Source organism: Dermacentor variabilis, chromosome 8 (genome assembly GCF_050947875.1).
Source record: "Dermacentor variabilis isolate Ectoservices chromosome 8, ASM5094787v1, whole genome shotgun sequence".
Taxonomy (NCBI): domain Eukaryota; kingdom Metazoa; phylum Arthropoda; class Arachnida; order Ixodida; family Ixodidae; genus Dermacentor; species Dermacentor variabilis.
In genome coordinates this window covers 115243123-115315211 of record NC_134575.1, presented here as the reverse complement: position 1 = coordinate 115315211, position 72089 = coordinate 115243123, and the positions used below count along the sequence as shown (strand labels likewise).

General features: G+C 45.5%; 1 protein-coding gene across 1 annotated transcript; it reads right to left on the bottom strand.

Annotated features, from left to right (window-relative positions):
- Nucleotides 1–23950: 23950 nt before the first annotated feature.
- On the bottom strand, nucleotides 23951–55391 carry LOC142591533 (uncharacterized). The gene is made up of 3 exons (XM_075703854.1): nucleotides 53871–55391; nucleotides 28987–29229; nucleotides 23951–24004 (listed from the first exon to the last, which is right to left on the bottom strand). The coding sequence occupies exons 1-3, from the start codon at nucleotides 55374–55376 to the stop codon at nucleotides 23951–23953; spliced, it is 1803 nt and encodes a 600-aa protein (XP_075559969.1). The 5' UTR covers nucleotides 55377–55391.
- Between the last annotated feature and the right edge of the window lie 16698 nt (nucleotides 55392–72089).

The following is a 72089-nucleotide window of genomic DNA, read 5'->3' as shown; positions in this document are numbered from 1 at the left end:
CACAACCTGGGGAATGTAACGAATCAGATAGAAGGGGTTCTATATATACTTATATGTATCCCAATTCCTTTATAATATAATGAGTTGCAAAAGCGCGCATACTTCGATGTTGCATATCGGATAATCCGAAAACGTTCCTACATTCTAATATGCTTGCAAAACTTTGTTTTTGCCATCTCACGCCCAAGCATTCCTCTTCTGGCACACGATGGCCTGACGAGTATGTCGTTGGAGTGGTCTAAAACAAAACCAGCGATCTTCCCGAGACAGTGATGCCTCAGATCCTGCCGCGAATCGGAGATCCTATTATGACCCACCTCTCCTTGAAGACCATCGCGAGTATAAAAGCCTAAGTGCTCTTTAGTAGAAAAAGCATCGCGCTTAAGAGCAGTGCAAGGTTTCTGAGGTATCATTGTCTCGCGGTTGCTGCAAGGAAAACCGACAATAGCAGCGCAATAAGTGCGATAAACTAAGCGTAAACACAAGCTTTATTGTCAGACCAGACGGCTGCCTCGTCTGCCGCCTGCATTGTGTGGAGGTCGTTGACAGGCCGCTTACTTTTCGAGAGCTGTCAACACAATGCGCACTCGACGACATTCGCTTATTACGCACAGCCATTTGTAGCAGTTAATAGAGAACTTGCTGTATTTGTAGTTTTTCAGTGGAAGCGGCGTAGGAGAGTGCTGTCTTTATGAAAAAATGAAAAACTCACTGTTTTTCCGCTGGTGTTCTCTATTACATTGTCGACGGATTGTATATCAGAAATGCAGAAATCGAAGCAATATAGCAACAAACAAGAACAAAATACAAATGACATATTTGACTATAGTCTGAAGGGCTTTATATGATTATCGTTGTTACGTCTGGCGTTACGTCTGACCTGCATTGGAATCTCCCTCGACTAACCTGTCATGCGGTAGGTGGGTAAATACATTACGAGTGATCAGCTTCACACAAGGCATTCACAATTAAAATATAGCGAGCTTTACAAGATGCAGTACGATTCCGAACTAAAGAATGTACAGTGAACAGGGCATGCCATGGTTAGAGGGGCCACGATTTTACCATATTCGTTTCCATAATCGACTATGCAATTGATTGTCGTGCTGCTAAAATACGAATTCCCCACGGCTATTTGCAAACATCTTCGGGTAAACACAGTTCGAGTGCGCCGTTTGCAATCAGTATAGATTACAAACTTATAAAACTCAATCACGTGTTTCGTTTCGATGGTGCTAGAAAAGTATGATGCAAATCCACTTTGATAAATACCGTAGCTATCGATTTGACCGAGGCAGTATTTCGTTTACGCTGTGCACGAAAGAAAGTTTTCTTGAATTTATTAAATGAAGCGCCAACGTCTTTCATAGCCCATAGTCGGGACGTAAATGTCGAAGTTGGTGGTATTATTCAATTTTCTCTTAAATAAATTTCGGAACCCATTAGCTCTGATTCCCTAATCGCTACCTGTGGCCTGAATAAATAAATACTCTAGCAGAGCTTTCATCTCTCATCGCATTGTAAGGTACGTTTCACGAGTAATTGCAAACTTTCTATTTTATCCAGACATACACGTTCAGCTCTGTTGTTTGGTAGCGCAACCCCCGTTCCCTCGCTGTCAAAACTAAGCACTGGTTTCACTTTATGAACATTTTCATGTTCCACAATATAGCCGCACCCACTTAATCTCCTCCCGCATGGGGTTGAAGAAAATTGACCTATAGGGACGCTGCCAAGAAAAACGGTTCTTGCCTTGAAAAACGCCAATTTCAAGATGCAGTGTTGACTTATACTTCACAGAACTCAAAAAAGAATACACAAAATTGAGCCATACGTTCACAAGATTGAATTTTCACGTGTGCTGGGCAAAAAGTGAACACAACATTGCGTGCGTTGTTCTACTTAAACCGTAGAATATTTACTTACGAAACGAGCAACGAAGGTTCCTGTTGTGCATTCCGTGCCCAGAATTTATGCTGCGATGTCGTTATTCGCTCGTACAGATTTACGCACTTATTGTCTCTTTGTTCGGGTTCTCCTTGTCATGTCAAAGTGGTCTTAGTGAAGAGAGCCAGCTACTCTACATTTAAAAACAAAATATTTTTGAAAATTATTGTTGCTATTGTTGTTCTTGTTATGCTTCTGGTGAGCACTACATATTCATGATGTCAGAAGTTCAAGTGAGTTACCCCTGTCGTCTTCTTCGCATGCAACACTATGCTTTTGTGTCTTCCTCCATAGTTCCGAGTAACGCTGCAATAGTTATTTCATGGGAATGGTACTTAACGCGACGTTACTTTTTTAGCAAGGAGGTAAATAAAACATCAATATGTAATGTATATAAAACTTGGTGTGTTTCCTGTTTATGTAGAAAAGTGACCAAGCAGCAACTGTTACAAAGCACTGTCCATGAGGGTGAATATCAGCACGTGTGGTGAGCACCGAATACGATAGATTCAACGGAAAATGTAGTAAAATATACAAAGAAATCTGATGGAAATTGGCAGCCCAATTTATGAGTTTGCCTGTGGCGTTCTTTGTTATTGATGATAGCGTGGAAAACATGTCTTCTTCTTACCATAGTGTGGTCCATATAAACTTCGTGCAGGCCGCGAGAATACACATGCTATCCTTTATAAACAAAGTGGCCCTTTGCCTAGTTTAAAGAAACGTTTATGAAATACTTGTGTACTCAACGCTCCACTTGGGCAGCACTTGGGTAGCACACTTGGGTAGAACACTCGCGAGTTATTTAAGCTTGGACCCCCTTATTGACGAACCTTCTCTACAGTAGGGCGCTGAAAAAGTTGTTTTCTTTTTTAAGAAAGATACTGTGTAACGCAACACCCACTGTGAAACTCACCACTTATAAGAAAACAGAGAAGCTAGAGTATGCAGACCTGACCTAGACTCCTCATCAACAGTATTTCAATAAAAATCTCCTAGGGGTGCAAAATATAGTTATAAGGTTCATTGATTGAACTTCATAGCGTTTATAAAGCGCATCCATTCATGCGATTAGGCTAAACATGCAAGAAATCACTCCGTACAGAACTGTTGCGACTAAAATTATTGCTGAGATCATGCTAAGTTTAAATTATATAATGAGCAATACATTAGGGGCCACTTAGAAGCTTTCGTAGAATACGCCACAATAAGACAGTTAGAGCGCTTTTCAGTTGTCCATTTCCACATCGGTATTCTTTTTTCCCCAGGCTGTTTCACTATGGAGCAGATTAACAGAGGAATTGGTTAACGACAGCACAATATCATTCGTTCCTTGACCTCATAAAAAGCTGTTACCTTGACCGGTAAGATAGTTGCTACGATGGACAATATTGTAGCTTTGAGCACACATCCTACTAACGTCTGCGCAAGCTGCATCAGCGGTTTTTATTTCAGTATGTGTAGTGTTCAGCGTGCTACATTTATACGCTCATCCTGCTTCTCTGTAATATAATTTTGTGCTGATTAGGTCGTTTTGTACTTTATATTCTTTATATTTCCTTTCCTGTTTTGTTGATTGTACCTACTTCTAGGGGCTGAATGGCCCCAAAGAGTGCCTGAAGTGTGTGTAAATACTGTGACATTCACTTTTCATATATAATTTCGTGCTCATTAGGTCGTTTCGTACTTTATATTCTTTATATTTCCTTTCCTGTTTTGTTGATTGCACCTACTTCTAGGGGCTGAATGGGCCCAAAGAGTGCCTGAAGTGTGTGTAAATATTATGACATTCACTTTTCATGCAATTTCTCTTGTTTAAGTTGCCTTCTGGCTTCACTCATAAAATATTCCTCTCAAGTAATGGCAGAGACCGTAATATCGACCGTCCATCTCGTGCTTCGCAGAAATGTAAAATTTCAACAGTGTGAACATTCATTAAGTTGTTTTGCACAACAGAGATTGAGACACTAGAGCGCAGATGCTCAGGTAAATCGGAGGCGATCGAGTGCAAGTAAAATGCCAGGCAGGCAAAAAGAAAATTTTAGAATAATTGCGGGAAACCTTTGAGTGTGGTAAAAGTTAGAGGGCATCACTCTGTTGCCGAGTCAACATCGTTTCGAAACCAATTCATCCCGGTTTTTCCCCTTAAGAGAAACGAAGAATACACGACCACAACCATAAGCCAAAGAATATTGTAGCAACTCTACAGCTGCCGATAATGAAATCTATAGGGTTTCTCGATTCCAAACGTGAAATTACAATTACGGGAATATGAGCTACTTAGTACGGGTCATAAAAGAATAAACATAGGATGAAATCAAATCGACTGAAGGAAATTGCCAAAAAAAAAGGAAAACGATAAAAGTTTGTAAGTGCGCAAATGAGTCTTTCAACAAAGAAACATTGTTTTGCAATATTGACCAGCGTCTACAGATGCCAGATCTTTGTGGCAGGAATGTACACTGCAATTTTAAATTGCGGAATTTCCGCAAAAAGAAAGACAGAATATATCGAACAAGTGAAAGTCGGGAACTGTACAGAAAAGAAAACAGAAGATAGAAGCATGACGGAGCGCGAAAGGGAAGCACCGATTCAGAGCATGGGTGAGCACAGAGAGCTGCGAGCTAGCATTGCACAAATGGTAAATTAAGATGAGAAAAAGGAAAGAGAAGAAAGCACATGACATTCAAATAATAAAAAAGATGTTCAGGATATACCTGTTTATAAGAATAAGATGATAGTAAGAGCGGCATTGGAAAGCTAACGAGAATAATTCAGTGCACCCTTGACACGTATCTGCAACAGCTCCAGTCTTCTATCGCAGCTTCTATTATGACATGAAAGGCTGAAAATTAGTCTATATTCGTGACGGATGGGTGAATTTCATTCCACTTCTGTATTCGTATTTATAGTGGAAGGAATGAATCGTAAAATTTCATTATGAAAAGAACACTCCGTTAATGCGTACTGCGTAGGGCTAAACTTGGACTTCGAGATATATTTCGACACATCTATTTTGCAGTACGCTTTAGAAGCGGGAATAGAATCATTAGGCTAGCTTATTTCACTGTCAAATTGCATTTTTTATTTGCGATTTACGATTGGTACCTAGGTATTCGTGCGCACATAGTTAAGCAGCGCTATGCCATTATTTGCAAACGTAACGTGTGAGTGATCTCTGTTCCTCACCACAGTAATTACTACAAATTCTTCACATTCATGCATACCTGCTACTTATCTCACCACTTCCTTAATCTGTTAAGTGATTTATTCACCGACACATGGCCATCAAAACCGCCCATACCCAATAAATATAGAAGTCATCGAAGGAAAGCCTAATAGCCGAATTAATGTTAGTCATAATATCATTAATATAGATCAGGCACAATCGCAGCCCAAGTAATGTTTTCCGCGGTACGCCGGAAAACGACCAATGAATAATAAAGTACACATATATTTTGGTCAAACAATCTTTAATACAACAAAAGGGTGGTGCGTTTCCTAGAACGCCCGACTCAGTGTTCGCACTGCTGGAAGCCATACATTTCTCCGAAGCACGAAAGGAACGGTCGATATTACAGTCTGTCCTGTTACTTCAGGGGAAAGTTTCATGGCTGCAGCCAGCCAGCAACTTAAACAAGAGTAATTCCGCGAAAACTAAATGTCAAGGCTTTTGATTGAGAGGCAGTGCCGCTTCGCGTGCCAAGGATCAGGTCCAATAATGGATAACTTCAGTCTGCAAGTTTGTCGTAAGCCTGTACGAGAAACCTTCTAGGAAAAGTTCAGGCATTATGAATGCAGGCACGTTAGCGCAAAATAGAACTGCTATAGGTACAAAGAGCATCGTTAGAACCTTGGCGGGAGTGAATTTTAACAGAGAACACCGGCCTTTTCCGTGGCACTGACAGCACTTGGTAGCTACAAAAATATGCGTCTCAGTACACACGAACCGCAGAGATGTGTGCACCAGCAGCAGCCCTGTGATCAGATACAACTTTATAGATTGCGGAAGAGGAAAGGCATTGACTGCCCTACTCCTACTTACGCCTCTTGCAAATAGTCTGTGGCAAAGATTACGGCACGTCAGTTGCATTGTAAGACTATTTAGGAGCACATAAACATGAGAGTAAAATTGTGCCTAATGACGAGCACGGACTTCACTCGCTCAGAACGTTTTGAAGAGCAATGCAGCTGTATAATTCCTTTCATTTATTTATTTGTTTATTTATCACTTTACTCACAGCCCCACGAATGACATTAAAGTGTAGGGGCGATTAGTACAATGAAGGAAGAAATACAGGTGAACTGCTATATTAATAAAACACTGCGACAGCACACACATGAAAACAAACACTGCGAGAATAAACCATTGGAATAGAAGGCAATAATTTTAGCATGAATATAAACATTCGTCAGCTGACCTAGTAATTACATGGTCCACGTAAATGCACTACTGGAGCAACAAGAAAAAGTTATCATTTCCGGTGGTGGCAAGTGCTCGTGGTCGTTGCTTCCCAACTGAAATTGTCCGGGGAAGGAAATGACATAATAAATTTTACAGTTTTGCACCTTATCTCTCTAATTTTGCTGACATGGTCTCGTTGTGAAGAAACATAATAAGGAGGTAGTAAGTACGTTTCGCGCCATATACCTGTGTGAAAACGAAAGAAGTTATGCAGAAATTTCAGTCTTAGCATTTGCGTACGTTTACCTAGTGAAGTCCAGCCAAGGTTCTCGTTAGCACGCGTTACACTGAAGTGTCTTGTGTAATTTGCGAAAACATATTAAACTCTTAAATTTTGCACTCTTTGTTTTCGCTGAATGTCATTTTTGAGCCAGGGATCCCACATGGTACAGGCGTATTCAAGTGAGGACCTAATATATGGTTTGAACAATAGCTGTTTAATTTCAGAGGGAAACCGCTTCGTATTTCGACGCAGGAAGCCTAATGTCGGGCATGCTTTGGCTGTAATTTTTTCAGTGGGGCGGTGCTATGGTAAGTCGGAGGTAAAGATGACGCCAAAGTATCTGCACTCGCGCACGGAAATTAGCTCAGCAGTGTTGAGGAATACTTGTAGTCATGGGCGGATGGCTTTTTTGCAAACATGTGCACTGTTTCTTTTTGAAAATTGATATGCATGCCCTAAGCACTGCGCCGTTCACCTGCGCTGCTCAACTCATGTTGAAATAGGGCACAGTCCCGTTGATTAGTTGTAACGCGATAAATCACACAATCATCTGCGAACAGGCGCACATGGAAAGATACATCATTCATTAAATTGGATATAGTTATGGAATGAAAACGCACCCCTGCGGTTCTCCTGATGTGAGATCAGCCTCATGACACCTTTTGTTGGTAAGAACGCGGACGTCTAGTACTTAGGTATTCTTTGACACAGGAATTTGATTAAAATTACACCATAAAAGTTTTTCAAGCAATAAGTGATGAGGTACAACCTCAAAAGCTTCTTGGAAATAAAAAAAAATGGCATCGATAAAACAACCCATGTCTTATGCACTTGCTAAATCATGTGTTTATTCAGGGAGTTGGGTGATGGGCGAATAGCCACGTCTAAAATAATATTGATTAGGGCTTAGCAATGCGTAGGTGTCGAGGTAGTTCATAATACTAGCGAATAGGAATGTGTTCAAAAATTTTACAAACGCAACTTGTTAAGGAAATAGGTCTATAATTCGATGCAGTACTATGTGCTCCTGATTTGTGCACAGGTACAACAATGACTATTTTTCTGTAGCAAGGCATGGGGCTCAGTTCTAAAGATTTAGTAAAAATAATTTGTAGATATCGAGACGCAGAAGGAGCGCATAAAGAGAGAAAAACAAAACGCAAATCAACCGGCCCAGCGGCCTTTGATTTATCAAGGCGCTGGAGTAACAATTCAATTGTCCTTGAGTTAATACAACTTCATCCATGCGTTCAGTGTTTTTTTGCCATAGTTCAGAAACATTTCACTGTCATGAGAGTGCCTCAAAAATACCGACCCAAACAACGAATTAAAGGAATTAGCTTTAGCCGTGCTATCGTGAAATGTGCCATCATGGTCCAGCGAGGATACTGAAATTTCGTCTTTCTCTTTGGTTTTAATAAAATCCCAAAATTCGTTGGGCCGCTGCTTCATTCGCAAATTTAAAGAGTCAAATATGAGTCTTTTGATTGTTTCGTACTACTGTTTAATTCGGTTGCTGTTTTTAGTTATTTTTTCTTGAAAGCTCTCGGATTTCTTTTATAATTTTCTTGAGCATGCTTTGATTTCTGCAATTGTGCGTACTTCTATCATGAACCATGGCTTGATTTTATTATACCTTGATGTTAGGCACCATGACGGCGCAAATTCCTCAAGCAATTCAAACAATTTGTTCTTCAATACGCACCAGACTTCGATGACACCTTCCGACTCCGAAAGCGTTAAAAATGTGCCAAATATGCGTCCAGTGCAGGTGATATTTCGTTTACGCGCGCTTTCTTATAGCTGAAAATATGTCGGTGTCCGCTACTTATTACATGTGCGTATCTGATATTCATCTCGCACAGAACAACACTGGGATCAGCTATGCCTGGTAATAGAAGCGCGGATTGTACTGCTGAGGGCAAGTTGGTAAAGAGAACATCTAGCACATTCCGGTCACGAGGGGGCTGTGTCACTAGCTGTGATAAAGCAAAGGAACTGCATATATTTATCATCTCTTTGCTTGTCATAGCCCTTGCACAAGACGCAATGACTTGGTTGTACCACTCAATCCGGGGTAGGTTAGAATCACCACCGACAACAAGACATTTAGCCTTAAATGTTTCAATTGCATTTGTTAAGTCGGCCAGTAGCTCAGATTGACTTCCAGGGGGTCCATAATTTGAACATACGCAGAGGGACTTTCCATTATATCATCTAATTTCGACCGAAACAGCCACGCTGTGGCCGACATCAATATCTGTCTTACGTGAAAAAGTGTTTTTGTCCACTAGCAGAAAAACGCCACCCCCCAGGCTGTAAAGGTCTTTTCGATACCACGTGTATTGACGTGGAAAAACTTCGTAGTCGTTAATATTATTGTGGAGCCACGATTAAGATCCAAGGACTACAGACGGAGCAGTCACATAAAGTGAACTAGCGAATTCACCGGTTTTATTAAGTGCTAACTGCAGAAGTATAAAGAATAAGAAAAAAAAGTACTCTTAGATGCTCGTCCTTGACAAGTATCCTGCACGTCATATGCACACCTCACGTTATTTATGAACAGGTAGTCGTGCCTTACTTTAACCCTGTCACCTTCAGTTTAGTTAGATTTGGCCTAATCCCGCAGCTGCTTCCTTTTCCTTCACACGTTTTCCGAAAAATATTTCGATGTGCTGATCTCCTTCCCTTTTAGTTTTTTTTTTTGCAGTTGCAAGCACAGCCTGTTTATCTCTGACCGAGCTAAACATTGCAATGATGGGACGCTTTTTTCCTGAGGTGTAGTTTCCGATACGGTGCGGTCTTTCTATTTCTACTTGCTTGCATGCCAATGTTGGCCTGTACAACTCCAACCCGCGAGACTCAGATTCGTGATGTGGTGCGCGTTTATTGTCGTCGGCAAAGTGAAAAAAAAAGGAGGTTAGATTGTCTACTTCGATTTCCCAGACATGAACTTTTGCAGCAAATTTTTCTAGAATAGAATCCTGTGATACAGTTTTAGTGTCGCATTCACCCACAAATCTATGAAAGTCTTCCAAATTTGCGAATCGGGTTTCTAGATTTCCGAAACGAGCGTTCAAGCTCGATATTTCCTTTTTTGTTGTCAGCTTGGTTCTGCGAAATGGTAGCAATAGTGCTTTTGATCTCATTCTGTCCACCCAAGAACTGTTGCAATATGTTATCAACAGGGCCGGGACTTTGTTTTATGTCGGCGCATACAAACAACATCAAGAGGTAGAATGCCATTCTACGCAGTAACCCAAAACGATGTAGTCTACGGTTCATATGTTTTTCTTTAGAATTATGCGACGTACACATTGAAAAAGCATAGGAGGTAGAACCGGCAATGCGATCAGAAAACGGCAGGAACGAAAAATGCATGAGCGGCCCCAGCATAGTAGCACTGTTTTCAAGAAGTGGGCCTTCCTTAGTATGCTCCTAATAAAGTGGCTCAGGATGACAGCTCTTTAAGAACAAACAATTAGAGTATTTTATTGTCTGTGCTAATTCACCGTGAAGGGGTTCCTCAAATTTTAATCAGATGAATATAATATGGCGAACCAGTGGGATACACATGTTTTAATTATAAGCTGCATATATGGAGATATGTCGATGCGTTGTGTGCCGATATGGTGTGTCCATGCTGAGGATTGTTGAAAAGAGTAGCATTATCCCCCAACACAGCACCTACCGCTGAGAAGCAGATGCCTTGTTGCAAATATTAGTCTGCAATTCTACTCGACCATGCAAAATATGCGAGCAGGTTTTGAGCATTTCATTTTTTAGTAAGCTTTCATTATAAGCTTGAGAATGGCATGAACATCAGACGCAACTGCAATATATTGCTGAATAAGCATTCGCAGATGCGCGCGAGCAATCTACTAGTGTGAAAAAAGCGTGAGTAGTATTTGTTTGAAGTTCTTCCAATATCTGGTTGTTAGGATCAGTTCTGTAAACTTTCCAATTGTCCAAGAATAGGAAATGACCAGTGGTACGTAACCAATGGTCAAATAATGGGGTAGTGCATGAAAGTGTAGGCAATCGAAAAAAAATCCCATATCTGGACATACTTATTGCTAAGAACCCATCAGGCCACAAAACTGCATTAAGGCGTTGTTTCACTGGAGATCTGTGCACAGAAAGATAAATAAGGAGAAAAAAATAGTGTATTTGTACATAAACCGGCGGGGAACGAAGCATTCACGAACGAAGTCCACTTACATTTAATTTTCTTCTCAAAATTCGATCGCTCCTGCATCAGAGAATGTTTGCCATTCTGTAATTGGGCTACAGTAGTTTCATCGCCGACGAAGAAGCACCTTCTACTATAGATGTCTACTGATTAGCTATCTTAACAACACCTTTGAATTTGAGAGTGCTGAATGACGAAGTCATGAAAGAACACCCGCGTCCTGCGGAATAAAAGTAAAAAAATCCTGTATGAAACCTCAACATGTAATCCTTTCTCAGAGTTATTTGTAAAGCACACCGGCCTGTTGATACAGAGCGATAGAGGGTGAAGGGTGGGAGGAAAGGCAGGCCGACTAACCAGAATTTGTCAAATTTCCCAGACTACATTTGGGGAGGGTAAGGGGAAGTAAAAACATGGAGAGCATGAATGGGTCCTCATAACATTGTTACATGGATTAAGCCAGGTACAGCGCATCTATACTTCACCGACACCTTCGCACCGTCGCCACCGACCTCGCGACCTGTCACCGCAGTCTGCGACCTACTGCAACACAGCAGAGCCGAAGTTCCCTGCTCTCCCCTGCGCTATTCCCCCACGCGCGCCATCATCGAGTGAGTCGAAGCACATCGTACTACCGACTTCACCCTGAGTGAGTTTTGGTTTGTGCTCGACACTCGGAGGGGACGTTCCGCTCCGGGTGCCGGTGGACTGATATACCGGAAGCCGAGGAACATCGGGGCGGCGCAGCTCCTAGAGGTGTTCAGCCGTTTCTGGTGCAGCGGCAACATTGCTGCTGAGCAGGGAGAAGACATTGTCGTCCCTCTCTTTAAAAATCGAAAACCCACCACGAGCATGAGGTCGTTCCACTCAGTTTCGCTGACGTCTGTCGCCAGCAAAGCACTGATGGCCATGGCTTTGCCCCGTCTTGTGGGGATCAGTTCGGCCCGGGACACTTTCGCCCCCTAGCAGAGTGGCTTCCGTCGGCTGAGTGCAACAGCTGACTCACTCGCTGATGTCGTTCACACGCTAGAGGAGGCAGCAAGCTGTCACCAGGCCGGCTACCCAATCTTACTCGATGGGCAAGGTGTTTTTGATGCGCTCCCACATGCAACCATCGTCAAAGCGCTCTACATGTTTGGTGTCACCTGCTGGCTTTATGGCTACATGGAGACCTTCCTCAGTGACGGAATCCTGCGAGTGGGAGCCGGTGCTGTGCTCAGTGACCCCCGCAGCGTATTCTCCAGTGTTCCGCAGGGCAGTGTCTTGAGCCCATTTTTGTTCAATCAGGCTCTTGCGCGGCTCCCTGACTTCATACCAACAGCAACGTTGCATGCAGTTCGGAAGGCCACATAAGCCGATAAGATTGCTCTCTCTGCGTGAGGACCTGTGGACACAGGCTACCAGGTCCGCCCATATATGCAGACGGTGATCAACGCTGTTGCTGGGTGCCTGACAAGAAAGTGCCTACAGCTTCCCGCGTCGAAAACTGAGGCGCTCATGGTGCATTACCGAGCCTCGCTTCCGCGTTCTGCGACTCTGCGAGGGAACCCTCTTCCGTGGCACAAGAAAGTTCACTACCTGGGCCTGGAGATTGACTGTCGCGTAAATTTCAACTCGGCTGTCTCCCCCTCTCTGCAAGAAATCCAGGAAAGTAGCAAGTGCCATGCACTCCTTTCTCACGCGAGGACGTGATTGTACGCCGCATCTTGGGCTTCGTGCACACAATTTTGTGGCGACATTCCGAGCGCTCTATGCTATCATGTTCCTAGAAGTTGGCAGCGCTCTCCTCTTCGCGAACGATAGAACTGTCAACTTGAATGCTATCGACGCTGAGCATCGTGCTGTGGTTGATCAATTTACAGCTACCTCACCCTTCGCAAGTAGGAGTAACTCTCGCCAAAGTTCTACTGGTCACCCTCTCTTCGTGCCCGAAAGCAAGCACTCCATAACGTCGAAAGCCTTCAGCGCTTGCCGCAAGGCCTGCACCTAGTGAGGCGCCAGTGCCCTCTGGAAAATTCAGGTATGAGAAAACGGGCAATCGAGCTTTACAAGCTCGTAAGATTGTCGCCGCAACTTGCCCCTCTACAGGATTTGCAGCATGTTGAAAGTACACACCACGGTCACTGGGTTCACTTCAAAGCGCCGAATATCTGTGTCATGCGATAGGAGACAGCTACGTTACTCCACCAGTGATTGAGAGACCACCTTCTCGTCTTTGCGGAGGGCTCGGTAGCGAAAGATGAGTCTGGCGCTGCCGCTTTCACCGCACCGGTATTTCCGAAAAGCGTCAGTGTCGCCTTCGCATAGCCTTGTCACCGACGGTGGCCGAGCTTGCTGCAATCCACCTCGCAGCCGACCTCCTTCTACACCAGATAGACATCACAGCGGTGGCGATCCTCAGAGACTCGAGCTGCACATTTATGGTGGCCCGGAATCACTTCGGCGTAACGATTGTCTAGCGTGTCAGAGCCAATCTTCACTGAACATCTTGAAGGGGCACCGCAATATGACGAAGACAGAAGGCAGGAACACACAGGACGGCGCTGAACTCACAACTAACTGTATTCGAAGGCACACGCAAACTTATGCACACAACCCAAAGCCAGGTGCTCTCCCATCGATGGCGTCATTATCAGTGTGCAGGCAAAAAACGCAAAACCCTGTAATGTAATGGTACACTATGAGGCAGCTTAAAAATTCAAATTCACTGTCATGAAAATTTGACGATGGCATGCTTGCACAACGAAACCCTTTTTCCTGATATAGTTGGCCTCAATAATCTCTCTCGTGGTCTCATTTTTATGCGCGGAAAGTATTGTGGTGTTCTTATAGATTGAAGTGTACCTATGCTCAGAGCAATGCCGCGCGACATGTGAGTAGGCATTGCCCGTTAGCGAGCGCCTATGCTCAGACAATCTAATATTCAGGCAACGACCCTATTGGCGGATATGGACGTGACCGCAGGAAAGTGGAAACTCGTAAACGACTCTCATCCTACAGTGCACAAACGGGGAAGTATGCTGAACAGTACAGCCTTTCCCAGCATGAGTGGAGGCAGCCTGGGCCAACTTCCTATCAACCTTACCACAAATTTTCATCATCTTGTTAGGGGCAGGAAAAAAGAGCCTTTAAATAGCCTTTACATCAAACCTGCCTGCTATATTCCTGAGGCTGTGTGACAGCTTATGCACATATGGAATTACAACCACTTTTTGCTTCTTGTCGGCAGGCTCTCGATTGTTCATTCTTGTGGGGGTTCCTAATTTTACGCGTTTAACAAGCTTCTGTACGGTCACGCGGATAGTGTCCTCTCGAAAACCTGCCGCTCTCAAACGCTCCAGTTGTTTTAAGAAACTCTCAGAAGTCTGGTGAAAACACGATTTCGAAAGTGTGGAAAAAAGAACCGCAAAAGCAATGCCATTTTTGCCACCTTGGAATGTGCGGAGTGAAAATTTAAAATGGGTTTTTCTGATCTTTTGCAATACATCCAGCAAACATGCGTGTCAGTTAGTTTGTTAGTTTGTCAGTTATCCCCTTCAAGATGTTCAACCAGTACCAACTCACCCCCCCCCCCCCCCAAATGTCGATCGTTCTCCAATCTTCACTACCTGACTACTGGCGCGCATCCGATTACCTGGCAACGAGCATGCTCATTCTCTCGCCAAGGAGGCACACGCCGAGCACTTCCCCGTCACAAACCCTGGCTCATATTGACAAAACATTCCTACGTTAAAAACGTTCGTGCCAGCCAATAGTGATGATGTAGTGCATACTATTACTGAAGGCGATCAGCCAATGAAAAACAGCATCTACGAACGAAAAGTAAGTTCTCTCTCCTGGTCATGAGCTTCGACGCCGCCAGAACGATAATTCTGCGCAGCCGCAGCGCGCGGCACCCGGACTCGACCGTTGCTGCAGGTCCGCCCCCTTCCCATCTGCTTCCACGTGCGGGCATCTTTTGTGCTGACTGCCCATTCCTTCTTCGCCTGTGCGTCGGCTGCCACCGAAGCTGCGTGCACACACAGGCTCACTGGAAGCCGCAAGCCACTGCGCAGAAATAGAGGCACTGGAACGTCTCCTCCTCGATTGTCCTGCTTTGGGTGCCTCCTATCGTAAGTATGGACTGCATTCAAACACGGTGAACTGCCTCCTTTCTTCCGATGCAAACACCTCAAGAGCGTCCTTTCGGCCCTGCTTGACGTCTTTAATGAAACCAATCTAAGGTCGCCGCTTTAAACTACGCATTCGCTTTTTTTTCTTTGTGTTTGCATACTTACCGCCTTCTTCCTGCCCCTTCCCTCCCCTCTCTCTTTCCTTTTGCTTCCCGCTTCCGTCCCCCGTACGGTGGTACTGATGTGACCACGTCCGAGGGTTCATTACGGTGCTGCAATTATTGCAGTAAGAGCATTACATTCACCCTTCATCTTCATTGTATATACCATTATCATGGCCAGCGTCAGCTTGATCCCGCGGCCGGCTGAGTAAAGCGTCGAAGTATAACACCTACCTCGCAAGTGGTGGAGGCTGTTCTCGATCCCTTCGGTCTCTGCGAATTCTACTTTCTCTGGAGCTTCGTTCAAGTCACCGTTCGCTCCGACTTTCTACCGCCATGCCCCAAGAAGAGCTAACAGGATCCTCCGGCCTCACCGTCTCTGCCCAACCTGCCACTCTCATGCGGACAGTCACCAATAGGCAGCGTGACCCAACCATGCTCGCTGGCCTTCATGGTGACGACGTTGAAAACTGGCTTCACAATTATGACAGAGTTAGTGGTTTTACCTGGCGAGATGATTGTCACAAACTTCGAAAAGTCGCCTTTCATCTCATTGACGCTGCCAAGACTTCGTTTCGTAACTATGACATTGGCTTTCCGGACCGGGTGGCGTTCAAACACCATATAAGCCATATTTTCGCCCCCCCCAAGCGTCCGCTGTGATGTCGCCAAGAAAAAGCTTCGTAGATGCATGCAACTCCCGGGCAAGCATACGCGTCTTATATGTAAGAAGTCGTAGCCTTTTGTACGGTTACAGCCTCACAACTGTGACACGCGTCCTTCCACGGATGCGGACCTGCGTATGATGATTCGGGCTTTCCTACGCCAAGAGCTTCAAGCGCATGGCCTGCTCCTTCCTCCGGTCACTGAGCCTCAATCTTTGGTTCCTGGCCTCTGCGATATCATCAAAGAGGAGCTGTCCTCCATGGCCTGCGCTGCGTCCTGTACCTCTCCAACACCGCCGACCACTTATGCCCATGTTGCTGCTATGCAACCTGCCTTCGTTCAGACAGTGCCTCTTCCTACTGTTCACAACCGCCTGGCGCCTCCAACATCCCGTGTACCTGCCCTTGCGCGTTTTACACTAGCTGGTCTTCGCCCCGCCCTATTTGTTGTCATTACTATATTCGCAGGAAAATATCGTAGTTTCGTCGAAAATGGAATCAGGACGAACGCCGTGGCTGCGATGATTATGAAAGAGACTCGTTGCTTTCTCAGACTAAGTACAAGCGCCGGCGTACCACGCTCATTTTCTGAGCATCCTGTTCCCGAAGCGCCTTGAGACTACCTTCCATGGAGCCGCCGCTCACTGTCCCCTCTTCGACGCTCGACATCGCCTCCGCAAGAGGCCACCAGCACTCCTGACTACCTATCGCAAAACTAGATGGCGCAGTTTTTGGAGGCAAAGCTGCATTGCTCGCACAGGCTACAATTCCTCCAGAGTGCCCAGACAGTGCTCTAATAGTGTGTGTGGAATGTACCAGTTCAGGCTAGGATTGATACGGGAGCTGTTATTTTTATTGTTCGCGCTGTGTTGTGCTCTCGTCTACACAAGGTTACTACACCTTACAACGGAGCTCTTCTACGTGGTGAAAATGATATCTTGATTCGGCCATCGGTGCAGTGCACCATTCGAGTTTCAATTGAAGGAGAACACCTACATATTCAGTTCACCGGGCTGACTTCCGGCGTTCACGTGCTTATTCTAGGATGCAGCATTCCGCGTCTGCTTTTATTTGCTTATTTATTTTGAATACCCTAAAGGCCCCGAAAGGCATTACATAGAGTGGGATACAATTCACACATGAGATGTCGACGCAATAAAAACGACTGAAGACAACAATCAAGCACAGATTTCGTTAAAAGAAACACTGTGTAAAAAAGAAAAAACAGAACGAAAAGAAATTAGGGTGAGAGTACAAGATACATATCTATTTGCGATACATGGCACGCACACGCGGCAGGTGGGTGTTCGAAAAATGCACGGTTTGAAATTTGAATATTACTGACAAGACAAGGAGTGGCAGATGAACAGTTTATACAGTTAACAATGTTTGCCGGGCAGATTGGAAGGCAGACGGGTCAGTGATTGTTACTTTGGGTAAGGCGTTCCATTCATTCACTGACCACACCAAAGGGGAGTTTTTGAATTTTTTTTGTCCTAGCAAATATGGGAGACACTTTGCATACATGGTCATTGCGGTTGGACAGATAATGGGCGGGCGAGATGGGAGCAGATCAAAAAGATGAACCGCAAAATTAAAGGGAGTGAAAAAAAGACAGACGTAAATGTTTCCGTCGTGTGCCGAGATCCGGAAGATTAAGGGTCTGCTTTAACGCCGACACACTATGGTACGGAGAGTAGGAGCGCAAAACAAAGCGGGCAGCCTTATTTTGAATTGATTCGATGCAATCAGAAAGGTTAGCTGTTTGAGGCTTCCAAATAATTGAGGCGTAATCGAGGGTTGCTCTTATAAGGGAAATGTATGCACGAAGTCTTGCGTCACTGTTTGCAAGGTACAGACGGCGCTTTGAAAAGCCAAGTTTTTTAGTGCCTTTAGTAATATGCTCAACATGCCTGGCCCAGCTTAAGTCAGATGTAAAAAGAACGCCCAGGTATTTAAAAGAAGAGGTTCGTTCGAGTATGCAATCGCGTAGAGTGTATACGTTGGACAGAAAGCTTAGCTTGGAAGAAAATGTCATGACCTTAGTTTTATCTGAATTAATTTCCATCTTACATACACGACACCACTCAGCTAATGTGGTTAAAACGTTTTGTAATATGGCAACGTCATCAGGGGTGTTTATCTTTCTATAAATTGCACAATCATCGGCAAACAGCCGTATTGTTGAATTTATATTCATAGCTGTCATTAATATATACTAGGAATAATAACGGGCCTAACACTGACCCCTGACATAACGTGGCAAAAAGTAGATTGGTTGTTATTAATAGTTACTGATTGAGAGCGACCAGATAAGAACTCGTTAATCCACTGGTTAGTTTTTTCATCTAGGTTAAGGCTGTTTATTTTTATGATTAGACGTTTATGGGCAACACGATCGAAGGCTTTCGAGAAGTCAATAAATATTGCGTCAGTATAAAGCAAATTATGCAATGAGTCGTGTAGGTCGGTGATTAGTTCGAACAACTGCGTTTGGCAAGACCATTTCTATCAGAAGGCATGCTGGTTTTTGAATAACAGATTATTTGCATTAAGATGACCCATAATGGGGAGTAAATTATGTGTTCGAGGAGCTTACAGCAAACTGATGTCAGTGAAATCGGATGGTAAATACTTGCACATGAGGGTTCACCGGATTTAAATATGGGTGTGATATGGCCAGACTTCCAAGCATCTGGAACACAGCCGGTATCCAGTGATTGTTGGAAAATTAAACACAGTAAAAACGGTGATACGTGGGAAGTTAATTTTAGTAGTTTTTAGCTGATGCCATTCGGTCCAGGACTGGAGCTAAGTGGGAGCCTGTCAATGGTCCGTGATACACCTGCTGCAGTAACGGTGATGGGCTCGCTTGAGTGAGTTATCGTAGAAAAAGAGACGGTGCAAAACTGGTCCAGTGGCGGTTCGTCGGTAAAAGCTTGACTGAAAATATTGTTCAAGAGGTTCCCGCATGCTTCATTGGGAACAATGAAGTCATTTGAATATTTTTGTGTTATTACAGTGTCCGCATCTTTAGGGTTTATTACACGCCAAAACTTTTTGGATCAGATTTTAACAAAGTGGGCATTGTTTAATTGCAATAATGACCCTTACCTTCTTCAATTGTTTTTTTGTGATTCACAAGCTAATTCTTTATATTTTTCACGCATAATCAGTTTTGGTTCGTGAGGCCTTATTATACGCCCTTTTCTTTTTATTGAGGCAATGTTTGACTTTTTGTAAGCCAGGGAGCATTTGTTCTTGATGTGAATGAAATCTCAGGGGTGCACGTATATTCGATTTTCTTAAGGAAGTCACGGAACACTATCCAATTGTCATTAGTTGTACGATTAATAAATTCGTTGGAAAAGAAGCTTGCAAACTTGGTTAGCATGCTGTTCATTTTATCACAATCTGCCTTTTTGTAATTCAATATGCGTTTTAGCTTTGTTGGCTTATTAGGAAGTGGGAGTGGGTGCGAACAATGTACTACTCTATGGTCACTAATTTCGTGAACAACGTGAACTACAGCATTAGTTGGATTGTTCCTTAGGACAAAACCGAGGGTACGTTCGCCTCGTGTCGGTTCCATTGCCAACTGAGTTAAGTGAAACAAGTTTAATGTTTGAAGGAAGCGAGATACCTCCAGCCGGGCGGGTGGTAATGGCGATGATGGCGTAGACCAGCTAAGACTGGGGTAGTTAAAGTCGCCACCGAGCAGCAAAACACACTGAGGAAATTTATTACAAATAAATTCAAGCACACTGGTCTTGTGGTAAACAAAATCGGGTTTGCTGTCAGGAGGCCGATAACATGCTCCGATAATGCATGTGCGGCCTTCAAAACGGGTTTTTACAAAGAGCAGCTCAAGAGGGGTATCAATAACTACAAGAGAAGGTTGATAAACGGTCCTTATTGCTATCAAGTCCTCTTCTAGACAAAGTTCTTTCTTTACAAAATATTGAGAAGTAATGAGGAAGCAATAACTCGCAATTGCGTATGCCACCCGGGAGCCAAATTTCTGTGCCTAGTATAATATAAGCAGAGCTCGTGTTAACTACTGAAAGTAATGAATCAAACTTATTTATAATGCTGCGAAAGTTAGCCAGAAGAATAGATAAGTTATGTACCCTTCTTCTAACAGGTTTGATTCGTACAGTTTCTCAATATGAGGTGCGTGATTGCAGTGTGTCTGCGTGAATTACACGGGCAGAAACCGCGTCATAGCAGTAGATGCGTCCTAGATGTGGCCTAGATGGACACTAGATGTGTCCTTTAAGCTTCAGTTGGTTGTATCGTACCGTGTAGCGGTCATCCTTCCATTTATTTTGTTTAGCGAAGTCATGCAGCATTTTCCTTCCAAACTGTATTTTGGGGGAAAAATCTTCCTCAAGCCGGATCTTTGGTTCAACATCTCTTAGTTTATGCGCATTGCGAAGAAGTGTCATCTTGAAACATAGGAACTTTTTAATTAATGAACGCGTAAAGTCACGTCGAGGCCGCCTGATTCCATGCGCGCGTTCAATGTCTTCAGTGTGCAAGGTTATATTTAGGTGAGTGGAACAAAAATTATTTACTAACTTCTCACTAGCCTGATAGTACTCCTTCTAAACTTCAGCTAAACCTTTAATAAGCAGATTGTTTCTTCGTGAATGATTATACAGGTCATCTACAACATCTTCTAAGTCGCCATTCGTATGTGACAAAGTCATTTTAACTGCTTCAAGTGAGTCATTACCAGCTTTAACACCAGTGCTGATTTCGGGTACAAGAGGGAGATTTTTTTCAACTGCGCTGACTCGGGACCTAATATCGGCAACATCTCGCTGGATTTCTTTCAGAATAGTTGCAGTGGTTTCATAATTCTTTTTGTTGGCATTCATGAATTCTTTCAGTAGCGCATATACATCATCTACTTTGGGGCCAGGGTTAGCTTCAATGGCCCCAATACAGAGCAACAGCAGCGCTAAGCCAATTGACAGGGCTAGCGAGGGCTCGGGGCAAACGACACATATTAAGCGGAGTACGGCATGTGAGCGCTCAGTTAGATTGCTCTTGTTCCGGGGGCAGGTGCTGAAGACGCGGACACGAAACCTGTAGGTAACTATGTCAATCACCATCACTCAAAGGGGTACAGGAATGTTGGGCAAAAAACAGCAATATGGGGATATGCAGCCACGATACTATAGTTAAAGAAAAAACTGCGCTACATTAGGTGCCACTATATACCAGTGCCACTACAGTTAGGAGGCCAAAAGAAGCATATGCAGTGATAAAACGCGGGCACATCCTGTGCCACCGGGGCATAGCGGAGAGACGAGAACTAGGAGTCGGATTCCTGATTAATAAAAATATAGCTGGTAACATACGGGAATTCTATAGCATTAACGAAAGGGTGTCAGGTCTTGTTATGAAACTTAATAAGAGGTACCAAATGAAGGTTGTACAGGTCTACGCCCCTGCATCCACTCATGATGACCAGGAAGTCGAAAGCTTCTATGAAGACGTGGAATCGGCGATGGGTAAAGTCAAAACAAAATACACTATACTGATGGGCGACTTCAATGCCAATGTAGGAAAGAAGCAGGCTGGAGACAAGGCAGTGGGGGAATATGGCATAGGCACTAGGAATAGCAGGGGAGAGTTATTAGTAGAGTTTGCGGAAGAAAATAATATGCGGATAATGAGTACCTTCTTCCGAAAGGAGGATACACGAAAGTGGACGTGGAGGACCCGGTGAGACTAGAAATGAAATAGACTTCATACTCTGCGCTAACCCTGGCTTCATACAAGATGTGGACGTGCTCAGCAAGGTGCGCTGCAGTGACCATAGGATGGTAAGAACAAGAATTAGCCTAGACCTGAGGAGGGAATGGAAGAAACTGGTACTTAAGAACCCGAGCAAAGAGTTAGAGGTAAGAGGGAAAATGGAGGAATTCCAGATCAAGCTACAGAACCGGTATACGGCTTTAACTCAGAAGGAGGACCTTAGTGTTGAAAGAATTAATGACAATCTTGTGGGCATCATTAAGGAGTGTGCAATAGAAGTCGCTGGTAACTCCGTTAAACAGGATGCCAGTAAGCTATCGCAGCAGACGAAAGATCTGATCAAGAAACGCAAATGTATGAAAGCCTCTAACCCTACAGCTAGAATAGAACTGGCAGAACTTTCGAAGTTAATCAACAAGCGTAAGACAGCTGACATAAGAAAGTATAATATGGATAGAATTGAACATGCTCTCAGAAACGGAGGAAGCCTAAAAGCAGTGAAGAAGAAACTAGGAATTGGCAAGAATCAGATGTATGCGTTAAGAGACAAAGCCGGCAATATCATTACTAATATGGATGAGATAGTTCAAGTGGCTGAGGAGTTCTATAGAGATATATATAGTACCAGTGGCACCCACGACGATAATGAAAGGGAGAATAGTCTAGAGGAATTCGAAATCTCACAGGTAACGCCGGAAGAAGTAAAGAAAGCCTTGGGAGCTATGCAAAGGGGCAATGCAGCCGGGGAGGAGCAGGTAACAGCAGATTTGTTGAAGGACGTGGGCAGACTCTTCTAGAGAAACTGGTAACCCTGTGTACGCAATGGCTCATGACTTCGAGCGTACCGGAATCTTGGAAAAATGCTAACATAATCCTAATCCATAAGAAAGGGGACGCCAAAGACTTGAAAAATTATAGACCGATCAGCTTACTCTCCGTTGCCTACAAAGTATTTAGTAAGGTAATTGCAAATACAATCAGGAACACCTTAGGCTTCCGCCTACCAAAGGATCAGGCAGGATTCCTTAAAGGTTACTCAACGTTAGACCATATTTACACTATCAGTCAGGTGATAGAAAAATGTGCGGAATATAACCAACCATTATATATAGCTTTCATTGATTACGAGAAAGCGTTTGATTCAGTCGAAGCCTCAGCAGTCATGGAGGCATTGCGGAATCAGGGTGTAGACGAGCCGTATGTAAAAATACTGAAAGATATCTATAGCGGCTCCACAGCCACCGTTATCCTCCATAAAGAAAGCAACAAAATCACAATAAAAAAGGCGTCAGGCAGGGAGATACGATCTCTCCAATGCTATTCACAACGTGTTTACAGGAGGCATTCAGAGACCTAGATTGGGAAGAATTGGGGATAAGAGTTAATGGAGAATACCTTAGTAACTTGCGATTCGCTGATGTTATTGCCTTGCTTAGTAACTCAGGGGACCAATTGCAATGCATGCTCACTGACCTGGAGAGGCAAAGCAGAAGAGTGGGTCTAAAAATTATTCTTCAGAAAACTAAAGTAATGTTTAATAGTCTCGGAAGAGAACAGCAGTTTACGATAGGTAGTGAGGCGCTGGAAGTGGTAAGGGAATGCGTGTACTTAGGACAGGTAGTGACTGCGGATCCAGAAGATGAGACGGAAATAATCAGAAGAATAAGAATGGGCTGGGGTGCGTTTGGCAGGGATTCTCAGATCATGAACAGCAGGTTGCCATTATCCCTCAATAGAAAAGTTTATAACAGCTGTGTCTTACCAGTACTGACCTACGGGGCAGAAACCTGGAGGCTTACGAAAAGGGTTCTACTCAAATTGAGGACGACGCAACGAGCTGTGGAAACAAGAATGATAGGTGTAATGTTAAGGGATCAGTAAAGAGCAGATTGGGTGAGGCAACAAACGCGAGGTAATGATATCTTAGTTGAAATCAAGAAAAAGAAATGGGGGGGGGGGCATGGGCAGGACACGTAATGAGGAGGAAAGATAACCGGTGGTCATTAAGAGTTACGGAATGGATTACAAGGGAAGGGAAGCGTAGCAGAGGGCGGCCGAAGGGTAGGTGGGCGGATGAGATTAAGGAGCTTGCAGGAACAACATGGCCACAGCTAGTACGCGACCGGGGTAGTTGGAGAAGTATGGGAGAGGCCTTTGCCCTGCAGTGGGCGTAACCAGGCTGATGATGATGATGATGATGATGATGATGATGATGATGATGATATATCTAAAACACAGCAGTGAGGTGTTAGAACAGTGTCGTGCGTGACCGCACATCCCGAAGGGCCAGAGCAAAGCAGTGCCTTTTATGCGGTGCGGTGGCACAGGACCGATGAGTCACAGCGCAGGCGCAGTAGCTTTACCTTACAGGACAGCGACGTCAATCGATCGACACGTGGGCCAGGCCTTATCTTCACAGTCGCGGTAGGTCGACGCATGAGCAGCAGGCGGAAGTGATGGCAGGAATCTTAAACACAGCAGTGAGACGTTAGAACAGTGTCATGCGTGACCGCATATGGCGGAGGGCCAGAGCGAAGCAGTGCCTTTTATGCTGTGCAGTGGCGCTGGACCAAGGAGTCACAGCGCAGGCGCAGTAGCTTTCTTTTCCAGGACAGCGACGTCAGTCGGTCGACACGTGGGCCAGGCCGTATCTTCACAGTCGCGGTAGGTCGACGCACGAGCAGCAGGCGGAAGCAATGACAGGATTCTAAAACACGGAAGTGAGACTTTAGAACAGTATCGTGCGTGACCGCATAGGCCCTGTCTTCTCATGCCGACAACGCCTCCTTAACTTGACAAGGACCGACAATTCAGAAGTGTGGCTACCGCACACTGGCTTACAAACTCCTAATGATAGTGTGGTGCCACCTGGCCGCGAGCAACTTCTTGCAGTTAATTCTCACATCACCAAATGCGACGTTAAATTTGGACCGTCACCCCGTTGTCTACCCGGAGGGATAGCACTAGCACCCAGCTTTGTTGCTTCAGCAATGACACGGCCACTTTGGCTGTACTCAACAGAACCAATGAGTGAATACTGCTTCCTAAAGGCGTTGTTGTCATTTGCGTCGTGGGCACTCAGCCTATCTCTCTGCTTTCCTTGAATACTGTTGTTTGCCACCACCCACAGCTAAAATAACGTGGTAACTTCGGTTTTTCGGTATATGCCTTAAGAAAACGAGTAACAGTGCTGAATTTCATGGAATTAAGCTGGTGCAGAATGAAAACTTGCTTGTTGAAATAAATAAGCTGACTGTGTTAAACAACTTGCCGTAGCTTCTGGAAAATGATATAGTGGCCACGCGTCGGCTGCACTCAAAGGCAGATATGACACCCGGTATAATCTGTCGTTCCTTCGTTCGGAACTCTCGACCGGCTCCCATGCAACCATCCTAAGGTGTTTGCATCTTGCCATCTTTGTGACTCCTGCTGCCACTCTATAATGAAGTGTCTTAATGGATATATATATATATATATATATATATATATATATATATATATATATATATATATATATATATATATATATATATATATATATCCCAACGTTTAATAAAGAAGTAGCGTTCCTAACTAGAACAGCCACAGAAATGACATAATCTAAGTGAGACGGGTGTCGTGCGCCCTTTTATTCCAACTTCTTCCTTCTGACTTCTCCCCTAGCCCCTTTCTTCGTCTTCTGTCATGCGTCCAGCGCAGACCGCTTCACGCTTCCGAATTTCTTTTAATTACACCTCCTGGGGTAGTACTTGAATATGTTTCCAATAGCGGCGCACTCCGTTTGGTCCGAAGCTCGGCGTACCAGACATTCTTAAATATTCCATGCTGGCATGCAGTCTTCATAACTCGAAATGGTCCGCAAAATTTTTAATTTCAAGGCACAGCTCCTTTCCTTACAAGGACATAGTCTCTAGGCTGTATCTCCAGTATCTCGCTACTGTGCCTTTTATCAAAGTTTCGCTTCATGCGGCGCTTGTAGACTTCCTGTTCTTTGAGAGTTTTCCTTACTTCGGCGAGTTCGGGGTTCTCTAGGAGACCTAGCTCACGATCTGCAGGAAGTATGGGCGCTGTATCTGACGTTACAAAATGAGGGCTGCAGCCTAAAGCCGTGGTGTATGATCTCTTGTGATGTTTCACAGCGGCCTCGAGACAGCACTTCCAGCCACCGGCAAAATCTGGATACATCTTCAGATACTGTTTGATGTCTCGCATGGCACGTTCCGCCAGGCCGTTTGCTGCCGGGTGGTATGGAGAAGAATACTTTATCATTATGCCGTGCTCCTGTGTCCACTTCGATAATTTGGCTCTCCGGAAAGCCGGCCCGTTGTCGCAGACAAGCGTCTTTGTGTGTTTAAAACATTCAGCTTTGAGGAGATCTATTACGCTGTTTGCGTCTTCTTTGCCAGCTTTAGCCACAATCGTCCTTGTGCACTCATCAATGGAGAGCAAGAAAGCTTGCGTTCGCTTGACTCCTTCCCCTTCTTTTTGAGCTCCGCGAAGTCCAAATGAATTACTTCGAACGGGACGCTTGAATATTCAGGGTTTGTCATAACGTCTGTCGATTGCTTGAATTTAACTTTGTTCACCTGTCAGAGGTGGCACGTGCGGATGTAGTGGCTGATGTGGTTTTTCATGCCCGGCCATGTGAATCTCATGAGCCATTTCTTATAAGTGCGCCAGAAGCCATCATGTCCACCCGATCCAGGGGTGTCGTGGTATAGATGAAGAATCCTTGGAATCATAGTTGGTGGTACGTGATACCTTCCAATGATAAACTGGAGCTCTTCTGTACCTTCCTGTAGCTTAATGTGATTGATTGTCTCTGGGTTATTGTTTGATTGCTGTACAAGTAACCTTGATAGTGCGTCAGCGTCAGTGAGAAGTTTGAAAGGACGGTGCGAAATTACGAAATCAAATTGTTGCAGATAGTTCACCCATCTAGCAATCCGGCCTCTTGGCTGGGCCATGCCCAGAAGTTGAGTCAGTGCTTGATGGTCCGTGAAAAGTATGAATTTGGCACCTTCCAAGTAAGTACGAAAGTACTACACAGCTTTTAAGACGGCCAGAGCTTCCTTTTCTGTGGTAGAGCAATTGATTTCGGCGGGTTTCAGGGTATAGCTGTAGTACCCCACAACGTAGTGTTTGGTCTGATCAGCTTGTTTGGATGGCTTCTGGTATAGAACTGCACTGCAATGTGATGCGTCCGTGTTCAGCACGAAAGGCAGAGAAAAATCCGGTATTCGCAAGATGGGGTCCGACGACATTAGTTTCACAAGCTCACGATAGACAGCTTCGCACTTCTCGTCCAAATGAAAAGGCACGTCTTTCTGAGTTAAACATGCGAGGCACTTTGGTCTCAGTGCATAGTCTTTTATAAACGCCCGGAAGTGTCCTGCAAGGCCAAGAAAAATGCGCAGAGAGTGCACATCATAAGGCTTTACCAGCTTGGAGATTCTCTTTACCGATTCTTGCTTAGTGCTTTTAGTCTGTCCATCAAACATCCTGCCAAGAAATACTACGGTATCTTGAAAGAACGCACTTTTCTTGAAGTTGACTTTGAGTTGGGCAAGTCTGAGGGCATGAAGAACTTTTGAAAGATGACTATGGTGTTCTTCCTTTGTCTTTGAGTATATGATGATATCGTCGATGTACACATTGCAAAATATGCCCAGGTAAGGTTTAAGAATGTCCGCCATAATCTTCTGAAACCACGCAGGAGAGTTTTTCCAACCAAATGGTAGGTGGTTGTACTCAAACAAGTCAAATGGGGTTATGAACGCGGCGTACTTCTTCGCTTCTTCACTTAGTGGAATCTGCCAAAAGCGCTTGCAGAGATCTATTCGGGAAAAACAATGGCAACCACCCGTTTCGTCAATGATGTCGTCGATTTTCTGAATTGGATAAGGTATCAATTCTGTTTGACGATTGAGAGCCCGGTAGTCTGTGCAGAGGCGAAATGTCCCGTCTTCTTTAGGTGCAATTGTTATTTTCGAAGCAAATGGGGATACAGAAGGCCGGATGATAGCTGCGTCTAACATTTCTTGCAACTCCTTTTTAAGCCGCACCTTTTTATCTCTGGACATATTATAGGGGGTTCTGCGAACCACTATTTTATCTGCGAGCTCGAAAGGAACGACATGTGATTTCATTGCTGCAGGGTAGCTTCCCATGCATATAAGCTCTGGGTACTTAGTTTTGATGTCTTCCTGGTGAAAAATTAGCCTTGATAGACTAGGTTCTTGACCAGGATCTTCTGTTCTTATTGTGTCTTCGGCCATTACATTGTCATCCCAATAGACGTTTATTTTAAGTTCTTTTCATGTCTGGACGGGACAAAAGAAAATCGTAGGTGACATTGGGAATTGCCAATACGTCGCTGGTAATAGCATTTCCTTGAAATTCAATAGCCAGGGTTACCCATTCGCTATGCATGGTCACTGACCCATCGTAGGCTTGGACACACAATCTTTTATAAGCGTGCAGACGACTGGAGTCTTGTTGTCGACGACTGGAGTCTTGTCGAGTCTTGTTGATAATTGATACCGAAGCTCCACTGTCAACGAGAGCCTTCACTTCAATGCCATCTACTTTAATGGGGGCGTACAATAAGCTTGACGACACCAAATACACTGTCTCACTGAAGCTATTTTTCTGGGGCTTGTGATGCACGCTAGACAGATTATGTGGAAGTAGGTTGCCATGAACTGCGGTAATTAGTTCTTCACCATCCTCCCAGTCATGATTTGCGCTTCCCAGAGATTTGTTTATGAAGCTGTGTTCGCATTCAGTGGACGGTAACGACTCTAGATGCTCACTCAGCTTGCGAGAATGAAATTGCTCTGTTCTACCATCTGGCTGTCTTCTCGATGTAATTCTTGGCACTGAGGTCTGTAGAAAATACAGAAGGTCATCAAACGTTCTTCGACCTTTGAGCTGGACATGACTACGGATCTCGATACAGAACCCTTGCGTTATCAAAGCTACAACAACAGAAGACGACAGCTTCGGTTCTGCAGAATACAATAGGCGACGCTTCTCAAGACAGTACTCAAGTAGAGAGCCACCTGCATAACTGAACCATAGTGCCGGATCCCATCTGTATACCGCGTTGCCTTCGAAAGCTGCTAAAAAGTTGCTTTTCCACAGTTCCCAACATGTTGTTCCATGATCCTAGAGTTGCACGTCAAACCATTTTCTGGCTATACCGCCCAAATAGCGGCGCATATTGAATATCTTTCTGTCGTCGGAGTGCCACATATTCTTGTCACAGGCGTACTCGAAAAACCACAGCCAGTAGTATGCACTTTGCGAGTTTACTTCAAAAACATCTGGTTCAACAATGCTTCGTGCTGACTGCTCTCGACTAAGTGCTTGGACGAAAGTTCCCATTATTTCGATCTGTTGTATAATGTTCCTTTGCAGTTCCATAACACTCAAGTCTAGGCTCACCTTCCCGGTAGGCGTTTCCTCTTTGAGGGTGCCACGTCGTATGGGTTCCAGAACGAGTTCGCTCAGTGTCTGCAGTTCTAGATTCACTGTCACCGATCCTGTTTGCACGAGGGCTTGGCGGCTGATTGCAGCTTGTTGCAGCACCACGTTGATCAGCGCGGTAGAACTAACTTCGAGAGTAAGGTCCGTCGCCGGCTCACCGTGCACTTGGTATCGGGTGAACACAACAGACTCCGATGACTCCTGTGCGACGAAAAACGTCACCCGCATGGCTGGTTTTCAAAAACTGTCGGCTGCACCAAAATGTAGTGTTCCTAACTAGAACGGCAACAGAAATGACATAATCTAAGTGAGACGGGTGTCGTCAACCATTTTATTCCAACTTCTTCCTTCTCACTTTTCCCCTAGCCCCTTTTTTGGTCTTCTGTCATGCGTCCAGCGCAGACCGCTTCAATATATATATATATATATATATATATATATATATATATATATATATATATATATATATATATATATATATATATATATATATATATATATATATATATATATATATATGAATGAAAGCGTTTATTAAAAAAAAGTCCAGAAAGCGAGTGGCTGGAGCCCCTAATCCTGGGCCCAACTGGCTTGAGCGGTCGGCCGTGCCTGTTCGCGGAGCGCTAGTTGCATCTCCCGATCCTCGCTGGCGAGCCAAGTTACCCACTGCCACCTTCCGTAAAGTTTGCCGGCTATTTTCGGTGTATTAATTTAGGGTGGCCTGTTCTGGTAATCCCACGTAATGTGGGCGAGAGTAGGCCGGCCTCCGCACCACGGACAGCGAACTGTGTACAGAATTGGGTGAATGGCATGTTTCAATAAAGGTTTGGTAATGTCTGCTTCCGTATTCGGCGCCAATCATAAGAGTCCCAGCTGGATAGGTCAGGGTGTGATGGACTCTACTTTCTTCGCTCACGCCGTTGGTGCTCAAAGATGTCTCGGGGTAAGAAGGTGTTTTCGTCAGAGTGGTCGGCAGCTCCCTTGACAAAAGCACGAGCTGCACCGTCCGCTCTCTCATAGCACTGGAGTCCTGCGTGACCTGGGCACCAGATTTATTTTTTTTATCTGTTAGTTGCCTGCATCGCCCATGCGGGCATTACAGCAGGGGGGATTAGATATTAAAGGAAGGAACAAGTAATCACATACATAAAGCGTGATAAAACGGATCATTGTTTTCAGTATTAACAATATCAGGCGAAAGAGCATTCCATTCTCTTATACACCGAACAAAAACAGAATACCTAAAGACGTCACCCTTGAAAGGAAACTCGCGGGCTTTCAGCGCATGGTCGCGTCTCGGTAGGCGACTTAATATATATTTCTCTCTCAATCCCTGTTTTTTGAATAATAAACAGCTTGAAAAGAATTTCAACCTCAGATTTTTTCGCCGGTCTTTTCATGCTTGCCACGATAAGTTAATTTTACTTTCTCTCATACTTAATTTTCTACTATAGTTATCAAGAAGAAACCTAGCTGCTCTATACCGCACTTTTTCAAGCTGTTCTGTGGGATCAGCCGTTTACGGATCCCAACAAATACAACCGTAATCAAGTAAACTACGAACATAAGTGAAATACAATTGCACTCTTAATTTATTCGGTATCTGACTAAAGTTACGCAGGAGGAATTCCAATGAACGTACTGCCTTATTCTTAATATGCCTTACGGGCCTGTTCCATCTTAACTCAGACGTCATTAAAATTCATAAATATTTGTATTCGTCCTGCTTCTTTAATGCCATATTATTCAAGGTATAAGTGCATGACTGAAATGCCTGCTTCCTTGAAAAGCTGACGTGAACACATTTTTCAACATTTAGTGACAATTCCCACGTATTGCACCACGTTCCTATAAGGTCTAAATCAGTCTGTAATAATGGAATGTTATTTGCGTTATCTCTGACCCTATAGATGACACAGTCATCCGCAGAGATCCTAAACGAAGACGTAAGATCACTCTCAATATCATTAATAAAGAGTACAAATAAAAGGGGACTTAAAACTGGTCCCTGAGGAACACCTGAGGTAACTGGAACATACACAGAAGAAAAACCGTTGAGCACCACAGAGTGCTCTCTTGCACGAAGATATTCGGCAATCCACGCTATGACACTGTTGTCCAATTTGTATGCCCCTAAGTTATGAGATCAGAAGATCATGTGAAACGACATCAAAGGTTTTTTTGAAATCTAGAATGCAGTCTATTATTTTGGTTTTCTCTATTGCCGAGGCCAGATCATGAAAGAATTCTACTAACTCTGTAGAGCATGAAAAACCCTGTTGAAAACCATGTTGACTAGAGCTTGGAATATTGTGCTTAACTAAGTGCGACATAATTGAAGTATAAATTATGCGTTCCATTAACTAGCATCTGATACCTCTTAAAGATACCGGTCGGTAGTTTTCCACGGCACTTCTCGATCCGCCTTTGTGAATGGGTACAACCCGTGCCAGCTTCCAATCACTCGGTAAACAGGACTCAGATAAAAACTTTGTAAATAACCGATTCAAGTAAGAACACAATATTCCAGAACTGTTTTTAAGAATCGCTAGAGGAATATCATCAGGGCCACAAACGATGGTCGGCTTCACCTGCTGCAGTAATTTACGCAAACCTTTTACACCAAATATAACCTCTGGCATTTGTTTAATGTCCATTTCGCAGATCACAGGTCAGTGCGAGAACGCTTTGGTCTAAACACTGACAAGAAAAAAATCACTAAAAAGTTTCACTTTGTCTTCATCAGCATCAATTATGGTTTGAGAACTCTTTAAAGGGGGTATAGAATTGTTTTCTTTATCGTTACACCTAACAAATCTCCAGAACTCTCTGGAATCTTTGAGCAACTTCACACCAAGGTTTTCGAAATAAGTGTGCCTGGCCTGCTCCGCAAGATTTTGAAATCTTTTTTCAAACATTTCAGTTCTAACCAAGTATTCTGGGGCTTCGCTCTCCGTAACTTGAGATAAGCTCTCCTAATTCTTTGTATTAGTGTGCGCAGTTGATGATTAAGCCAAGCCTTATTCTTTGACCGTTTAGATGAGATGACATGAGTAAGAACAAATGTATCGCTCAATTCAAACAGCTTGTCTTTAAACAGCTTCTATACCTCTTCAAAGCTCAATTCATCAACTAATCCATCAAAGGCAGGAAAATATGACTCCAACGCTGAAATTATAGCCCCGAAATCAGCCCTCTTATACACGTAAATCTTTCTGGGTTCTTTCTTCGGCACGGACACATATTGAACGCTTATATTACAGCAGGGGGGATTACATTTTAAAGGAAGGAACACGTAATCACATACATAAAGCGTGATAAAACGCATCATTGTTTTCAGTATTAATAATATCAGGCGAAAGAGCATTCCATTCTCTTATACACCGAACAAAAAAAGAATACCTAAATACGTCACCCTTGAAAGGAAATTTGCGGGCTTTCAGCGCATGGTCGCGCCTCGACGACGCATAAGTAGGCGAAATAATATATCTTTCTCTCTCAATCCCTGTTTTTGAATAATAAACAGCGTGAAAAGCAATAAAAACACAATGTTCACTTAAGCCGGAAAATACATTCACATTTGTTAAAATGTTCGGGATATCACATAAGAGCAAATCAAGTACGTGACCTGTGCCATCGTTCCGTGATGCATCACGAATGTACTGTTGAAACTTAAAATCACAGACGAGATCTAAAAATGCAGAATACAGATGGCCAGTGACCGCCGCTGCAGGGTCATAGCACGACCAGTCTATACCCGGAAGAGTAAAACCTCCCCCTAGTAATATGATATCGTTTTCAAGCGTATCAAGGAAAGCGGACAGCTGAAAAAACTGGTCGTATGATGATCTGGGAGTACGGTAATATTATCCAATAACTAAACTTTTCCCATTAGATAGCCTCAATTTGCAAAAAAACAGACTCAAGATCGGCTGTAGAACCTTCCAGTGGCACACAAGATAAGCTTGAGCTAACAAGAATAAATACCCCAACCCCTCTTGCTCCTCGATCGCGTCTAAAACAATGATAGCCATCTGGAAAAACTTCAGAATTTAAGACGCTCGAGTCCAACCATGACTCGGTGTCAATAACTATTGACGGCCAACTGATCTGAGAAGGATATGGAAAGAATTGACTGAAATTGTTATGCTCCTGCAGTTTATCACCAAAACGCTGAGCATTTCCTTTATGTTAGTCACTGGTGATGGTCACATCTGCTTCACTTTGTTGGTCACGCTATCAATCTGATAGCGTTTGTAGTCCATGTACAAGGTATCAAACCTTAGTACTGCTTTTATACCTTCTTGCCGATTCTGCTCGCGAAATTCTATAAACGGCTTCTTTATCCCTCACCACGCGTGAAAAATCTTCGGAAATGCTGTAGTTCGTGCCCTTTAACTTGCGTGCATCATTTAACACTTGTTGGCGTTCTTTGAAAGAGGAAAACCACTATAACAGGGATGATCATTACGTGTTTCTGAGTTGGGTTGGGTCCTAATAGGTGAGCGGTGCTGTGCGGTAGCCTGCCGGTGAGAAAGATTCTATATGCGATTTGGCAATTTGTGAGAGTTATCGATGGTTGTCCGAGAGCGTCGTTTCTTTTAATAGCTTGCGCGATGGCTGAAGTTTCTTCGGTTTTTGCAGGTGCAACCCGAGCCATGGCGCAAATGACAAGCTTTTGATCTGTGGCCGCTCCGACTACTGCCAGAGCGTACTTCTAAGCACCAGAGCCAGCGACATCTGTGTAGACTGTATTCGGATTTCCACCGAATTGCTGCATAAACTTTCGAGTTCGAGCACTTCTACGACCCCGGTGGTATTTTGGACTCATGTTCTTAGGGATTGGGGCTACTATGATCCTTTCACGAATGACTCTGGGCAGAGATTCGAGTGTTCGAGTTGTTCTCTAGCATACTGTGGACGAGTAGGGTAACCTAGGAGGCAAAGTAATTTTCTGACTGAGGAGGTTAAACTAAACTTCTCTCGTTGAGGTATGAACGTCTCTACCCGTCGCTCCTCGTAGTTATTGTGAATCGCGAGGGCCAACAGGCGTTCATTAGAGGTTCCCTGTGGTAGGCCGAGAACTGCTTAGTATGACGTTCTGATCAACGCATCTAGAGCCTTTAGTTCTATTTTCGTGGGGCCCGGGAAAGGGAGGCTATATGCGAGACGACTTAGCAAAAAAGCCTGAACAAGCCGCATTCTCTCTGTTTCCTTGAAACCTTTTCGGTGATAGATTACTCTACGAATCATACGGGAGATCTGTTTCATCGTATTCCTAAGGGTTTTGTTAGGATGGTCTACTCGTTTGTTGCTTTGCAGCCACAGTCCCAGGACTCGCATTTTCTGGACCTCCCTTATCTGGCTGCCTCCTAGAAAGAGGTTGACGTGCTCGTGAGTTTGACGGCCTCGACCTCGGATCCTGATAAATTCTGATTTATAGGGAGCGCAGCTCATTCCGCTGCTGCGAGCGAAGGTTTCAACATGGTCGCTGCTTCTTGCGGGATTTGTTCTTTTTGTCCTAAAGAGCCGCTGGTTCATCATAGGGTAATATCGTTTGCATATAACGCGCACCCTAGCCCGGGTATGACGTCCAGTGTTTTGGCTAAGCGTCCCATGCCGATAATGAATAGAAGAGGGGAGAGTATCGCCCCTTGCGGTGTACCTCTATTGGGCATGGGAAAAAGGTCAGAGCGCGTAGTGCCGATGCCTATTGTCGCGACGTGAGAGGTCAGGAAAGAGCGGGCGTAGTCATAGATTCTTTTTCCACAACCGACGTCATTTAGCTCAGAAACATAAGTTCATGTGAAATAGTGTCGAATGCGCTTTTCAAATCAAGAGCTAAGACGAGATGTTCTGTACCAACCGTGGTGTTGCAAATAACTTCTTCGGGCAGCAGCAAGAAAACATCCTGTGTCACAAATGTTGCCGAAAGCCAAATATGTTTGTAGAAAATAGGTTGCGGTCTTCAACGTAAGACGTGACACGTGTGTGACTCACCTTCTCAAATAATTTGCCAAGACAGGAGGTTAGTGATATCGGTTTGAGATTTTGGAGATCATGAGGTTTTCCTGCTTTCGCAATAAGCATGATTTTGGTCTCCTTCCACCCTTGTGGAACTGCGCCCCTCTCCCACATCTGTTCATTAAATTACCGAGTAAGCTGTTCTAGGTGCTCGTCGCTCAGGTTCCGGATCATAGAATTTGTGAGCTGATCGCGTCCTGCAGCAGTATTTCTCTTTGCAGCTTGCGCTGCCGCAATGAGTTCTTTCTGCCTTAGTTATCGGGGCGTCCAGCAACACATTTTCTTGCCCTTGGTATGGTAAGGTGCATGGAGAAATGATTACTTCTCCTACGTACTTATCTTTAGGCTTAGAGAGGAGGGCCCCGATTTGTTCTTGAAAATTCTCCGGCAAGTTTTCGAAGGGTGCCGTTGTTGGCCGTTTTGGTTTTGCCTGGTTCCATTATGCTGCGAAGTATCGCCCATGTCTTGGAAGTGTGACAAGTTTCGCGAAGTGAGTCACAATAACTTGCCCAACTCGCTGCCTCTAAGTGCTGTGCTTAAGCGCTTGCCCTGTCAGCTACTTCAGCAATTCTGTGGCGCAATTTGCGGTTAAGTCGCTGTTTTTTCCACCGCTTAGTTAGCTCCCTTGCGGCTTCCCACATAAGTAGAAGGTGGTTGTCAACTACCAGCGTTTCCACTGTGAGCGCTAGCCTCTTAGATGTTGCTTTATGAGTGTCTCGTATGTGCGTTGCCCACTCTTCAGCGTTCTAAGGTGTTATCTCCGGCATGGAAATTTTGAGATAATGTACCTAGTTCGTGATTACCACATGGCCACAGGATCGCCGAATTTTTGGGGAGCCTTCCGACACGGTTATGATGAAATGGTCACTGCCTAGATTCTCTCCTAAATTGGTCCAGAATATCTCGTCGACATTATTTCTAAATGTAAGATCTGGAAAGGTGTCCGCACTGACGCTGATACCTAATCTCGTTGGGTTTTGAGGGAGAATGAGGTTTTTAGGGAGCTGGGGGCCATATGCTTCGGCGGCTCGTTCGAGCTCCCGGCCTTTTTTTTGGGTGCCTGTTCGGTAACCCCAGCTGGTTTCAGTGGCATTGAAGTCTCCAAGAAGCAGTAGTCGATCCTGGGTGCAGGAATGACACTTGACGTACCGAATGAGGGCCTCAAAATCAGCCCTCCTTTCTTTAGGTGGGCTATACCTATTCGTGATTATAGTTTTTGCCTTGCTACACTTCTGTGGTAGTATTGTTACGATTTGGTAGTTGATGCTGCTAGTCGCCAGATAATCTATACTGGTTGCTATGTCCTTGAGCACCATAGTCGCGAGCTTAGGTTAGTGTGGCTGGGATATCGTCTAGTAGCCAGTCAATCTGACCGGTTTTTACTGATCTCTTGCAAACATGTGACATCAGATATGACTGGTGCCTTGTTAATGTATTGTTGCAGAGCAGCCGCTCGTTTGTGGAAGGTACGACAATTACATTGCTAAATTTCGAGATATTCGTGATGTGCGTGAAGCACTATACACCTTGAATAGTGCTTTCGCTGGCTGAGGTCGGTATGGCTCGCACTGGGGCTAGTGCTGGCTCGCTTACGCAGCGTGCTCTTCACACTGGCCACGGATTCATCAACGTAAGTTTCTAGGCTTTGAAATTCTGCGTAGATATGCTGCTGAAAATTTGTCATAGTTTGTCATTGATGCACAACTTGTTGGAGTGTGACCTCCATGGAATTCGGCGTCGTTATAGCCTCGAGAGGCGTGCCTGCTGCTTTAGTATGTGCTGTTTTGTTGGGTTCGGTGCAGCGACTAGCTTTCAGGGAGGCCAACTTTCGCTTAATTTCTGCCAAGCTCTCGCGGAGCAGCTTGTTTTCGTTAATGATCTTCTGATATTCGGAATTTTCTGTTACAAGAGCAGCAGGAGAAACGAGTCGTGCCTAGCTTACGATGTTGTGTTGTCGCACTTGCTTGGTCACAGTGCCAGGAGCCCCAGATATGGCGACTTTGATGATTGGGAATGAGGTGGGTTTTTGGCATTGGAGTTCATTCGTGTCCTCGATCTGGATCTGGATCGACGGCGAGTCCCTGATACCTCTGGCGAGGGATCCGATGCGGATTCTCTATCATCGGAACTGAACCAACTTAGGCCTTGAGGTGGTTTCGTTGAGCTGTCCTTCCGGATAGTCCGTTGAACGCCAGTCCTCGGCGTTCTTTTGCTTTGGGGTTTGAGAAGTTTCTTACAACTTCAGTCTCCTGTCATGTGACCGTCCCCACAGGCACAGGCTGCACGCTTGGGAGCGCACTCGTGTCCGGCTACAGGGTCCCGTTGTCCACATGTACGACATACTGAAGTGTCCGGCTGGTGACAGACGTCCGATCGGTGACCCATTTGGTGACACACTTTGCACACCTGAGTGATGATTTTGTAGGAGTAGCAAGCAAGTTCTCCGCCGTTGTAGTAGACGTACCGCGGCGTAATCCCTCCAAAAAAGGTGATAACGGCCGTTTTAGTGTTACGGAACATGTGCACTTGGAGAATATCAACCCCTTGCGTGCGTATACGTAGATTCGCTTTTAGCGTTTCAGATGTCGTGTGTGGGTTTAAGCCGTGAATGACAACCTTGGTTGTCCCGTAACTTGTCGCTACGTAGGCGTTGACAGAGTGAGGCCGGCCGTTGATGTTTAGCATTGTAATGCGTTTAACGAGGTCTGCCAATGTCTGGTGCGGCGTGGACATGATAAAGATGTTGGGGCCCGGCTTGATTCTGAGCAGAAATCGCTCACCTGATCTTTGCCCGCAGCATGCAGCGATCGCGGCGTCCGTCAGTATTGGACTAGTCATGTTCTTGACTGGTAGGGTAGCCCTTGATGCGGCCCCACCACTATTATGAAATCATCCTTCGGCAGGGCGGGGGGTGTAACCGCCTGTATGCTGGTTTGTGTTTAGATTTTCCGGTTGCTTGACCGGCGTAAACTTGTTGATTCTTCAAGGTCTCCGAATATTCCGGTGCTTTGGTCTTCTCTTTCGCATTGTTTTTTTTTCTGCCGAAGCGTGAGTACCGTCTGCCAATCTCCATTTGTTTAACTCTGGCTGTCTGTCCCGACGTTCTGGTCACTGGGTCCTTTCGGTGTCGTGATGTTGTGACCAGCGGAGTCTTGAAAATTCATGTTGTCTAGGTCCTGGCGGAGCGTGTCCGTCATCCGCGAGGGCCCGGGATGCACATTTGCATCGGGGGGTTGATTTGCAAGAGCCATCGAGTGTGCGTTCGCTGTACACTGTGGCGTTCCAGCGGCCATCTACGCGGTGGTTTTGGCCTTAGCGAGCTCGTACGAACGCAGATACGTTTGAACTTGCAAAATAATAAATTCCGGGCACTCACGACTCTGGGTAGCTTCAGCCGATGCGGGACAACTTCACAGATCCGTAATGAATGTGGAAATCGGTCGAACAGGAAATTTTCCACCAAAAAGTAGGAAACTTCGCGGAGCGCATGTGGACACGACAGTACTCGCCGACGCCACAAGCGTCCTCCTCTTAACGGATCATGCCACACACCCTCGCTAGGCTCTGTGAGCAGTTGAATAACTTTAAGATGGAAAATTCCAAGCTATATCAGTAGGTATTTCATTCTGAACAACACCGTTAGGTTCTTTACGTTCCCCGACAACTTTGGGCCCAGATACTGGGAATCTTTCACGACTATCCGAATGCCGGTCATTTCGTTTTCATGAAGCCTGTGATCCAATCCGCAGTCGCTTCTCTTGACCAGGAGTTGCAACCAGTGTAACGAAATGCGTGGCTTTCTCCTCGCTTTGCGAATACCGCAAACGACAGACCTCACATCCGGCTGAACTGCTCCAACCACTAACGCGTTCTGTAGCTCCTTTCGCAGTGGTTGGTATGGACTTGTATGGACCACTGCCGATATCCGCTGCCGCTAATTTATGGGTAGTAACTGCTTTAGACCACTTGGCACGGTATGCGCGGGAAGGCTCTATAAGCGACGGATAGAATAATGTGCAGCATTCCATTGGCTCAACTGGATGGTACGCGCGACATGGCGAATTGTAGCCGCCTCTGCTACTGATAAACTTATAAGGACGTATAAACGTCTGGTCGCCTCGCCGGCTGTGTGCTCCACCTTAAAGAGTACGACGCTGTGGTTCCAAGAAATAGTAGTAGTCATCACGTTGACGCACACTATTTTCCGCTTTACTCTTGCGACTACGGACGTCGATGCTGAGAACTTCGAGAACTGGTACGATACCATTACTTGTACGTTTCTTAAGGCAACAGTCTTTCAGCGTGAACGATGCAACCGTCTCAGCTTAGATTCGCTATTTGTCGCTGTCCGCCCTTTTAATGGCCGCGGTCGCTTCTCTATTCGTGATGGCCTGCTCTACAAGACCAATTACTGCGGGAAAGCAGCGCGTTTCCTCCGAGTTGTACCCTAGAGCCTCCGTTCAGACCTCCTGCGCACCAAGTAGGGAGATGCAAGGTCTAGTCACCTTGGCTTCGTACGAAACCTGCACCGCACGCAGGAGCGCTTTTACTGGCTCAACATACACCAGACAACCCAGAGTTATGTCGCTAGTAATGAAACGTGGAGACGTCAGAAGCGACCAGCAACAGCTACGTCAGGTTCTTTTCGGCCCATTACACCATGCACGTACGCTTTTTGAGCAAGTAGGCATATATCTTTTAGGTTTGGTCCATTCGCACTATCAGAGAAAAACAACCGTTGTTTAATTGTCTTCTTGGACCATTTTACCCGGCACGGACAACCTGGAGCCATACCTTCTTCCGCCGCTGCTCTCGAGGCGATCTTCCAGCTGCTGCTTTTTATCCTTCGCCGTTGCCCACCACGTGTTATCATGAGTGACGGTGGACGCCAGCTCACTGCTGACGCCATCAAAGAACTACTTCCTCAGTGCGCTTCACAGTTACGTCACACGACGCCGCACCGTCTACAGAAATATTGCTATGTTGAAAATACTAACAGAACACTGGATAATATGCTTATCATGTACCTACGTGTCCTCCAATCACAATAAATGACACGACGTGTTGCCCTTCTAACCTTCGACATAAAAGACCGCGAAGCATGAAACCAGTTATTATAGCCATTTTACCTCTGCTGTACACAAGAACACCACGTAGCTCTCTGGATACCTTCTTATCATTTGTTTTTCACAATGATGATGTTGTATCAAAGATCCTATGTCTCACTGAAGAAACTCGTTGGATAACATGTCTTCGTCTTCTGGCCTCGCGACGGTATTCGAAAGAGGGATACGGCCACCGTCATCAACCAGTCTTGTTCGCCAAAGCCATGTTGGTTCTTTTTAGATTCCCTTAACGCCAGCGCGTATTTTGCCGAAAGTTCCTGACGCAGTATGCAGGCCCCTTCATTGTTCTTGACCGTTTAAGCAGACTCTAACTTTAAGCAAACCTAAGCGATCGATTTAATACTCCTTTTATAGATCGCTTAGGTTAACACGTTACATGTTTGATACTTTCCTAGCCTTCCAATCCATCATGACTCAACAAGCAGGCTTCGTCTGGTATCAGGGGAATGTAAACGATATGCTAGAAGTGGATTGAGAAAAAAAGGAGAAAAGAACGAGGAGCTGTCGCTGTCGGACTACGCAATCACCCCATCATCTATCATCAGCAAATAAATGCAAATAAAGCCTTTGAATAGAATGCTGCGGTATTACATGCGAAAACCACGATTTGATGAATGAGGCTTATAACCAACTACATATATATATATATATATATATATATATATATATATATATATATATATATATATATATATATATATATATATATATATATATATATATATATATATATATATATATATATATATATATATATTGACACAACATGATTTCACATTACGCGCGCCAGCCGCTGCCTGCGTCAGCCCAGCTGTTTACTGCTACCTGCGCAAGATAGCGGCAGTGAAGCAGGCAACACAGGCTCGCAAGGCACGTGCAATCGGAGCAACGTGCCATCAGCGCGGAATACGAGGGAAGAAGAAGAGGTGCGGGACTGCGGCGAAACAACCTTCAAACGTGCTATTAAACACGCAAAAGATGAGTACGATAAAAAGCATTTCGATTATCTATCTAAATCCAAGAACAAACGTGCTTTATTTAATTACCTTCGGTCTAGAAACAGACTCCCAATAAGCGTTAATGTAGACTCAATCGTCCATACCTCACAGGAAATGCAGGAGTCCTTAGAGCTATTGGCTAAAGGATTGGAGAGCCGGTTCGCGACGCGCCTTCGAGCTTCTGTTTTTACTCCTGCATTACCGCACTACAAAGAGATATCCTATTCGGAAGTAGCACAAGTTATGTTACGGTTGCCAACTACAGCGCCTGGCTCGCACGGAATAACAAATGCAATGTTAAAGATTTTCTTTCAAGAAGCTCTACGTGAGCTTCTGAACTTGGTAAACTATTCTGTTAGCAATGCATGGATTCCACAAGAATGGAAGATCGCCAAAATTATTCCGTTACTTAAAAAGCAAGGGGCAGGGTACACTATCGACAACATCAGACCAATTGCGTTGACATCAAACATAGTGAAACTTATTGAAAGAGTGCTTCTCGGACACATATTAGTGTTTATTGTCAAAAATCAATTGTTGAGTCCTTGCCAAATTGGATTTCGATCTGGCTATTCCATATGGCACGCGCATGTAGCCCTTGAAAGTCGAATTAACATCGCCAGACAGAAAAAGCACTACGCGGCTTTAGTTACCTTAGATATATGTAAAGCCTATGACAGCATTGAACACACAATTTTAACAAATCGGTTACAGAGCCATTGTTTTCCAGGCTATATTGTAGCATGGGTGCATGAATGTTTAAAAGACAGGGAATTCTATTGTTTTCGAAGCGGCTATTCTTCTAGAAAACACAAGCAAACAAGAGCTGTGCCTCAGGGATCGGTGCTCTCACCAGAATTATTTGATATTTTACTGAGCAGAATCCCCGTTCACCCAGGAGTCAGTACGTACGTTTATGCTGATGACATTGCCTTTTTTGGTATGGCTAGTGACATATACTCTCTTTACGAAACTTTGCAGTCGTATCTAAGGGAACTGGAACACTGGCTGGATAGCTTACACTTAAACCTGAATGCTAATAAGTGTGCTATACTTGTTTTTCCTGTTAAAGACCCAGTATACATATCGCTGAACGACCATCTCGAAGACATCCCACAAGTAGAGTCATTAAAGTACCTTGGAGTTATTTACAACGGTAATCTAAACTGGCGGCCACATATTGAATATATTGCGACAAAAGGAGCTCGTACAATGGGCATTTTGCGCAAGTTAAGCAATCGAAGAACAGGTATGCGCAGAAAATCCCTCTTGATGGTATATAAAATGTACGTTCGTCCGGTGTTAGAATTTGGATGTGTTTTATTCTCAGGTGTTCCATCATACAAGCTTCGGCCGCTAGTTTTGTTAGAACGAGAGGCCCTACGTCTGTGCTTAGGCCTTCCAAAATACGTTGCAAATGCCGTATTATCCATGGAAGCAAGAATCCCACCCATATTATGCCGATTTCACCTTCTGACCGTTCAGACCTTCTTAAGGCTATATGAATCACCACTAAACCGTCCTCAAATTATTTTCATCTCCGATCCAGAATTATTTTTCCCTGTTCATTGGCCCAGGTTTCCTAGACCACAGATTATATTTGTGCAAACATTACTTGAACCACTAAATGTGCAAATTCGTGATGTGCTTCCTAATAATATGCATTCAATTTACCCAGAGATCAGGTTCGACGACATTTTCCCGAACCACGCGAAACTACTCCCTTACGGCATCTTAAACGCCATGTTGCAAGACCACCTAAGAACCCTAGAAACAAACATTATCATTGCAACAGATGCCTCACAGTGCGAGGAAAAAGCTGGCATTGGAATATTTTGTCCAGCGCTCGACTGGTCTTTTTCTTTAAGATTGCCTGATTTTGTGCTTATTTTTCTGGCCGAGTTGTTAGCAGTAATTCTAGCTTTACGTAAATTAGACCAAATGATTACAACGGCTGCTATTCTTACTGACTCGCCCTCTGTATGCTCTTGCCTTACCGCTACTAATGAGTCACCCATGCTAAAACTCTTCCACTTACTAGTTCCTGCCCATGTGCAATGTATTCATTCGATTTGGGTGCCTGGTCATAAAGCTTTGTTTTTTAATGAAACTGCCGATTCACTGGCACATGCATCACTAGCGGGCCCTGTTCTTCCTATTCTATCAGTGACAGCACAGGTCACGGCGGCAAGATTTCGAATGAGATCAATTAGATCAGCCTTATCAAACCCACATTTGACAGCTTCTCCAGAGTATAAACACCTGGCATTTCCCTTGCATAGCGAATCTTGTTACACAAAGATGCTTGAGGTCTGCCTCACCAAATTACGCTGCCGCATTCCCTCCCTAAATTTCTATTTACACAGGTCGGGTTTGGTTCCCTCTCCCCTTTGTTCTTTTTGTGAAGAGGAGGAGACGATACAGCACTTTCTTCTATCTTGTAGCCACTTTGCTGCGTTAAGAAAAAGATTGTTGGAGATACCTTTTCGAAGAATTGGCCTGGACTTGACAAAACCTGCAATTCTTTCGTTCGGGGCGTCCCCTTTGGGATTCAGCCACAGGGATACATGCTTCGCTGTCCGAACATTCCTTACAGAATCTAAACGAATGCCCTGCTAAATTCTATTTTTATTACTTTTAAATTAATTATTACTCATTCAACAGCACCTTCCTGATTACATTTTAACCGGTAATTCAACCCTATTCAATGCTATTCCCATATATATTAGGAAATTTATGCTCTATATTATTTTGGTATAATGGACCCATTTCTTGGCCAATCCCCCATCGTGGGTAGGAGCCACACGTGCCACAGGCTACAACAACAACAACAACGACACTGTGTACGTTTTAGCGAGGCTCTCGCTTAGCTGTTTGTCGGGCACAAGTTCGCCCAACGTAAACTTATGAAAGTAGCGTCACTCAACTGTGCGTTACAGTTCTGGTGGAGGAGCTGGGTATGATTTCAAGCCCTTCTCGAGTCAGAGAAAGGAGCCCGGACTCACGGTGACTTGGACCCGTTGATTTGACTCCTTTTCACCAACGCAGCAGTCGTCGCCTACGTGGTGAGCCCCCCGAGTTTTCACCTTTGCCGGATTCTTCGGAGCGTCAGCATCTGCTACCGGAAAGGCTACCGAGATGGCAAATCAAATCACGCCAACTCACATCGTGGTGAACTCGCCAATGACGCCAGAGCCTTTCCGCGGCGACAAATTTGAAGACGCAGAGAACTGGCTGGAACGGTTTGAGCGCGTCGCTGAGTTCAATGGATGGAACGGAGAGCGCAAGCTACGAAACGTTTACTTCGCGTTAGAGGACAGCGCACGAACGTTGTTTGAAAACCACGAAGCGACATTTGTCTCGTGGGATGCTTTCCGGTGGGAGTTGCTTGCGACTTACCCGAGTACCGACCGCAGGGAGAGGGCCGAAGCTGCCCTGAAGACAAGAAACCAGCGGAACAATGAAAGCGTGGCCATGTATGCAGAAGACACGTTCCGCCTTTTCCGCCGATTTGATCCGAACATGAGCGAGGACAAGAAACTACGCCATCTAATACGAGGCGTTAAACAGGAATTGTTCGCAGGGTTGTTTCGGAGCCCACCGCGCACTGTCGCTGAGTTTCGTTCTGAGGCGACAACAATGGAAACCACCTTACAACGGCGATCAAGGATGTACAATCGGCAAATGAAGATCACCTCTGTAGGCTCAGTTCCAGCCGCCATCGGAAACAGCATGGAGGTCATACGGGAGATCATGCGATCTGTAGTGCGAGAAGAGCTTCAGAGGTTACGGCTTGACCACAACGCTCCAACGCCCTCGTCGCTGGCAGACGTGGTTCGCGAAGAGGTCAGACAGGCGGTCCGGGAACCACAGCAGAGTGCGCAGCCCCAAGCGCCATTACTGCGCCAGCCGAGCGTATCGTATCCCGATGTGCTGCGGCCAACTCCCGGACGTGCTGACGTCGCAGCCACTTCCTCTATGAATAGCTCGATCCCTCGAAATACGCTGCCCCCACCCGAAAGAATATTTAGGAAAGCCGATGTATGGCGCACTCCTGACCGAATACCTCTCTGCTACCTCTGCGGTGAGGCAGGCCACCTGTACAGAATGTACCACTATCGCCAGGCAGCGGTTCGTGGTTTTCCGGTGAACGCACCTTGCCCTCGAAATGGTGAGCGTCCATTTGAAATCGAAGAGTACCTGTCTACTCGTCAAAGCTCCCCATACGCCTACCAGCAACACCAACCTCGATCAACAGCGTTGAGGCATCGGTCACCGAACCCCCACCCGTCTTCAAACTCCCCAAGACGCCGTTCACAGAGCCCGCGTCGGGAAAACTAGAGTCAGCGGCCTCTGGAGGCAAGGCCACTGCCGACGCGAAAAGAGAAGAACCTCTATCGATGATTCGGAGCGACGACGAAGGACTCAGAAACCAGTGCCGTAAGAGCGACGTGGCTTCCGATTTCCGTGTGTTTGTTGACGGTTACGAAGTGAACGCGTTAGTGGATGCAGGTGCGGATTACTCGGTAATAAGTAGTGAGCTCTCCAGGAAACTGAAGAAAGTGCTGACTCCTTGGAAAGGGCCACAAGTTCGCACAGCAGGAGGAAACCTCATCAACCCGACGGGCAAGTGTACGGCTACAATAGGAATACGAGGCTTCATGTACGTCGCCAGCTTTATCGTGCTTTCCGAGTGCTCAAGAGAATTATTATTAACATGGACTCCTTGCAGAATAATGGCGCTATAATCAACTTGCGGGAATCATGTGTTTCCTTCTCAACCAAGCACGCTGTCGCAGCATTCAACACTGAAGAAAAATTCGACGCCCTTTACATTGCCGATGACGACGTGATGCTTCCTCCGACATCCAGCGTAGCCGTTACAGTACAAGGAATTGCACACAGCAACACCAGCCTCCTACTCGAAAAAGGGATCTGCATGGCAAGTGGCCTTGTTCAGCTGCGTGGCGGATGTGCCAACGTTTTGCTCACTAATTCTGGAAATGAGGTGCAACATGTCGCGAAGGGAACCATTATTACCAGCCTTAATAAGTTCGTCCAAGTTACAGATCTCAGCATTCCAGAGTCTTCACCATCGAATTTCTAAGATGTGGATTCTGTCCTTGCAGCCATCGACATCGAACCAGGCCTATCGCCTAGATAGACAGATCAAATAGGGACCTTCGTCAGAGAATTCGCCAAATCTTTTTCAATGTCATCCAAAGTCCGGCGGACATCTATTGCCAAACATCGGATAATTGTCGACGAATCAGTGACGTATATTTGCTAGCATCCCTACCGAGTGCCACCAAAAGAGAGAGAAGCCATGGGAAGTCAAGTTAAGAAAATGCTTGAAGACGACGTAATTCACCCGTCGGCAAATCCGTGGGCATCGCCTGTGGTACTTGTAAAGAAAGAGGGCCAAACCTTGCGCTTCTGCATTGATTACTGAAAGCTGAACGCCGTCACAAAGCGGTATGTGTACCCACTTCCAAGAGTCGATGACACTCTTGATAGACTACGAGATGCCAAATTATTTTCCTCCCTTGACCTCAAAAGCAGCTGCTGGCAGATAGAAGTGGACGAAAGAGATCGTGAAAAAACGGCGTTTGTGACGCCAGACGGACTGTACGAGTTTAAAGTGCCCCCATTCGGCCTTTGTTCCGCACCTGCCACATTTCAGCGGATGATGGACACTGTACTCACCGGTCTCAAACGGCAAACCTGTCTCGTTTATCTTGAAGATGTCGTGGTTTTTTCTACCACCTTCGAACAGCATGTAGAACGACTTCGGGCTGTGATGGAAGCTATTAGATCAGCAGGTCTGACGATAAAACCGTAGAAATGTCACTTCGGCTTTCGCGAGCTTCTTTTCCTTGGCCATGTCGTCAGTTCAGAAGGCATTCGCCCGGACCCTGAGAAGACTGCAGCGGTGGAGAAATTTCCGAAACCAACCGACAAAAAGGCTGTTAGGCGATTCTTAGGACTTTGCGCCTACTACAGACGCTTCGTCAAAAAAATTTCAAGGATCGCGGAACCACTATCGCGGCTAACACAAGAAGATGCGCCTTTCGTCTGGTTGAATGAGGAGGAGCATGCTTTCAGTGAGCTCCGAAAGCGTCTTCAGAACCACTCAGTTCTTGCTCATTTCGTTTAGGAAGCCGAAACTGATATTCACACAGACGCAAGCAATTTAGGCTCGGTGCCGTCCTCATTCAGTGGCAAAACGGAGAGGAACGAGTCATTGCGTATGCCAGTCGAACACTTTTGAAGGCTGAGGTGAACTACTCAGCGACAGAAAAAGAATGCCTCGCGGTGATATGGGCCATCAGCAAGTTTAGACCATACTTATATGGCCGACCATTCCGAGCTATCAGCGAGCATCATTCGTTGTGCTGGCTGGCGAATCTCAAAGACCCATCTGGACGGCTGGCAAGATGGAGTCTACGGCTGCAAGAATACGATATAACGGCCGTATACAAGTCCGGTCACAAGCAGAGTGATGCCGATTGCTTGTCACGTGCACCGATTGATTACACGGAATCTACGCTTAGGGAAAATGAACAGGATTGCCCGTTTCTAGGAGCTGTGACAACATCACAAATGGCTCAGCATCAGCGATCCGACGCGCAGTTACGCCTTCTCATTGATTACCAAGCAGGACATCCTGTCGACATTCCACGAGCTTTTGTCCGCAGCTTGTCGTCGTTCGTCCTGAGAAATAATGTCCTGTACAAAGGAAATTTTGAACATAGTGCAGAGACATTTCTGCTCGTCGTACCTTCAAAGTTACAACTCGAGATATTCGAAGCATGCCACGACGACCCATCAGCAGGACATTTAGGAGTGAGCAGAACATTCGTTTGAATCCGCATGAAGTATTACTGGCCAAAGTTATTGAATTCTGTTCGACACTACGTAAGAACCTGCCGGGACTGCCAAAGACGTAAAATACCACCACTCAAGCCAGCAGGTCTCCTAGAACCGATACAGCCACCGGAAACTCCATTCGCACAAGTGGGAATGGACTTACTTGGCCCCTTTCCCACATCGTCATCAGGAAAGGGTTGGATCGTAGTTGCAAGTGACCACCTAACTCGATATGCCGAGACAGGGTCTATTGCCAAAGGAACGGCCAGTGAAGTAGCAGATTTTTTCGTCACTAACACAGTGCTACGGCATGGCGCTCCTAAAGTTTTCATCACGGACCGAGGAACCATATTTACTGCGCATTTGACACAGGCCATCATGAAATTGACGCACACCAGTCCCCGAAAAACCACCCCATATCATCCGCAGACAAATGGGCTGACTGAACGACTGAAAAGAACGCTGACTGATATGTTGTCAATATACGTGGACATGGAAGACCGAACATGGGACAGGATACTACCGTACGCAACGTTCGCGTACAATACCGCTGCGCAAGAGACGACTCAATTGAAACCTTTCCAACTCGTTTTTGGCCGGACCGTCACCACAACCTTAGATGCAATGCTACCAGTAGATGAGACCTTCGAAAATGACAGTGATGTCAGCGACTTCACACAAAAAGCCGCAGAAGCACGGCAGCTGTCGCGACACCGTATTCAGCAGCAGCAGGAAACCGACGCGGAGCGATACAACTTGCGACGAAGAGACGTGCAGTATGCACCTGGAGACAAAGTATGGTTGTGGACTCCCGCACGGATGCGCGGCCTATCCGAGAAGCTTCTTTATCGTTATTTTGGCCCGTATAGGATAATTCACCGAATTAGTCCATTGAACTAAGAAGTTGCTCCAGAAGGTCAAGTAACCTCATCACGACGGCGGCATCGAACAGAAATCGTCCATGTCGTCCGAATGAAACCCTACTACGACAGGCAATAACTGCTTCCGCCTACAAACATTGCGAGCTTATGACAGTCTAGAAACCACGGTCTTCTGTATGAGCATCGGGACGATCCACTCTTGGAAGGGGGACAATGACACAAGATGATTTGAAATTACGCGTGCCAGCCGCTTCCTGCATCCGTCCAGTTGTTTAGGGCTACCTGCGAAAGATAGCGGCAGCGAAGCGAGCAACACGGCCTCGCAAGGCACGCGCAATCGGAGCAACGTGCCATCAGCGCGGGACACGAGGGGAGAAGAAGAGGTGCGGGACTGCGGCGAAAGAGACTGTGGACTTTTTAGCGAGGCTCTCGCTTAGCTGTTTGTCGGGCACAAGTTCGCCCAACGTAAAGTTATTAAAGTAGCGGCACTCAACTGTGCGTTACAATATATACATATATATATATATATATATATATATATATATATATATATATATACATATATATATATATATATATATATATATATATATATATATATATATATATATATATATATATATATATATATATATATATATATATATACATATATATTCATATCATAAGACGCCAACAAACACCGACACCAAGGACAACATAGGGAAAGTTACTTGCGCTTAATAAATGACAGAAAGAAAGGATAAATTAATGGAAATGAAAGTGGATGAAAAAACAACTCGCCGCGGGAGGGAACCGAACCCACAACCTTCGCATTTGGCGTGCAATGCTCTACCAATTGAGGTACCACGGCACCGTTTTCCCAACCACTTGCTTGGTTATTTATGTGTCCTAGTATTACCCCGGGATTATATATATATATATATATATATATATATATATATATATATATATATATATATATATATATATATATATATATATATATAGTCATTCCTATATCCCATAGTGAACTGCAAAATCGCGCTTGCTTCGCAGAAACGCACTCTTGTTGGGTTTTGGTTAACCGGAAAACGTTCCTCCATTCGCAGGGGCTTGCGCAGAATTGCTAGGCCGGCCAAGTTGCAATCTTCAGACACACGGCAACTTGACGAGTAAGTAGCTGGACAGCTCTAGTACAAAATCAGGAATCTTCTCGAGACAGTGATGCTTCAGATCCTGACGTGTATTGCATATTCTTTTGTGACAGGCCTCTCCTTGACGACCTTTGTGATTATAAAAGAGCTTAAGGGATCTTTAGTAGAAAAAAACATAGATATTCAGAGCAATGCAACGTTTCTGAAGTACACTTGTGTCGCGGTTGCTTCAAGAAAGAAAGACAATAGCAGCGCATTAGCTACCATAAACTATGCGTAAAGAGAAGAGTAAAGTTTCGTTCGTTCTCTGTCCTCGCTTCACCGCTGGAACTTGAAGCTTCTCGGACGATGATCGGCAGTTGTTGATCAAACGCAGACAGGAAGCGATGCAGATCAGATGTACAAGAAATATTTATACGTAAACTTTTCTATATACATGGTAGGTAAAACAAATACATTACAAACTTGAACAACTGAGAAACAAAGTCTCACTCTTCGACTGTCTCAATGACTGTTAGAGCCCAGACTCGTTTTAACGTACATAGTACGGAGGCTCACTGATCTATCAGCAATCCTGATTTCAGCCAAGTCTAACGTACATGGTACGGAGCCTCACTGATCTATCAGTAATCCTGATTTCAGCCAAGTCTAACGTACATGGTACGGAGCCTCACTGATCTATCAGTAATCCTGATTTCAGCCAAGTCTAACGTACATGGTACGGAGCCTCACTGATCTATCAGTAATCCTGATTTCAGCCAAGTCTGAGGGACAGCATGTCGTCCCGATTTTTATAGCCCAAATATACAAAGAAAAAAAAGGCGGTAGGGCCGGTGGCCCGTCCCACAGGTTCAGTTGCCAATCAGGGTCAACCGTTTGTTAAACCACAACCCACAGGGATGGGCTTACTCTTAAAAATAAACATATTGGAAAACAAAGCTCTTTTCCTTCTTCGCCAAAACTCCGTTGCCCTCTCATTTCTTCGTAGTTAGTGACGGGCTCAGCAAAACACGCCAGGCCCGAACAAGTTATCGCTAGACCGTTTCAAATCCCAACGGCGTCTAGGCCGCAAATGTCTCGGAAGCAGGGGCATCGATACCACGTAGTGCGGCCGTACTCAAAGTTTGTCCGCGTGGGAGACTGATGGCCCTCATTGTCCTTCAAACTTATTGTCTACAAGACAAAGTTCTCCGAGTGCGTGTTTCCAAGACGCCGTCGTCCGAATGCACTCTTTACGTGTGCACCGCATTCCTACAGCGTGCACTGTAAGCTGGCCTTCGACACCACACCGGCAGCCGCACCCAACAACAAGGCTGGCGATTGCGTTCCGGACGCGTAGAAGATTAGGTCCATGCTCACTGCATGCGGAACGGGGTCAGAGTTGCTAAGCCTTTCTTAACCTCGGCGGCGCTTCCAATTAGTCAGGCACTCGGGAGCCACACTCACAATACTTTGTACAGCAGTCCCTTTCAAGGCTGGTCTGTGTGGACTCGTGTGACCGTCGGCGAACTGCCAACACCGTGCGCACAATGCCGACTTCCCGGAATCGGCACTCGCCCACCTGGCACCTGCCGCGACGCGTCACCCAACACCGCGCGGTGCCTGTGACCCCACATAACACAGCAACTGTCGCCCGGCTGACACGGGGGCAAGTGAACCCCCTCTCTATGCACAAAGCACGTGGCCGATTCGTGAAACTTAAGAACCCGAACAATCAGAGCGACCTTACACGTCCCTCCTAAAGAGTATACTGGGCTCACAATGTGCCCAGCTATACTACAAGAGCCAAAGGGCGCTGTATCGTAAAATTTAGGCTCTGAAGGTTCCGTCAAAGAAAATTGACATACGCTGCCCAACACGGGTGCTGCGGAGCCCGTAAGGAACAGGAAAATGAACTAAAAAGACCACGAAAAAAAAAAACAATTTTCTCACAGTGATAAAAGAAAAGGGCGAAAGCTCAACACATTCATGACAGTGAGCATGCAAAAGAAACACTCATGTATGTACAGGAACACTCCAACGCACTGCACGGCACAACAGCAGCAAAGTAACATATGCAGGTTATATACATAGTATGTCCACAGTCTTATAACCCTCACACACATGGACGACAACAACCACAGAAAGTTCCATCAAGGCTGAACTGTCCCATGCACACGTCCTTCGGGTGAACGGGAACATTCACGCCTGTCCCAGCTGGCATGGCTGTTTTTGTCTATCCTTTCTTTTCTGCTCTTTACTCGATTGGCTCCCATGAACGATTCGAGAGCCTTGATAATGCATCAACATTGGCGTTACATGTTCCTTTCCGGTGACGCACCGTTACATTGTAGCGCTGTAGTGAAAGCGCCCATCTTGCTAACTTGTCCCCCTGCGGGGTGCTAGTTGTCAAATATGACAATGGGTTATGGTCAGAGACAACATTCACCACTGCTCCGAAAAGCCAGTAGTTAAATATCTTGAGTGCCCAAATAATAGCAAAGGCTTCTCTCTCTATAGTCGACCAGCGCGCCTGTGTCGGGTTAAAGCGATGGCTAGCAAAAGCGATCGGCTTTTCTTTTCCGTCCGCTGACATTTGAGCTAAACAGGCACCGGCCGCCGTCGCCGACGCATCAGTGAATAGCCAGTACGGCTGATGAGGCTCAGGAGTGTTCATGGCGACAGCCTGACAGAGAGCTAATTTCAGACTTTCGAACGCGCACTGCGCTTCTTCCGACCATGGAATTGAATTAGGAACCCCTCGCCCTAAAGCTGTAAGCGGGCTCGCCACGTCGGCGTAGTTTGAGACATAGTCCCGATAATACCCACAAAGCCCCAAAAGACTTCGCAACTCCTTCTTTGTGTGAGGTGGCACAAGACCTTCTAGGCAGCTATCTTGGTTGCCCGATGTGTGTCAAAGAGGAGTACTTGGTCCCCGACATTAAATTCTTTAGTCCGTGCCCTCCTAACGTAAACTTCAGCATATTTCCTCTGGCACTCGGTGCTTGTCAACTCAGCTACACTCGCGGCTAGTTCTAGTTGCTCCCGCAGCTGCTGCAAATACTTGGCAGGTTTCTTTCTCAGAGTTGAGGGCACCGCGATCTCACCCGTCCAAGTTTGCTGCAATATTGATAGGGGCCCATTTGGGTTTCTACCGTACAATGGCCTGAACGGCGCCAGCCCGGTGGTATCATGCGGCACTTCGCGATAAGCCCACAGAACAAAGGGGATGAGCTTGTCCCAGTTTCTTCGGTCCCGCTCCATTACATGATACAACATATTTTTGAGGACGCTGTTCCATCTCTCAACCACTCCGTTGCTCTCAGGGTGTTCGGCAGTGGAGAACCTAGGTGCACAGCCCAGTTTTTCTAACATTAAATGTGTCAGTAGAGATTTAAAGTTAGTTCCTTGGTCTGAACAGATCGTTTCCGGCACTCCAGTAAAACTGAAAATTTCCAGTAAAGCCGCGCATGTGGCCCTCGCTGTCAGGGATCGGAGCGGCACTGCCTCATTGCGTCTTTCTTCTGGTAGGAGCAGTTGTCTCACTTTGACTCCCGCTAAGGAATCCCAATGGTACAAAAGTCCGTCTGACACGAACATGTCAACTTTGCCGTTTCTCGCATTATTCCAGGCCTTTTTCAGGCTTTCATCGGCAAGCTGAGCCGCTCGAAATTCCTCCCGCTGACTGGGCACCTCATTAACATCTTGTATCAAACTGTTCCCTTGCAATTTAGGGATTTCATCTGTCGTTTCCTCGCAACTTAGACCGCAGTCTGGCTCGGTATTATCGACCATTTCAACTGATCGAACTCCAACGGAATTGGCTACCCGCGGAATACTTTCTCGTCCAAACTCGTCTTTTTCCTGCGCCTTTAGTAGTTCCCAATCTTCCTTTGACAGCAGGCAGTCAACCCCGTTTGCAAGTTCGTCTGTAACCGCGCACACCAGATCGATCCTCTGCGGTTGTATCACAGCCCCCGGGCGATGTATGCCTATGGGCAGCGTAGCTAGGTTAGCTCGAATGGTCTTTCCGAATGCCGACTCGAGCCTTACTGTTCCCGATGGCTCCTGTAAAACGACCGGCAACATACTTTTACGGACGACCATTATCTCACTACCTGTGTCCAACACAGCTTCTGTTGCTATATTCCCGCACATGATAGGGATAAGGTCCAGCTTTGACCTCCCTGAACTAGCATTTTGAGCTACGACTTGCACTCTAGCGCTTAGCACCCTTTCTTGCTCTGGTGGAGGTTCTTCACTTACAACAGCAACCTTCTGTACCCTTTGTTTTTGCACAGTCGGCGCCTTCCCCTGCTGTTCTTTATTTGAAGCTTTTGGGCAGTCTCTGGCTAGGTGACCCTGTACATGACACACGTGGCATGTTAAGTTTGTCCTCTGCGGGCTAGCTAGTTTTGAGTGCTGCAGCAGTGAGGCTGTTGCGGCTGGCTTAGTTGCTCGTCCTTTCCCTTTAGCTTGCTCGAAAGTCTCGAGCACTTTCGCCACCTCCACTGGCTTAAACCAATCTTCGCCCTCCCGCAAAAGAACATATTCAAGGGCTTCTGAGCTTAGACTGGCTTTCATACGGTCAGCGACCATAAGCTCCGTCATAGCTTCTTTTGTGTTTGCATGGCGAGATTGAAGGTAATAGGCCAAATAAGTTCTAGCTCGGGACGCGAACTGAGCCCAAGTTTCCTCCTTTCGTTTAGATGCCTTTTCAAACCTCCCCAAGTATTCAGCTGGCGTGAGCTTAAGTTCATCTAGTACCGCCTTCTTTACAGTCTCGTAATCCGTACATTCCTCATCATTGAGGCTACGCAACAGATAACGGACCCGCTCAGTCAGCGCAGGCATGATCAAATGTACACGGCTATGTGTTGGTACTTGAAAAGATGCAAACAACTTTTCGACCTCATCAAACCATATCGGAACGTCAGCGTCACACGGCAACCGGTATGCCTTAAGCACTTTAGCACATTGTGCTATTCCATTCGTGATGGCACCGCGCCGATCGCTTCCTTCCGACACCGAAGGCGGCCTGCCCGACTGCTCAAGCTCCACTCTCCGTAGAGCAATGCGCTCGCACTCTAGCTGTAGGCGCACCTTTTCCAGCTCCAGCTCCAGGCGTCTCACCGCCATGGCTTCTGGATCCGTCGTGCTCGGAGCCTGCGCAGCGCCTTGCGCCTCACTATCCATTTCAGTATCCGACGTCTCAGACTCGGTCTCTCCGACGCGTTGCAGCTCCTGCCGTCTCTGACCCTCTGTTTGTTCAGATGCAGTATCAATGTTTATGTTAGCCTCAATCGCATTTGCTGTTCTGCGCGTGAACACCATTAACCTCACTGAACAACAGCCATGCCAACCTAGACAAAACGCAAGGAATCCTGCTCACCCGTTGCTGCTGGGGGCGCCGCCTGACGTCCTCGTCCAGATGAATTGCAACCCTTGCGGAATTCGCTGGTGGCCCTCTGATGCCTTGCGCCTGGCTCGCTGCTCGTTGTGGAGCTTGCCGATCCTGTCGTGCTGCGCCAGTAAAGTTTCGTTCGTTCTCTGTCCTCGCTTCACCGCTGGAACTTGAAGCTTCTCGGACGATGATCGGCAGTTGTTGATCAAACGCAGACAGGAAGCGATGCAGATCAGATGTACAAGAAATATTTATACGTAAACTTTTCTATATACATGGTAGGTAAAACAAATACATTACAAACTTGAACAACTGAGAAACAAAGTCTCACTCTTCGACTGTCTCAATGACTGTTAGAGCCCAGACTCGTTTTAACGTACATAGTACGGAGGCTCACTGATCTATCAGCAATCCTGATTTCAGCCAAGTCTAACGTACATGGTACGGAGCCTCACTGATCTATCAGTAATCCTGATTTCAGCCAAGTCTAACGTACATGGTACGGAGCCTCACTGATCTATCAGTAATCCTGATTTCAGCCAAGTCTAACGTACATGGTACGGAGCCTCACTGATCTATCAGTAATCCTGATTTCAGCCAAGTCTAACGTACATGGTACGGAGCCTCACTGATCTATCAGTAATCCTGATTTCAGCCAAGTCTGAGGGACAGCATGTCGTCCCGATTTTTATAGCCCAAATATACAAAGAAAAAAAAGGCGGTAGGGCCGTTGGCCCGTCCCACAGGTTCAGTTGCCAATCAGGGTCAACCGTTTGTTAAGCCACAACCCACAGGGATGGGCTTACTCTTAAAAATAAACATATTGGAAAACAAAGCTCTTTTCCTTCTTCGCCAAAACTCCGTTGCCCTCTCATTTCTTCGTAGTTAGTGACGGGCTCAGCAAAACACGCCAGGCCCGAACAAGTTATCGCTAGACCGTTTCAAATCCCAACGGCGTCTAGGCCGCAAATGTCTCGGAAGCAGGGGCATCGATACCACGTAGTGCGGCCGTACTCAAAGTTTGTCCGCGTGGGAGACTGATGGCCCTCATTGCCCTTCAAACTTATTGTCTACAAGACAAAGTTCTCCGAGTGCGTGTTTCCAAGACGCCGTCGTCCGAATGCACTCTTTACGTGTGCACCGCATTCCTACAGCGTGCACTGTAAGCTGGCCTTCGACACCACACCGGCAGCCGCACCCAACAACAAGGCTGGCGATTGCGTTCCGGACGCGTAGAAGATTAGGTCCATGCTCACTGCATGCGGAACGGGGTCAGAGTTGCTAAGCCTTTCTTAACCTCGGCGGCGCCTCCAATTAGTCAGGCACTCGGGAGCCACACTCACAATACTTTGTACAGCAGTCCCTTTCCAGGCTGGTCTGTGTGGACTCGTGTGACCGTCGGCGAACTGCCAACACCGTGCGCACAATGCCGACTTCCCGGAATCGGCACTCGCCCACCTGGCACCTGCCGCGACGCGTCACCCAACACCGCGCGGTGCCTGTGACCCCACATAACACAGCAACTGTCGCCCGGCTGACACGGGGGCAAGTGAACCCCCTCTCTATGCACAAAGCACGTGGCCGATTCGTGACACTTAAGAACCCGAACAATCAGAGCGACCTTACAAGAAGGTTTCTTTTCAAGCAAGACGGTAGCGTTCTCTAGTGCAGCCATTGTGTAGAGATCATTGATAGGCCATTTACGTTTTGAGAGCTGTCAGCCCAAGACGAACCCGTCGACGCTTGCTCATCACGCAATGCCATTTGTAGCATTCAACAATGAGAACTTGCTCTATTATCCTTTTTCAGTGGAAGCGGAATAGGAGATTGTGGAAGAAGTTGAGGCCATGAAGACAGTAGGCACCATCATTTATTGTTTTTTTTCACCATTGTTCTCTATTACATTGTCGGCGGGTTGTATATCAGAAATGCAGACATCGAGGCCAAATAGCAACAGACAAAAACGAAATACAACAGATATATCTGAGTATACCATGAAGGGCTTTAAATACGATTCTCGTTATTACGTCTGCGTGCACGTGACCTGCACTGGAACCTCCCCCAGCTAATTTGTTGTGTGGTAAGTGGGCAAATAGATTGCACGCACTCAGCTTCACTGAAGACATTCACAATCGATATTAGGTGAACTTTACAAAATGTAGCGCAATTTCGAACTGCATGAAGAAAGTACAGTAAGCAGGGCACGCCAAATCGATAAAGCGGCCATAGTTTCGGTATATTCGTTCCTATAATCGACGGCGCAATTTATTGTCTTTCTATAATACCAACGTTCCACGGCTATTTCAAACGTTTTCGGGTGAATACAGGTCGAGCGCCCCTGTGCGTCGTTTACAATCTCAGTTGATTGCAAACGAGTAATGCTCATTCACATGTCACGCTTCGATCGCGCTAGAAATGTTTGATACAGATCCATTTTCATAAGTTCCGTAGCTATTGGTGTGACAGTGGTAGTGTTTCCTTTACTCCGTGCATGAAAAAAAAAACATATTCTCGAATTTAAAAAACCAGACGTCAACCTATTTCATAGCCCATAGTTGGGACGTAAATGTCGAAACTGGTGGCATTATTCAAATTTCTCTTAAATGAATTTCGGAAGTGATTAGCTCTGATTCCCGAATGGATACCTGTGGCCTCAAAAAATAATTACTCTGGCAGAGCTTTCATCTCTGGTCGCATGGTAAGGCATGTTTCACGAGCAATCGCATACTTTCTTATTTTATCCAGACGTACTCGTTCAGTTGTATTGTCCGGTAGTACAACCCCCGTTCCCCCGCTATAAAAACTTGGCACTCTTTCCACTTATGAGCATTTCGACTTTCCTCAATGTAACCGCAGCCACTTCATCTCCTCGAGCATGGCGGTGGAAAAAATTGAGATATAGAAATGCTGCCAAGGAAAGTGGCTGTTGCCATGGCAGACGCCAATCCTTTTGCAGGCACACTGGCTATAGCGAAGTCTCTTGTTCGACCAGTCTCGACCATTCCCTGATTCTACCATTGACTGATACTTCTCAGAAGTGAAAAAGAAATGCGTAGAACATGGGGCATACGATCGCAATATTTAAAGTTCCCGTGTGCTGTGCAAAACTGAACAAAACATTGTGTGCATTGTTCTAAGTTAAGCAATGGATCTCTACTTAAGAAACGAGGAACGAAAGTTCCTGTTTTGTCTTCGATGCCCAGATTTTACGCTGTCACGTTGGTATTAGCTTTATAGATTTACGCGACTTATGGGCGCTTTTTGGGGGTTCTACTTGACTTGTCAAAATGGTGTTAGGCCAGTCGGATGTTAATAATAAAGGATTTTTACAGTAAAGTTATTACGATTGCTGTTGTTATGCATCTCGTAAGTACTACATTTTCAGGTTGTCAAAAGTTCAAGTGAGCTACTGTGCCCTCTTTTCCACGTGCAAAACAATACTTTTGTGTCTTTCTTCATAGTTTTGTCCAACGCTGCAATAGCTTTTTCATGGGAATGGAACTTGACAAGGATGTTATTTTTTCCAGCAAGGAGATAAATAAAACATTAATACGTATTCCAAAGAAAACCTGGTGCATTCGGTGTTTGTGTAGAAAAGTGACCGTGCAGCAACTATTGCAAACCAGTCTGCATGCAGGGGAATATCGACACGGGCGGTGAGCATCGGTTTGATGGGTTGGAAGAATGAGGAAAACATACCAATCAAAGTCATAGAAATTGCCAAGGGAATTTGTGAAATGTTTTGTAGCACTCTTCGTTATTCTCGACGACGTAGAAAATATGTGTGTCCTCTTGCCATGCTAAGGTTCCCTTGAATTTCGTGGACGCCAATGGAAAGCATAGGATATCCTTAATACAAAAGCTGGTGCTTCAAGTAGATTTATGAAATACTTATTTACTGAATACTCCACTTCTGCAGCCATTTCGTGTTGGTTTACTAACTCTGTACTAACTTTGGCTACCTGCACAAGTGTGTATCTCAATAGCAGGATGCGCCTTGACGCTTCCTTACAATAGCGGTCACGTTTTTTCTTACGTTCAAGCAAGTGATGCGTTAGGACGCGCTATCCTGCTTCGATTTTCCAATTTTTAAAGTCGAAAGGCTACTAAAATGAAAGTAAATAAAGAAAGTCTGATCCAGATGTTTCCTGCGCCAAATAAGCAGATGTGACTATGTCTCCGTTACTGGTTCCGAATGCCACCTGATGAACACAGGAGTGCCACGATAATGCGGCTGCCGTGAATCTTTCGACAATATAGACGTTTCGGAGTGGTCGGTTTGAAATGCGACGTAACATTTATAAGCACATGGTGTAAAATCAGACTTCCCATCGCAACCACCGCAAAACAGCGATCTATAAATAAAGGCGAGCAGAATTATCTCACAGCACCCGATAGAGTTAAGGCTACTGAACCAGTTGTGACGAATGTATGTATGTATGTATGTATGTATGTATGTATGTATGTATGTATGTATGTATGTATGTATGTATGTATGTATGTATGTATGTATGTATGTATGTATGTATGTATGTATGTATGTATGTATGTATGTATGTATGTATGTATGCATGTATGTATGTATGTATGTATGTATGTATGTATGTATGTATGTATGTATGTATGTATGTATGTATGTATGTATGTATGCATGTATGTATGTATATATGTACGTATGTGGCTGCGTGACGCCATCGGGCACAACAGGGTTTCCACATTCATTTGTCGTGGCTACCACTCCTAGGGCTGCATCTAATACACATAAATATCCAGGTTAGCGAACAGATGGATGGCCGTCACTGAAACAGCACTGACATTGTACTGAGCGCGTAATGCGCAGATTGTACGTTCGGTGCTCCTGGCGACAAGTTATCTCGTTTCACACTTTCATTTCCCGTTTTGTTCATTATTTTCCACATTCAAATTTGAACCATAGCTAATTACCCCTATGCTTCCGTCGGTTTTATTGCCTGCGGCCATTCTATGGTCAGAAGAAAAATGAAGCCCCTCTGTTTGCCTTATACTCGCTCATATATATATATATATATATGGGCACGTTTGTTTGTTTATCTTATTCGGATGAGCGCTTGCCACCGTCTAAGGGATGTTATCGTTAAGCGTGGGACGCACCCGCATGTATCGGAAGTTCCTCGAATGTTATCCATATCATTGTTTCTACCTATTGTCTGTTAACAAAGCTTGTGTAATCTATTTGCATGTGCGACGCGACTTGTGCAGAATTTTCTGGAAGACACGCGGGCACCATCGATTACTCTGAAACCTTCGATGACCTATGCATAAAAGCCGACGTGGTTGACTGGCAGATTATTATTTTTTACGACCACCAACTGTGTTCCCCGCTATCGCTGTTTTTAGCGCAGCCTGTTGTGGAGGGCACAGATTCGCCCAATTAAATTCTAGTTTCATCATTCCCAGTTTCGCTGCTTCCTTCACCGTCACTAGTACATGTCATCTGGTAGAAATGCTAGTGCGTTCATATACTGAACGCCCAGGCAAAGCCGCGATCCAAGCACCAAACCTGAGGACAACAGCAAGATCGCGAAGGACCAGCGACCTAGTCGTAGGCAGCAAGGACTGGTAGCAAAATGCGGACATCTTCCTGAGAAGACCAGAGGGATCAAGCTCATATGCGCAACCCCAATCGCTGCCCCAGCGTCCCCCATTCTGCTGTAACAACCTCAGCATCACTCAACCTACCACGGATCATCATCTGAAGACCCTGAAACCTGGCGGGACACTTTTGTACGGATTGCGACTTTCAACAACTTGACTCCAAAGACACATGTGGCAGGTATACTTCACCTTAGACGACGTCGCCAGAACGTGGTTTGAGAACCGGGAGGCGATCCTGACCACGTGGGATCGGTTCCCTGATGGCTTTCTGCGAACATTTACGAGCGTCGCCGCAAGGAAACTGCTGAAGCTATGCTAGACACCCGAGTAGAATTACCAAATGAGAACATCCCGATTTTTACAGTGGCGGTGAATTGCCTGTTCAGACACGCCGACCCCTACATGCCAGAAGAGAAAAAAAGTTCACTTCTTGATGTGCGGTGTCAAGCAAGACCTCTCCGAAGGTGTGATATGCATCCCGCCCAAGACTGTTGCCGAATTTGTTTCCGAAGTCACAATCATTGAGAAGGAGCCCGATATGCGTACAAGGCAGCATAACCGCTGAAACTACACCGACACACCGATGTTCGAGCACTCGGCAGTGGTGACATGCGGAATACCATCAGAGCGGTCATTCGCTAGGAACTGCAGAAGCTCTTTCCAAGGTCGCATCCTCAAGTGGCCTCGATCGCCGACATCATCATAGAAGAGGTTGAGCGATAACTTGGGGTTTCCAAAGTGCAACCACCATCACCACAGGCCCAGCCGGAAGCGATGGTATACGCCGCCGTCGCCCGCTTCCAGATTACCCCTCCATGCCCACACCAGGGCCCAATGACACCGCGATTCCTTCGCCGGACGCCACCGCCACTGCGGCCGCCACCCCACCCACCTGCGCAGCAAGAATTACAGTCCGTGACCAGACCTAGCCTGGCATGTTTGTTGTCCTCCGACAATGTTCGTGAGAAGTAATTCTCGGCTTGGACTTCCTGAACCAACACGGCGCAATCATCTACCTGAGGCCGAAGCCTCCAATGCTGTCCACAGAATAGGCGATGCTGACGGAGAGACCTTCCAGTCAGCTTGCCTTGAGTGTACTTGAGGACCAAGTCAGCATCACGCCATGCTCCAGCATTGTCATTTCCGTTGGCACCAAAACACCCGCACACGTAGAAGGCGTAACCGAGGGCGACCAACGTCTACTTCTCGAACGTGAAAATGTCTCGCAAGAGGGATCGCTCGACTGCACGAAGGGAAAGCGAACGTTATGCTGACGAACTTCAGCCAGGAGTTCAAGCACGTCAACAAGCGCACAACGATGGCGTACATCGAGGAAATTGTGGAAACCAGCAATGCGTTTGTCCTCTCAGATTCCGCCGTAACTATTCCCGCGACCATACTTCCCGAACCTGATTTCTACATAAATCGAAGTCTCCCCAAGAGTCGGCAGCAACAGCTCAGAAGCCTTCTACGACGATACAGGTAGTGCTTTTCGATGTCATGAGGATTCAATAAACACCAGTTGCAAATCACCGCATAATAAGCAAAGAGTGCACTCGAATACTTAGCCAGAGCCCTTGCCGAGCTTCGACGCGAGAACGTGAAGCTAAAAGCCAACAATTCGAGGAAACGTTGCTCAGTGACGTCATCCAGCCATCAAAATGCCCGTGGGAATCCCCTGTTGTCTTGGTAAAGAAAAAGAACGGAACACTACGTTTCTGCGTCGATTATGATCACCTGAACAAGGTCCCTAAGAAGGACGTATACCCCATCCCATGGAAACAAGGCGCATTGCATCGGTTCTGCAACACTAAATACTTCTCTTCTATGGATCTGAAGTCTGGATACTGGGAAATAGAAGTCGACGAGAGAGATCGTGATAAGACAGCATTAATCACGCCAGACGGCATCTGCGAGTTCGAGGTCATGCCATTCGGGATGTGCTCGGCCCCTGCAGCGCTCCAGAGCTTGACGGACACGTTGTTAGCAGGATGGAAGTGGCAGACCCGCCTTGTTTACTTGAATGACGTCGTCGTCATTGGGGAAAATTTCGACGATGACCTTAGGCGGCTTGCGACAGTACTGGAGGGCTTGAAGTCATCAGGCCTCACTCTGAAGCCGGAAAAGTGTCGCTTCACTTACACCGAGCTTCTGTTCCTGGGACACGTCATCAGACATTCCGGAGACCGCCCTGACCCGCAGAAGACAGCTGTCATCGCAAAGTTCCAGCTGCCCATCGACAAGAAGGGAGTGCGTACATTCAATGGCACATGTGCCTACTGCACACGCTTTGTCAAAGACTTTTCACGAATCGGTGAGCCGCTGGCACATGTAGCTAAATGTTATGTCGAGTTCAAGTGGGAAACACCCCAGGGCACATAAAGAACTCAAACGACGCATGCAGTCGCTACCGGTACTTGCACACTTCGACGAGGACGCTGATACAGAATTCCACATTGACGCCAGTAGCCTAGGCGTCGGTGCCGTCCTAGTACAGGGCAAGGACAGACTTGAACGGGTGACAGATTATGCTAGGCGATCGCTGTGGAAAGCGCAATACAATTATTCTACGACGATGCCATAATTTGGGATATTGCAAACTTCCGCCCTTACCTCTCTATTGGAGGCCGTTCACGGCCATTCAAGGCTTTTGAAGGTATTACTGCTGGTGCCTGACCGCTGACGTCGCCCGTTACGTAAGGACATGTCCAAACTGCCACGACGCAAGGCACTACCGAGCAGGCTGGTGAAATTACTACAGCCGATCGAGCCTCCTAGCAGACTGTTTCAGCAGGTCGGGATGGATTTGCTGGGACTCTTCCCAACGTCGACCTCTGCAAACAAATGGATAGTCGTGGCCACAGACTACCTTACCTGCTACGCCGAAGCGAAACTGCTGGTTCCTGACCGCTGACCTCGCCCGTTACGTAAGGACATGTCGAGACTGCCACGACGCAAGGCACCACCGACCAGGCTGGTGGAATTACTACAGCCGATCGAGCCTCCTAGCAGACTGTGTCAGCAGGTCGGGATGGATTTGCTGGGACTCTTCCCAACGTCGACATCTGCAAACAAATGGATAGTCGTGGCCACAGACTACCTTACCTGCTACGCCGAAGCGAAACTGCTGGTTCCTGACCGCTGACCTCGCCCGTTACGTAAGGACATGTCGAGACTGCCACGACGCAAGGCACCACCGACCAGGCTGGTGGAATTACTACAGCCGATCGAGCCTCCTAGCAGACTGTTTCAGCAGGTCGGGATGGATTTGCCGGGGCTCTTCCCGACGTCGACATCTGGAAACAAGTGTATCGTCGTGGTCACAGACTACCTTAACTTCTACGCCGAAACAAAAGCTCTACCTAAAGGTAGCACGGCCGAAGTCGCCAAATTTTTCGTCCAGAGCATCGTGCTGCGCCATGGTGTGCCAGAAATCCCCATTACTTACAGAGGAACAACTTTTACTGCTGAGCGTACTCAAGTGATTCTGCAGTACACCGAGACAAGACAACCGAGGACCACTGCCTACCGGCCACAGACTAATGGCCTAACGGAACAGCTGAACAAGACGCTCGCCGACATGTTAGCGATGTACTTCGACGTCGAACACAAGAGGTGGGACGGCGTGCTTCGGTATGCCACCTTTGCTTACAACACGGCAGTGCAAGAAACAACACAGATCACGCCGTTCAAGCTGATATACAGAAGGACTCCGACGACGACTCTCGACGCCATGCTGCCGCACGTCACCGACGAAGACAATGCTGACGTAACCGTCTATCTCCAAGGCGCCGAAGAAGCCCGACAGCTCGCCCACCTGCGCATCAAGAACCAGCAGAGGACAAAGAGATGACACTACATTCTTCGTGTACTCGACGTCGAGTACCAGGCCCGGTGACCGCCTTTGGGCATGGACCCCGATACGCCAACGAGGACTTAGCGAGAAACTATGGCGACGCTATTTTGGACCCTACAAGATCATCCGACGCATTGGCGCACTCGACTATCAGGTCGTTCCAGATGGCATTTCGCTATAACAGTGGCGTTGCTCAGGACCTGAAATAGTCCATGTTGTGTGACTAGCGTTCTTCTACCAGCGCTAACGAGCTTTAGGACTTGGCATAGCTGAACTTCGGACTTTTTATTTTTGGATTGTGCTACTGTGGGCTTTCTTTCTTTGTAGTTTTGATACTGTTGTTTAATAAGCGTCTTTTTGTTTTTCGCTCTCCTGTTATGTTTATAGCAATCCGCCTTGGTTGCTTAGTGGCTGCGGTGTTGTGTTGCTGAGCACGAGGTAGCGGGATCGAATCCCCGCCATGGCGGCCGCATTTCGATGGGGGTGGAAACAGCGGTTTGCTTAGATTTAGGTGCACGTTAACCCATTAGTGACCGGTTTCGTTTGTTTCTTGCTATCTTGAAATAAATCTAATATGTTCGCTTACCTTTACACTAATAATTCACATGCAAGAATTCATTACTCTTGCCTAATTAGTTTTGAAATATAGCCCGTGACCATATCGGGACACTGGGCCCTTACGCTACAGCAAGATACACGAAGTTGAACACATTTATTTCAAGCCATGAAACATCACAAAAAACATACATAGCGAATATTCGAGTACTTATTTAGTTTGATATGGTTTAAATCATGGAATACACATGCCGACGTCATACTTTGTGCATTGTGTGTGCACCGCGCTGTTGCAATTATCTCATGCACACCTCCACCTCTTGCTATTAGGTATTGTTGCAACAAAGTGAGCCGCTTGGCCATACCGTGTACCATTCAGGACATCAGCAGTCTTTGGGATTCTGCGTTGACCAGGTCCTCTAGACTTATTGTGCCATCGCATCAGGTAGCTTTGTGCAATTTGCCTGCAGAATTCCACCTGCGTGGCGTTGAGCCCTGTGCTACGAATTAGCGCCCAAGCGTTAATGATAGATACATTACAAAGTCAAGTGAAAATCGGCCACCAACACTTTTTGCCACGGATTGCAATCCTATAGGCGCCTACATTTGCACCCATCTGGTCCGTACCTCCTATAAAACTTGTACTGAGCAACAGTGTTTGGACGGGCCACCTTGATTCGCTTCTTCTCAACACGAGAGTACCTGTCTGCAGATGACATTGGCTCTACGCCGTGAATGATGCTTACGATCGTTACTACAGAATTGTCCATCCAGCAGGCAGCAATTCTCCCATTGTCGCTCAGCACGGAATCTTCGTGCCCGCGAGGTTGGCATTTAACGAATTCTGGTCAAGCGATAGGGCACTCTCTGGGAACACGGTTCTGCTTCACTGTGCCCGTGCCTTCGTAGCCCTGTGCCTTGAGATGCCTGAGTAGCCTCATGCTTGTGAATAAATTATCAAAATAGAAAAAGAAAGGAAGGTCGTGCGTCTCTGCTGCGAGTTTTTCCACCATTTGAAGAAGTGGCGCCGCTGCTTTTGCGAAGTACTTTTCATATTTTTCAGATGTTCCGGGATCTCCCCTGCTTGCCTTGATACACTTTGAAGTTTTCGAGGCATCTGTTCTTGGTATTTAGGCACCATACTTTATAACCGAAGCGGATAGGCTTTCCGCGTTTCAGCGCTGGCTCATAGCTGCCACATGGTTAGATTGTCAATGAGCCCACATGGGTCTTCGTCGGCCGAGTCTTCATCCGAATAAGTGCTAGCCTCTGGCGGCTCGATATAAATCACTGACAGGACGTCATCTTCCTCTACGACTATCTTCGCTATTTCTTCCAACATCAATCTATTCAGACAATAGAATAAGGAATAACCACGGCGAGAACGCGCCAGCAGACGTGCAAGAGATGAGAATGCAGTTAAAAAAATAAAAAGTTAGGTAGCCTAAAGACCCAGCGTTACCATATGGCAACGCGCAAGATAACACGTTCGTTGATGGATAAATCAAACATTATTCTTTCCCAAATGCTCATCGAAGGTAGCATATTCAAAGAGCAATACGGAGGTAAGGATATCTGACTATTGCTTGAACAAGTAGTGAAAAAAAAACACACTTACCCCTTGGAGCGATGCATGGCGATGCTACTCGCAGAACAACACATATTCCAACCTTTGCGAGGGGCTCTCACAAAACGACTGACAGCTGTTGTCACTTGGTATCCATAAAGGGAACTCTAATCTGTCAAACGGCACTTCGAACATGATCTTGGTGCCACTTTGTGAATCTTAATTAATTGAAATCCACTCTGCAGACTAACGTGGCCATATGGTCACGCTGGTCTTTAATGGTATAACCCATTACCCCAGGTTGTCGAAATTTTCGGGGTCCTCCACTACGGCATGCCTCATATTCTGAGAGTGGTTTTGACACGTAAAGCCCCCTAATTTAATTTTTATCTTTGTAGCATTGGGACAATGCTTTTTGAGAGGGGGGCATTTCCACGTGGACTTGTTATCTTTTACGGGTGACCGCTTTTCCCCGTCTAGCAAAGGTCAGCGCGGGACACGCCCCCATGTGTCAGAAGTTGTCTACTGTACCCGTTGTCTGCTGTAACCGAAGCTTGTGTAATCTGATTGCATGTATGACACGAACTTTGTAGAATTTTCTGAAACACAAGCGGGCACTACTGATTATTTTGGAGCTTTCGATGACCCATATACAAAAGCCGACGTGCTTGATCGCCAGATCAGATTTTTCGATAATCGCCGACTGTGCTCGCTGCTATCGCCATCCTTTGAGTGAGGCTTGTTTTTGAAGGTGCATGTTCGCCCAACAAAACCCTAGTTTCCTCACTCCCAGATATTGCTGATTTCTTCACCTCCACTACTACTTCACAATATATATATATATATATATATATATATATATATATATATATATATATATATATATATATGTCATAAGACGGTCCTTCAACTAGTAAGTACAGTTTCCCCTATGTTGTCCTTGGTATGTTTGTTGGTTGGCTTCTTATGATTAATAAAAATATAAATATTGGCCCCCCTTGGTTAATTTCCTTTCATCTCCTTCATTATATGACGAGGGGCTCGAATCCGGCAACATCGGTGCCTTCAGCTAGCATGTGTGGGTTTACTGACCACTTGGCTTCACTGAAAAGGATCACGTACACATGACGCCTGTGCCAGGAAAGGTGTGGCAAGGTTTGTGAGTGGTGGCACTGGCTAACACTCCCAGCGTTAGTTCCAGTAGTAAAACATAGGTACCCGAGAAAGTGGAAGGCAAAGTGGCTGCCCGCTAGCTCAATTGGCAGAGCATCGCACGCGTAATGCGAAGACGTGGGATCGCTCCCCACCTGCCACACTTTTTTTCCATCCACTTTCATTGTTATTAATTTATCGTTGATTTAATAGAATTGTTGAGTACAACTTATACCCCTGTCACACTGGGCGTTTAAATGTCATTCGATTCAAATGGCATTAGCATTGAATCACCTTATTCGCCTGCTACACAGTGATATTTAATGCCATTAGCACCGAATGACTTCCTCAATCAAATGAGTTCGGGAAATTCATTCGGCTTCCCACTCGGAGCGAATGTGTACTCTCAACCACAGAAACAAAGCAAAACAGGACAGAGCGTTTGCAAACTAAAAGCCCCACTCGTAAAAAAAAAAAATACCTTTTCCGTGTTTTAATGGACTTCTCATTTTAAAGAGACAAAATTTGTACGACAGGCTGTCGCAAAATGCTGTTACTCTCCAGCTCAGCAGCGTCTGGCCGCCACCCATGCCAGCGCCACTGTGCTTGTCGGCCATATTGTAAACAATCGGGCGCCTGGTTGCAGGTTTCGGGTAATCAGGCAGCATCAAGAACTTTATGTTACCTTATACAAGCACTTTATACCTACGTTGTTCTACTTTAATCATCACGTTTTTTCTGGATGATCGCCATTGATATCACCACCGAATGACATTAATTTTTCGAGTGTAACATTCGTTGCACCGAATGCCATTCGATTCGAATGACATTACAAACGCCCAGTGTGACAGGGCTACTATTACCCCTATGTTGTCCTTGGTGTCTTTGTTGGATTCTAATGATTTGTATAATAAAAACCGGTTAACCCCATTTAATTCTGTTCACACACACACACAGACACACACACCTATATTATGTGTGCTTGCGTGCGTGCGTGCGTGTGTGTGTGTGTGTTTGTGTGTGTGTGTGTGTGTGTGTGTGTGTTTTGCTGCAGCTAATTCGGGCTAAGCATTGAAAACACCAAGCTAGGCGATACGGGTGTCGAACTATCCCAATACTCTTTTGAGCCACATGGACCACGTCATATATATATATATATATATATATATATATATATATATATATATATATATATATATATATATATATATATATATATATATATATATATTCTTCAATTTGCCAAGCTGGCTGACTAAGAAATATTGCTTAATTAGCTTTGTAACTAATAAATATAGCAAACAATCTTCAATACAGAAGTTGTAGCGCATGTTCAGAAACGTCAAATTATTTCATCTGTGCTACGGTAACTGACGTGTTTAATTTTTTCTCAGGCTTTCGTTCGAGTGCCCGCCATTTTTAAAAAAAGAAACACCTCGTGACTGGCGGATGAGGCGCCGCGCTTTTAGTGCCCTCAAATTTAAGTTGAACGAATTAGCAAAAGCTGACCCGAGCGCAGAAATCGATTGAACAGGCTGTCGTTACTGCGATAGACGTCAATTAAGAAATGGCCGTACCGTTTGAAGAAAAAAATATTCAAGGAAAAAGCGGCCACCACGTGCGAATGCGATATGGGACCCGAAAGATCATTTCACGCAACGCAGGAATTCTGTTTGTTTACTTTTCGGTACATTGAAGAAGCACGATGGAGGAGGCGAAGCTCATAGTGTGATGAAGGAAGGAGGTAAAAGCCACGCTGCCTCCGGTTCCACATCGCATTCGTCTCCAGCGGCCATCTTTTCAGTTAAGATTCTTTTTTTTTTTTTGAGCCCTGTTGACCCTGTTGTCATTGAACGGCCATCGCAGTCACGCGGTTTATATATATATATATATATATATATATATATATATATATATATATATATATATATATATATATTATTTATATATATTATATATATATATATATATATATATATATAAATAATATATATATATAAATTTTGTGAACTTTACTGAATGGTGGAAAGAATTAAACAGGGCGGTTCTCCTAGGATAGATGAAATATTCTGCAGTTTCTGAACAAGCGCTGCAACTTTTGTTTTGTAGATTTCTCGCTAGAGTTGCTATTTAGCGAGTTCAGCAATCTTTGTTAATAACCCATGTTCGCGGATTGGAAGATATATCATGACGTGCTCCATATGGCTCAAAACGATACTGGACCAATTCAACGCGTGCAGCGCCTATGTTTGTATTTTTCGTAGGGATTGCGAAAACCGGCAAACTGGCCTCATTTTCCGTTTATTAACCACATTGCGGGTTTGCGCAGAACTATTACGTCGAACCTTTACCTTTACTTCAAATTGTTGATGGGTTCGACTTCGCCTTGCCACCCGCTTGCCGCCCGCTGAGCTGAGATGATAGAGCGACTGCCCCGGAAAGGCGGTGTTCCCGGGTTCGAGTCCCGCACTAGGACGAATTTCCCCAGAATTGCGAGACTTTTCTTTCGACAAACCCGTATGGGTTTCCTTTGGAGCAATTGATACGGTGGGTGGATGTCTCATTTATTTTTTATTACAAAGTCACTTATATATCATGTTGTATCTCAAATTCGAGAACATCAATAAAACCATCTGACATTATTATCAGCGACTATGAACATGCGGATAATGATTCATGCTTAACTATTCTGAATTATTTCTCTGCTACGAGATTTGAACGTGTTGTGGCCCAGTTTTAAAGATGCGATTGTTAGGGGACATAAAATAATGGGGTTTTACGTGCCAAAACCACATTCTGATTATGAGGCACGCCGTTGTGGAAGACTGCGGAAGCTTGCACCTAAATGTAAGTTCAAGGGTGTTTTCGCACTTCGCCTCCATCGAAATGCGGGATTCAATCCCGCGACCTCGTGCTCAGCAGCCCAACACCATAGCCACTGAACATCCACGGTGGATGTTGGGGGACCTATGTGCCACTAAATACAGCGCGTCAATTGGGAGTAGCCATGAATGAATAGCAAATGATATGATTCGGCGGAAATTCAACATTAACTATGGTCGCAAGCAGGGTAATAAGGATCAGCTTTCAAGCTCTATGTGCACTTTAAGAAGAACCCACGCCGCTGAGAACAACATATTTTTCACCCATGTTGGCTTTATCTTTATGCTAGAAAACCGCGGAAAAGTGTTGGGGGTATTTGTCAGAAGAAAGAAAATGTGTTAAACAAAGAAATACATCGAATGTGATAATTAGCGAACCTTATCATAATAATAATAATAATAATAATAATAATAATAATAATAATAATAATAATAATAATAATAATAATAATAATAATAATAATAATAATAATAATAATAATAATAATCAGCCTAGTTGCACCAACTGCAGGGCAAAGGCCTCCCTTACTTCTCCAACTACCCCGGTCATGTACTAATTGTGGCAATGTTGTCCCTGCAAACTTCTTAATCTCATCAGCCCACCTAACTTTCTGCCGCCCCCTGCTACGCTTCCCTTCCCTAGGAATCCAGTCCGTCACCCTTAATGACCATCGGTTATCTTCCCTCCTCATTACAAGTCCTGCCCATGCCCATTTCTTTCTTGATTTCCACTAAGATGCTATTAACTCGCGTTTGTTCCCTTAGCCGATCTGCCCTTTTCTTATCCCTTAACGTTACACCTATCATTCTTCTTTCCATAGCTCGCTTCTTCGTCCTCAATTTAAGTAGAACCCTTTTCGTAAGCCTCCAGTTTTCTGCGCCCTAGGTGAGTATTGGTAAGACACAGCTGTTATACAGTTTTCTTTTGAGGAATAATGGCAACCTGCTGTTCATGATCTGAGAATTGCGGCAAAACGCACCCAACGCCAACCTTATT

Coding starts and splice junctions, on each gene's coding strand:
- LOC142591533 (XM_075703854.1), bottom strand. CDS start 55,376: ATGGTGTTCACGCGCAGAACAGCAAATGCGATTGAGGCTAACATAAAC. Junction 29,230..53,870: donor GACGAGAAAGTATTCCGCGG/GTAGCCAATTCC, acceptor TTCGTCGCACAG/GAGTCATCGGAGTCTGTTGT. Junction 24,005..28,986: donor AGGAAACGCCTACCGGGAAG/GTGAGCCTAGAC, acceptor GCTGTGTTTAAG/ATTCCTGCCATCACTTCCGC.